The 72089-nt window shown below is 41.0% G+C and overlaps 1 protein-coding gene and 1 long non-coding RNA gene across 3 annotated transcripts; one reads left to right on the plus strand and one right to left on the minus strand.

Annotated features, from left to right (window-relative positions):
- Window positions 1-3275: 3275 nt before the first annotated feature.
- Window positions 3276-24102, plus strand: LOC131424504 (uncharacterized). The gene is made up of 2 exons (XR_009227633.1): window positions 3276-3389; window positions 23687-24102. It is a non-coding gene; the product is annotated as an uncharacterized LOC131424504 (long non-coding RNA).
- Window positions 4222-35122, minus strand: Eci2 (enoyl-CoA delta isomerase 2). 2 transcript variants are annotated; one of them, XM_046453471.2, is made up of 10 exons: window positions 34975-35122; window positions 32960-33122; window positions 24491-24589; window positions 23937-24128; window positions 21798-21867; window positions 19729-19831; window positions 18758-18878; window positions 14324-14413; window positions 5401-5544; window positions 4222-4536 (listed from the first exon to the last, which is right to left on the minus strand). In XM_046453471.2, the coding sequence occupies exons 1-10, from the start codon at window positions 35007-35009 to the stop codon at window positions 4381-4383; spliced, it is 1173 nt and encodes a 390-aa protein (XP_046309427.1). In that variant the 5' UTR covers window positions 35010-35122; the 3' UTR covers window positions 4222-4380. The 2 variants fall into 2 exon arrangements, with proteins under 2 accessions (XP_046309427.1, XP_046309428.1); XM_046453472.2 differs by having other exon boundaries at window positions 32960-33112; window positions 34975-35097.
- Between the last annotated feature and the right edge of the window lie 36967 nt (window positions 35123-72089).

Raw genomic sequence — 72089 nt, forward strand, 5'->3', positions numbered from 1 at the left:
TTTTTTCTCCTCAGACTCTCTACCTCTTTATTGATCTTATTCTAGCTGTATTTGCTGTCTTACATCATCCTTTGTTACAGAGATCAGTTTAACCATGTACATTCTAAACTCCTTATCTGACATTTCTTCCACTGCGGTGTCAATGGAATCTGTTATTGGAGTATCTTGGTTTGTTTGGGATGATTTGTTCCCTTGCCTTTTCATGTTGTTTTGTGTGTCTATCCATCGAACAGTATGGATCTGAGGCAGTAGAATTTATACCCTGTGGACTTACAGTGTTCCTGAAGGTTTCCAGTACCTCCACTTTTGGAGAAGCTGCCTATCTGCTTTTCTGGTTTCACATCACGGAGCAGCTAGGAACATGACCTCCTCTATTCTGCCATCTTGGATCTCCCTTTTTTTAGTATTTCTTATAGGGCAGTTGTAGTGTACTAAACGCCCCCGCTTTTGTCTGGGAATATCTTAATTTCTCCCTCATCTTTGAAGGACAGTTCAAAGATATAAAATTCTCAGTTGACAGTTTTTCCCCCTTTAAACAGCATTTTAAACATACTATCCTGTTGCTTTTGGCCTGCAAGCCTTTTGCTGATAAAAATCCATGACAGTTTTATTGAGGCCTCATGAATGATGAGTTACTTTTCTCTTGCTAGTTTCATGATCTTTGCTTCTATCCTTTCTCAGGTCTTATGTGTATTGGTGTGAGTCTTTGGGTTATTCACAGAGTTCCCTTAGGTTTTGGGTTTGTATATTCATGCCTTTCTTCAAATTTGGTTAAGTTTTCAACCATTATTTTGTCATCAAATAGTTTTTCTGCTCCTTTCTCTCCTTATTCAGGGACCCCCCATTAAGCATTTATTGGTTGTTTAATAGTGTCCCACAAGTCCCTTAGCTCTGTTCTCTTTTTCCTTTCTCCCTTCCTTTTGAATTTCAAATGACCTGTCTTCAAGTTTGTTAGTTCTTTCTTCTGCTTGAGTTTGCTTTTATAAACTATAATGAATCCCTGTGGTATCAGTTGTTATGTTTTCAGGCCAAGAATTTTAATTTTTTTTTTTTTTACAATTTCTATTTTTTTTTGTCCATGTATTGATTTCCTGGTTTTCTTAATTCTCTGCATTTTCCTTTAATCTCTGAGCATAGTTAAGACAGTTGTTTGAAAGTCTTTTAAAAGTCTGGTATGCCTGATACTTGTTTAAGATAATATCTGTATAATTATTTTGTTTATTTTTCCTACTTCTTTATATTCCTTATGACATTTTATTAAAAACTGGGCATTTGAAAAAATAGCCCCTCTCCCAGTCTTTGTAGACTGCAAGACCTCTGCTAGTTAATGGGACCATGAGCCCTTAAGATTAGTCCAGGATTTCCCAGGTCTTTTGTGGGCATGTTTCCTCTTTCTGGGTGTTTTAGCAACTTGGTTTGATTTGGACAAATGGTCTTGATTTCCTCTGGGTGGTCGTTCAAATCCCAGTTTGGTTCTCAAAGCTTTTGCTTTGTTGATTTGTGTGTCTCATTCCTCAACGTAAGATTGGGACTGGTTCATACAGAGAACTGGGGGAAGTTCTTTCTCTTTGCTCTGTGACTCTCTTCTTTCACTCTTGAGCTCCCAAGGAGTTCTCTTCTTGGCTAGAAAGTTGTTTTTGTTTCCCTCAACCTCTGCTTAGTTGGCCATTCCATGGTTACCATAGTTCCACTTCACAATGAGGTTCTGCCTTGGACGTAGCATTCTCATGCTCAGGAGAAAACTCAGCCAACTATTTACTTCCTACAATCTGGGAAGATCATCTCTATGCAGTGGCTTTTCTGAATTTTGATGCTTTTCACAATCCACCTACTTTTGCTTAATCTCAGCATCCTTAAGTAGTTATTTTCCCCAGGTTTAGTTGTAATTAGTGGGCAGATAATAGTTAACACATACTGTCACAGTGGTATTGGAACTCTGCCTGGGTTTTTAATTTTTTCACTGGTATATGAAAACATAAAAGTGTACATATTAATGGGATAATGTCATGTTTCATCACAATGAATATATTGTATAATGTTTACATAGGCTTAAACATACTTTATCTTTTTTCTGGGTTTTTGTCTGCATATTTGGTATTTACTGGGAGTTTACCTCAGAAAGTATGTTAGTTAGCTTTTCATCATTGTGACAGGTACCTGAGAAAATCAACACAGAGAAGGAAAGATTTATTTGGGGTCACTGTTTCAGAGGTTTCAGTCCAAGGTTGACTGGTTCCACTGCTTCCGGGCTTGAAGCAAGGCATAAAGAATATCAAGGTGACAGGAGCATGTGGCAGAGGAGGTTGCTCATCTCATGGCACTCAGGAAGCAAAGAGTCAGAAATGAGCCGAGGACAATACTTGCCTTTCTAGGCATGCCCCAAGTGACTTGCTTCCTTCAACCAAGCTCCACCTTGTGGAGTTTCCATCACCTCCCGATAATGCCATCAAACTATCCATCAATGGATAAATCCACTGATGAGGTCAGAGCCCTCACGATCTAATCACATTCCCAATTTTAAGGTAACCCCATCTCTAAAAACTGCTATGTTGGGGACTAAGCCTTCAACACATCAGTCTTTGGGGGGCTTTCCAGATCCAAGCCATCTCTTCAATCTCTAGGTCTTAAGATCGACAATTATAAAAGCAACAGTGCTTACCTCATGTTAGATTTCTGGCATCTTTTTTTTTTTTTGGTAGGGGGTGATTAAATATAATGATGAGCATTAAGCACTAGTAAGTGCCCAACAGACATAATGGTTATTTCTAGTCATATATTTTCTATAGGACTGGACATTTTATGTATGATTAGTGAAACAAAAAAGAAAAATTAGAAATAAAAAGTTACAGGTTTGGTGGGTTATTTATCTGGAAGCTGATTCTGGAAGGAAAGGTCAAAAAGGAAAAAAAAAAAAGTATTTAAAAAAGCAAAATATTCCATGCCAATTTTGTAGCCCTTGGAACTGCATCTCTAGTCCTTGTCAGGTGTCTCTTATAAAATACCACATTGAACAAGAAGGAGGGCTCCATACCAATAAGGAGCACTGCTCTCCAATGACACAACCCGTTTCCCCTCCATGCCTCTTTATTAAATTGGGGGAAAAAAAGAAACTAAGATTCTTATTTGTTTTCTAGTAACTCGCTCCTTGCATTTGCTCCCTTGCTAGATGGCTGAAAAAGGACATGCAACCCACCGAGGATCTCAAGTCAGTAATTCAAAGGATGTCAATGTTTGGCCCGATTCAGTCAGTCACCGCGTGTGGACGTCAAAGTGCTGTAGTGGTGTTCAAGAATGTAACTTCAGCGTGTAAAGCCGTGAACGCTTTCCAAAGCAGGATCCCAGGCACAATGTTCCACTGTTCCTGGCAGCATCGATTCATGTCGAAAGATGTAAGACTTTCTAGTTCCAATAACCTACGTGAATTCTTTTTTTTTTTTTTAAAGAAAAAGATTAGTTTTTAATTTTATCAACCGCAGAGAACACCAATGGCAAATAACAGCAGTACCAATTGTTTCTGTCAACTTTTTCTTTGCTGTGACCTAAATAACAATTTTATTATTATTATTTTTTTAAAATTTTTTATTGTTGGCTGTTCAAAACATTACATAGTTCTTGATATATCATATTTCACAATTTGATTCAAGTGGGTTATGAGCTCCCATTTTTATCCCATATACAGATTGCAGAATCACATCAGTTACACATCCATTGATTTACATATTGCCATACTAGTGTGACAAAACTAAAAGTTGGTTCTTTGAAAAAATAAACAAAATCGACAGACCCTTAGCCATGCTAGCGAAGAGAAGAAGAGAGAGAACTCAAATTACTAACATATGGGATGAAAGAGGCAATATCACAACAGACACTTCAGAAATACAGAAGATAATCAAAAATTATTTTGAATCCTTATACTCCAATAAATTAGAAGATAGTGAAGGCATCGATAAATTTCTTAAGTCATATGATCTGCCCAGATTGAGTCAGGAGGATATAGACAACCTAAACAGACCAATATCAATTGAGGAAATAGAAGAAACCATCAAAAGACTACCAACTAAGAAAAGCCCAGGACCGGATGGGTATACAGCAGAGTTTTACAAAACCTTTAAAGAGGAACTAATACCAATACTTTTCAAGCTACTTTGGGAAATAGAAAAAGAGGGAGAACTTCCAAATTCATTCTACGAGGCCAACATCACCTACGTGAATTCTTAAAGCTTGTTTCATAAGTTTTTATTCATTAGGGCTGTAAGTAAAATATTCTCATCATAATTGACATATAGCACTGGAAAAAGGCCCAGTGAAGTTTATTTAGTTAAAATCAGCACTAACCGCATACCCTTCCTTTGATGGTCTTAACTCTTCTCTAAGTGGTTGTCACAGTTTTGATTTTCTGGATACAAAGTTCATGAGAGCATTCATGCATTCCTCTGATAGCCACCTTCCCTGGAGGACAGTGCATTCTTCAGCATTAACGGCATGTAGCTTTTCTTTCTCATTACTTCTGATCAACTCCTTTGAAATCCTCAAGGACTGATAAAACAAAACCAACAGGAAGATTAAGAGTTCTTCTAACAGCAGTGGGATATTCAGTAATTCTGGTTCTTATTTCTCCCATGTTCACTTAACTAATCCTGTAAGACACATGTGTAATAATAAGACAGTGCTTCTCAATCTTTTATGTGCATATGAATCACCTTAGTACTTCTGGGGCAGGTCTATGATTATATGTTTTCAAAAAGTTCCAGATGAATGCTAAAACTTCTGATTCCAGGATCACATTTTGAATAGCAAGAATAAAAGAGCAGTCAGTCATTAACTATCCCATATATAAAAAAAGTAACAATCTCCTTATTGTGAAACCTCTCTGTTTTTTCATCTGAATTCCAAAGTAAAAGAACTCAGAAACTACTGCTTATAATCTAAAGTTATCTCCACAAAGAATTGCCCCTTGGCTCTGTACCATAGGAACGAAATATCTATTTCATAAGTTTTATAAAAATCAGTATTTCCAACATCATTAGTTATTTTTTTAAAGATTTTTTTTTGTAGTTGTAGATGGACATCATGCCTTTATTTTATTTATTTTTATGTGGTGCCAAGGATGGAAACCAGTGCCTCATACATGCTAGGCAAGACCTCTGCCACTGAGCTACAGCTCCAGCACTAACAGTAATTATTTTTAACCTCAAATTTCGATGTGCTTAAAATCAACTATATATCAAGAACTATGTAATGTTTTGAACAGCCAACAATAAAAAATTAAAAAAAAAAAATAAAAATAAAATCAACTAAAGATAATGTCTTTTCTTTATGACTTATTCCCTTAAGGTTTACACATTTTTCCCCTGGGGAAATTATTTTCAAGGTTTCTACAAGTAAAAGGTGAAGACTTACATTTGTGGGGAGTTTTGCATATGCTTTCAGCCTGGTCCAAACTTCTTTCTGGAAAGTGCTTTCAGGAAAAACTTCTGTAACGAGGCCTCGAGCACATGCCTCTCCTGCTGTTAACTTCCTCCCCAAAATAAGCATCTCAGCTGCCTGAAATAAAAAGCAAAGTTAAGACACTACCTTAATAAAAACAAAATTTAAGTTAACTGCAGAACTGACTGCTTTCAGAAGGCAAAGATTTGTTCATGGTCTTTTAAAGTTGCTTATATTCTCAATGAGGGAGAAGCTGATGACCTCAATGGGGCAACAGTTTGCAAACTGTGTGTGGAGACCACTGCAGGCTTCCATCTCTGCAAGGGCTAGACGGGCAACCATTTCTGTCCACCCAGGTTTGAAGAGGTAAGAATGGGCAAAGGCAGAAAGGACCTGAACCACGGCAGCTGACCTACTGCTTTATAAACTATAATGATTACAAAAAAGGGTTAAATAACAACAACTCACAGTTCTGGGTCAAATGCTAGGCATTTTCAAAATTCCATTACCTCGTGGTTTAGCTCTGATAAACCTGGTTTAGCTTTTTTTTTTTTAATTTTTTATTGTTGGTTGTTCAAAACATTACAAATTTCTTGACATATCATATTCCACACTTTGATTCAAGTGGGTTATGAACTCCTACCTTCACCCCATACACAGATTGCAGAATCACATCAGTTACACATCCATTGATTTACATATTGCCATACTAGTGTCTGTTGTGCTCCGCTGCCTTTCCCATCCTCCACCCTCCCCCCTCCCCACCTCTCCCCTCCCCTCCCCTCCTCTCTCTTTACCCCCTCCACTGTATAACCCTGAGGGTCTCCTTCCATTTGCATGCAATTTCCCTTCTCTCTCCCTTTCCCTCGCACCTCTCATCCCTGTTAAATGTTAATCTTCTTCTCCTGCTCTTCATCCCTACTCTGATCTTAGTTACTCTCCTTATATCAAAGAAGACATTTGGCATTTGTTTTTTAGGGATTGGCTAGCTTCACTTAGCATAATCTGCTCTAATGCCATCCATTTCCCTGTAAATTCTATGATTTTGTCATTTTTTAATGCAGAGTAATACTCCATTGTGTATAAATGCCACATTTTTTTTATCCATTCGTCTATTGAAGGGCATCTAGGTTGGTTCCACAGTCTTGCTATTGTGAATTGTGCTGCTATGAACATCGATGTAGCAGTGTCCCTGTAGCATGCTCTTTTTAGGTCTTTAGGGAATAGACCAAGAAGGGGAATAGCTGGGTCAAATGGTGGCTCCATTCCCAGCTTTCCAAGAAATCTCCATACTGCTTTCCAAATTGGCTGCACCAATCTGCAGTCCCACCAGCAATGTACAAGTGTACCCTTTTCCCCACATCCTCGCCAGCACTTGTTGTTGTTTGACTTCACAATGGCTGCCAATCTTACTGGAGTGAGATGGTATCTTAGGGTGGTTTTGATTTGCATTTCTCTGACAGCTAGAGATGGTGAGCATTTTTTCATGTACTTGTTGATTGTATGTCCTCCTCTGAGAAGTGTCTGTTCAGGTCCTTGGCCCATTTGTTGATTGGGTTGTTTGTTCTCTTATTGTCTAATTTTTTGAGTTCTTTGTATACTCTGGATATTAGGGCTCTATCTGAAGTGTGAGGAGTAAAGATTTGTTCCCAGGGTGTAGGCTCCCTATTTACCTCTCTTATTGTTTCTTTTGCTGAGAAAAAACTTTTTAGTTTGAGTAAGTTCCATTTGTTGATTCTAGTTATTAACTTTTGTGCTATGGGTGTCCTATTGAGGAATTTGGAGCCCGACCCCACCGACTGTAGATCGTAGCCAACTTTTTCTTCTATCAGACGGCGTGTCTCTGATTTGATATCAAGCTCCTTGATCCATTTTGAATTCACTTTTGTGCATGGTGAGAGAAAGGGATTCAGTTTCATTTTGTTGCATATGGATTTCCAGTTTTCCCAGCACCATTTGTTGAAGATGCTATCCTTCCTCCATTGCATGCTTTTAGCCCCTTTATCAAATATAAGATAGTTGTAGTTTTGTGGATTGGTTTCTGTGTCCTCTATTCTGTACCATTGGTCTACCCGCCTGTTTTGGTACCAGTACCATGCTGTTTTTGTTACTATTGCTCTGTAGTATAGTTTGAAGTCTGGTATCGCTATACCGCCTGATTCACACTTCCTGCTTAGCATTGTTTTTGATATTCTGGGTCTTTTATTTTTCCATATGAATTTCATGATTGCTTTCTCTATTTCTACAAGAAATGCCGTTGGGATTTTGATTGGCATTGCATTAAACCTATAGAGAACTTTTGGTAATATCGCCATTTTGATGATGTTAGTTCTGCCTATCCATGAACAGGGTATATTTTTCCATCTTCTAAGATCTTCTATTTCTCTCTTTAGGGTTCTGTAGTTTTCATTGTATAAGTCTTTTACCTCTTTTGTTAGGTTGATTCCCAAGTATTTTATTTTTTTTGAAGATATTGTGAATGGAGTGGTTGTCCTCATTTCCATTTCAGAGGATTTGTCGCTGATATACAGGAATGCCTTTGATTTATGCGTGTTGATTTTATATCCTGCCACTTTGCTGAATTCATTTATTAGCTCTAATAGTTTCTTTGTAGAGCCTTTTGGGTCTGCTAGGTATAGAATCATATCATCTGCAAATAGTGATAATTTAAGTTCTTCTTTTCCTATTTTGATGCCTTTAATTTCTTTCATCTGTCTAATTGCTCTGGCCAGTGTTTCGAGAACTATGTTGAAGAGAAGTGGAGAGAGAGGGCATCCCTGTCTTGTTCCAGATTTTAGAGGGCATGCCTTCAGTTTTTCTCCATTCAGAATGATGCTAGCCTGAGGCTTAGCATAGATTGCTTTTACAATATTGAGGTATGTTCCTGTTATCCCTAGTTTTTCTAGAGTTTTGAACATAAAGGGATGCTGTACTTTGTCGAATGCTTTTTCCGCATCTATCGAGATGATCATATGGTTCTTATTTTTAAGTCTATTGATGTGGTGAATAACATTTATTGATTTCCGTATATTGAACCAGCCTTGCATCCCAGGGATGAATCCTACTTGATCATGGTGCACAATTTTTTTGATAAGTTTTTGTATCCGAGTGGCCAGAATTTTATTGAGGATTTTTGCATCTAGGTTCATTAGAGATATTGGTCTGTAGGTTTCTTTCTTTGAAGTGTCTTTGTCTGGTTTAGGTATCAGGGTGATGTTGGCCTCATAGAATGAATTTGGAAGTTCTCCCTCTTTTTCTATTTCCTGAAGTAGCTTGAAAAGTATTGGTATTAGTTCTTCTTTAAAGGTTTTGTAAAATTCTGCTGTATACCCATCCGGTCCTGGGCTTTTCTTAGTTGGTAGTCTTTTTATGGTTTCTTCTATTTCCTCAATTGATATTGGTCTGTTTAGGTTGTCTATATCCTCCTGACTCAATCTGGGCAGATCATATGACTTAAGAAATTTATCGATGCCTTCACTATCTTCTAATTTATTGGAGTATAAGGATTCAAAATAGTTTTTGATTATCTTCTGTATTTCTGAAGTGTCTGTTGTGATATTGCCTTTTTCATCCCATATGTTAGTAATTTGAGTTCTCTCTCTTCTTCTCTTCGCTAGCATCACTAAGGGTCTGTCGATTTTGTTTATTTTTTCAAAGAACCAACTTTTAGTTTTGTCAATTTTTTCAATTGTTTCTTTTGTTTCGATTTCATTAATTTCAGCTCTGATTTTAATTATTTCTTGCCTTCTACTTCTTTTGCTGTTGTTTTGCTCTTCTTTTTCAAGGATTTTGAGATGAAGTATGAGATCATTTATTTGTTGGTTTTTTCTTTTTTTAAGGAATGAACTCCAAGCAATGAATTTTCCTCTTAGAACTGCTTTCAATGTGTCCCATAGATTCCGATATGTTGTGTCCGTGTTTTCATTTATCTCTAAGAATTTTTTAATTTCCTCCTTGATGTCTTCTATAACCCATTGATCATTCAGTAACCTATTGTTCATTCTCCAAGTGATGTATGCTTTTTCCTTCCTTCTTTTATCGTTGATTTTCAGTTTCATTCCATTATGATCAGATAAGATGCATGGTATTATCTCTACTCCTTTATATTGTCTAAGAGTTGCCCTGTGACATAATATATGATCTATTTTTGAGAAGGATCCATTTGCTGCTGAGAAAAAAGTATAACTGCTTGATGTTGGGTGGTATACTCTATATATGTCAATTAAGTCTAGGTTATTAATTGTGTTATTGAGTTCTATAGTTTCCTTATTCAACTTTTGTTTGGAAGATCTGTCCAGTGGTGAGAGAGGTGTGTTGAAGTCTCCCATGATTATGGTATGGTGGTCTATTAGACTCTTGAACTTGAGAAGAGTTTGTTTGACGAACATAGCTGCACCATTGTTTGGGGCATAAATATTTATGATTGTTATGTCTTGTTGGTGTATGGTTCCCTTAAGCAGTATGTAGTGTCCCTCTTTATCCCTTTTGATTAACTTTGGCTTGAAATCTATTTTATTTGATATGAGTATGGACACTCCTGCTTGTTTCCGAAGTCCATATGAGTGATATGATTTTTCCCAACCTTTCACCTTCAGCCTATGTATGTCTTTTCCTATCAAATGCATCTCCTGTAGGCAGCATATTGTTGGGTCTTGTTTTGTGATCCATTCTACTAGCCTGTGTCTCTTAATTGGTGAGTTTAAGCCATTAACATTTAGGGTTATTATTGAGATATGGGTTGTTCTTCCAGCCATATTTGTTTATTTCTGTTACTAAACATGGTTTCTTTTCCTCTTTGATTATTTCCCCCCCTTTACTGTCCTACCTCCCACTGTTGGTTTTCATTGTTATTTTCCATTTCCTCTTCCTGTAATGTTTTGCCAAGGATGTTTTGAAGAGATTGTTTTCTAGCTGCGAATTCTTTAAACTTTTGTTTATTGTGGAAGGTTTTAATTTCATCTTCCATCCTGAAGCTTAATTTCGCTGGATACACAATTCTTGGTTGGAACCCATTTTCTTTCAGTGTTTGAAATATGTTATTCCAGGATCTTCTAGCTTTCAGAGTCTGTGTTGAAAGATCAGCTGTTATCCTGATTGGCTTACCCCTAAATGTAATCTGCTTCCTTTCTCTTGTAGCTTTTAAAATTCTCTCCTTATTCTGTATGTTGGGCATCTTCATTATAATGTGTCTAGGTGTGGATCTCTTATGATTTTGCACATTCGGCATCCTGTAGACTTCTAGGATTTGGGATTCTGTCTCATTCTTCAAGTCTGGGAAGTTTTCTCGTATTATTTCATTGAATAGACTGCTCATTCTTTTGGTTTGGAGCTCTGTACCTTCCTGTATCCCAATGACTCTTAAGTTTGGTCTCTTAATGTTATCCCATATTTCTTGGATGTTCTGCTCATGGTTTCTTAACAGTCTTGCTGAGCTGTCTATGTTCTTTTCCAGTTGAAATACTTTGTCTTCATTGTCTGATGTTCTATCTTCTAAGTGTTCTACTCTGCTGGTAGTATTCTCCATTGAGTTTTTAAGTTGGTTTATTGCTTCCTGCATTTCTAGGATTTCTGTTTGTTTGTTTTTTATAACCTCTATGTCCCTGTATAGTTGATCCTTTGCTTCCTGGATTTGTTTGCGTAATTCATTGTCGAAGTGATCTTTCATTGTCTGATTTTGCTGTCTAATGTCTTCCTTGATACTCCAGATCATCTGAAGCATGTATATCCTGAATTCTTTATCTGACATTCCATCTGCTGCAGCTGTTACCTCTTCTAAAGTTGTGTTGACCTGCATTGCTTGTGGTCCTTTCTTTCCTTGTCTTTTCATACTGCTTGCATATCTTTCCTGCAGGCGCGGGCGGCGGCTCTGCTCTCTCCTCATTCCAATTGGGGTGTCGTGGCTACCACGCCGGCAGGTCACTGGGCCTGTTCTGGGCGCTGGCGGCAGCTCTGTTCTGCCCCTACTCCAATTGGGGTGACGAGTGTACCACGCCGGCAGGCCACCGGTCGGTTGGAGGTTTGCCTACCCTACAGGCGCGGGCGGCGGCTCTACTCTGCCCCTACTCCAAATGGGGTGACGTGTCTGTCGTACCGGCAGGCCACTGGGCCTGTCCCGCTGGTCGGTCGCAGATCTGCCCACCTTTCGGGCACGGGTGGCGGCTCTGCTCTGCCCCTACTCCAATTGGGGTGTCGTGACTACCCCGCCTGCAGGTCGCTGGGCCTGTTCCTGGCACGGGTGGCGACTCTGCTCTGCCCCTACTCCAATTAGGGTGGTGTTTGTACCACGCTGGCAGGCTCCTGGGCCTGATCCGCCGGTCTATCGCAGGTCTGCCTACCTTGGAGGCGCGGGCGGCGGATTTGCCCTGCCCCTCCTACCACGCCTGCGGACCCCTGGGCCTGATCCGCAGGTTGGTCACAGGTCTGCTCACCCTGCGGGCACGGGTGGCGGTTCCGCTCCGCCCCCACTCCAATTGGGGTCATGTGGCCACCACACCGGCAGGGCCTGATCCGGGCGTGGGAGAAGGATCTGCTCTGCCCCTACTCCAGTTGGGGTGATGTGTGTACCACACTGGCAGGCCACTGGGCCTGACCCGCCAGGCTGTGACAGGTCTGTTTACCTTGCAAGCGCGGGCGGCGGCTCTGCCCTGCCCCTCCTACCACGCCCATGTACCACTGGGTCGCGGGTCTGCCCACCTTGCGGGTGCGGGTGGCGGCTCCGCTCCGCCCCCTCTCCAATTGGGGTCACGCGGTCACCACGCTGGCGAGCCGCTGGGCCTGCTCCAGGCGCTGGCGGCGGCCCGGCTCCTCCCCTCTGGCTCGACGACAAATTGAGGAGACTCGGGTGTCTGTGCCTCACCCCCCCTACCAGGAGACCAACTGTTTCTGTCGCCGCTGGTATTGATGAAGTTCTCTCCTCCGCCGCTTTCTGATGACATCAGATCTCTGCCATGTTGGTATCCTATGCGAATGGCAGCATTTCGTTCCCCTTGCCGGGCAACCAAAGCAACGGGTGAGTCCTGACCGGCCCTCAGCAGGACCCGGACCGAGAAGCAGTTTCCGTGGGCTCCTAGCCCTGGGCCAGGGCAGTTCCGGGAGCCAGAACTCGGCCGCTACGTGCTCGGTGTAAGCTCCGATAAGAGTAGGCTCCAAGAAGCAGTCCCCGCGGGCTCAGTTCCGGGAGCCGGAATTCGGCCGCTTAGTGCTTGGTGTATGCTCTGATAGGAGCAGGGTCCAAGAAGCAGCCTCCGCAGGCTCCCCAGCCCTGGGCCAGGGCGGTTCTGGGAGCAGGAACTCGGCCGCCCCGCGCTGGGTGTTCGCTCCGATAAGATCAGGTTCTAAGAAGCCCCCAGGCACTGAACCCTAGCAATCTGTCTGCAAGCCGCAGGCGAATGGCAGCCTGAAATTACCTGTTCTATGGCTGAATGAGCTGCGGTCAGTCGAAAACAGGGATGGTGATGTCAGCTTTCCAACATGGTGGCTGCTGGCCTCCTCTGTGGTCTGACCGGTGTGGAGAACCGAGATGGACCGCTTCCTTCCCCCGTCTCAAACCCAGAATTCAGCCCTGAGTACGGTGCTTGCACGGCTGGCAGAAACTGCAGCGCTGTATCCCTGCGTCGCTATCTCCTCGTTTCCCAGCGCGCGCTGCAGACTCTAGCCGCGGGGCGATTTGCTGAATAAGCAGTGTTACCCTCCGTGCGACAAACCTCTCGCGTTTGAGTCCCCGTAGCCGATCCTTGTGCGATGGAAATCCTTCCTCCAGGTTCCGGAGCACCCCACTATTGCTGGAAATTCCTAACAAGATAGCCTTTAGCCGTCCTGACTTGTCATACTCCCACACAGTGAAGCAGCACACGGGGGCAATGCACTCCCCTCGCCGCCATCTTCCTCTCCCCCCTGGTTTAGCTTTGACAGTTTTCTTTACCTATGTAGGCACTCAAATTATTCTACTTGACTTAAAGAAAGTAAAGATGACTCAAATTGCATTTCTTAAAAAAAAAAACTAAAAATAAAAAGCCCATGAGATGATTAAGTGGATGTCCTTTCTCTGTTTGCAATTTGTCTTCCAGAAAAGCAAACACTATTCCAAGTGCTCTAAGCCTTCAAGTTGGTTCTGCTCCACTTTCCAAACCTGTATAATGATTTGGGGTATATGGCAGCAAAATGAGATTAAAAGAAGAAATATTTTCATCAAAAACCTAGCAGCCAATGAACAGGCACAATCTCACCCCCGGCCTCTGAGATCAGGAAGCATGTTGGCTAAGCCTTTCCCTACGCCACGCTCTCCAGCTGTGTCACAATCCCTTGGAGTCATGTACCAAGCATGGGTAACTAGGTTTCCATAACCACAGGGAAAGACCTGAGCAGCCACTTGGGAGTGGCTTGGGAGTCTCTTAATATCTTTCAAAACAGGCTGACAGAAAGGCTGTTGCTATTGGGAGTGGCTTTGGAAACATCCACGAGGCCCCACATTTCTAGTATTTCATATGACTCTGAAAGTGAAGATGCTGGTGTACCATGTTCAGTGGATGTGGCTCATCCATTTAGTAACTAAGTGGCCCTCAGCTGAGCAGACCTAGGGGGCTGGGCACAGTCCTTGTCCTCCCACTATGCCACAGCTGTGGAGAACAAGATCTTGTGCTGCTTGCAATGAGATAGCATCAGGCAACTAGCTGAAAGGAGTGACCCAGTTTGGGAAGTTGCAGAAAATTTCCAATTTTCTTTAAGACCAGACACTTCCTAAAGCTTGGTTCCTCCACTTGTAAAACCCTTAGAGTTGGAGGTCAAATAGTTTCTATCTCTTTGTACATATCAGTAAGGGAAAGAAGAGAGAATATGGGGTTATATTTGGAAGAGGAATGAAACATTAAACATTACTTTTAAGCTTCCCAGAGGTTACCTTGGCGGGGCCCATTATCTTCGGAAAAGTGTAAGAGGCACATCCCTCTGGGCTTTGGCCAAGTTCACTAAATGGAGTGTGAAATGTTGCCTATTTGGGGAGGGGGAAGAAAAGAAAACCATTTTTAAAAAATCACCACTTAATCATAATTTCAAAATGCTTAACAAAAAAATTTAGATTAGGATTATGCAGTGTGAAATCCACTCTTTTCAAGTCTTTGTTCAATGACACAGTATATTTTTAACATGGCCTTTGGTGGTCAATCCCTTCCTTCTTGCCATCCCTGTGCAATCACTAATTGGCTTTCTGTCCCTGTAGTCTGGCTTTTCTAGCATGCTATATAAATGGAATCCTATGTTCCAAAGCCTTTGAGTCTCACTTCTGTCCCCTGGCCTAAAGCTTCTGGGAATCACCACACTGTTGCATATTAGCCTGCTTCTTGTTACTGTTGAGTAGAAATCCACTGTATGGATAATTTGTATAATTTGCTTACCCATTTGCCATTGGAAATGCCACTGGTATTGTTTCCAGTACTTTGTGCACAAAACTGTTTAGAAAAATATCAAGTTGTTTTGATATACACAATTTCTATTTGTCAATTACTCCTCAATGAAGCTGAAGAAAAATTAAATATTTTTCAGATAATTCTAACAAAATAAGGTTGTTGTGAAAAGGTAGCTCTGGGTAAACATGTTTTCAGTACTTGTTGGTGAATACCCACCAGTGTAATTGCTGGGTTGTGTGGAAAGTTACGCTGAACTTAAGAGAATAGCAGAGTCTGGACACTACTACCAGCCCCATTTGCTCCACCTCCTCACTATACTTTATTATTAAAAGTCCTTTTAATTTTAACCATATTCATGGGTGTGGAGCAGTCTCACCTTGTCCTAGTTTACATGTTGCTAATGATCAATGATGTTGAACATCTTTTCATGTACTTATATTAGTTATATTCACATCTTTGGTGAAGAACTGCTTATGTATTTTTCTTGGTGTTTTTAAAGTTAGACTCTTAACCTTCTTTTTATTGATTTGTAAGTTGTCTTTTATATTCAGGTTATGAGTCTCACTGTAAATCTCATGCAAATAATAATATTCTGGTGTGGATTATCTCTCCATTTTCTTTTTTTTTTAAGTTATTTTTCAGTTGTAGTTGGACACAACACAATACCTTTATTTTAATGTGGTGTGCTGAGCTTGAACCCAAGGCCTCACATGTGCTAGGTGAGCACTCTACCACTGAGCCACAACCCCAGCCCTCTCTCTCCATTTTCATAATGGGTGTTTCTCATATAGTTTCAAAAGTCATTTACTTTCTTTTCTGTGAAGGATTTATTCCTCTCTACTGCCTGTTTTTATATTAGGTTGGTAATTTATATAGATATACCTTAAAATATTAAGAGAGATTAGCCTCTTATGTGGGTTGAAAAATTGTTTCAATTTCCTCAATCTTTCGTTTGTCTTGGTGACTTAAGAGTTTTTAATTCAACCCCCACCCCCGACTGGTATTAGATACTAAATCAATCTTGATATTGCTTATTTGGAATACAATCATTTTTAATATTTTTCTAGATTTACTGTATTAAAGTATTAAGTATTAAAGTATTAAGTATTTTTCTATATTCTTTTTTTTTTAAAGAGAGAGAGAGAATTTTTAAATGTTTATTTATTTATTTTTTTAGTTTTTGGCAGACACAACATCTTTGTTTGTATGTGGTGCTGAGGATCGAACCCGGGCCACACACATGCCAGGCGAGTACGCTACCGCTTGAGCCACATCCCCAGCCTCTTTTTCTATATTCTTGACGACCAATAAATCTTTATGAAGGAGAATTAATTTATAACTGATAAGATATAAAAGAATATTTAGATTTTATTTCCTATAGTCCAGCATGGTCTTTTTTAATGCATATTTCTCAGAAAATATAAATGTATAATGTATGCAACATATAAAGAAAAATATAAAAGAACATGTTCTTATTAATATCATTCAACTTTTTCTCCCCTCATAAAGAAGTATTATTCCAAGAATAAGTGAGGCCGGGTACAGTGGTACAGGCCTATAATCCTAGTGATTTGGGAGGCTGAGGCAGGAGGATCACCAGTCCGAGGCCAGCCTAAGCAACTTAGAGAGGCCCCAAGCAACTCAGCAAGACCCTGTCTCTAAATACAATGTTAAAAAAGGCTGGGGATGTGGCTCAGTGGTTAAGCGCCCCTGGGTTCAATCTCTGGTACAAAAAAGAAAAAACAGTGAGATGACACAGACTAAGGAATATCACCTGAAAACTGAATGAAAATACCAACCAGACCTAGGGGGCCACAGACACATACAAACAAACTGATGATCAGCAGCAATCAGAATGTTTATTTGATAAAGCAGCAGACGTAGTTAGGGTGTAAACTCTGGCATCAGACTGCTTGGTGCCTTTGGGATAGTTCCTTCCCCTTTCTGAGCCAGTTTCCCATCTGTAAAGTGGTATGAAAGTAACTATCTCACCAGGCTGTTGGTGGAATATGTGAATGTGTGCATGTGTGATGTGCACTAACAGAGTGCCTAGTACACAGTGAGCACTCAGATCCTTACTATTATGACATAACTTCTCCCTGTGCATTAACTCATTTGCTAACAGAAAAGCTACCAAGCATTATTCACCACAGCTCATAAGGAAAAATGGCTAGAGTGAACTAATCACTATTTGACTATGTGGGTTAAATATGGGCCCATGATTTAATGTGGTATTTATTCATGAAGCCAATGATGATAAATCCTAAGGAATTTCTTCAGTCGTGAAAAATCAGATGTCTCTCACAAGGTGGCAGATGAGAAAATTTTACCAGCACATAAACATTTGAAGTACATAAGTCATTTGAAGAATCTGACAACTCTAGAGTCATTATCAGTTCTACAGTAAATATCCTAGGGTCAAAGTTCTGAGATAAATGTTATTGTGTCTTTCTTACAATGATGAAAACTGGAAACGGACTGTGGCTCCAGCAGTCAGGGACTGGTTACATTAGAGTAGTTATATAAACCAAACACTAGCACTGTTTATCTCTGAGAGGTAAAATTAAAGACTACTTAAAAAAAGACTGTGTATATGCAAGGTGCATATGACATGCTATAATAAAATACATATGTAGTAAAATAGTTGCTATTGTGAGCAAATTAACAATCTATCACCCTCACCTTTATCCCACCCCGACACATACATAACAGCAGGTATAATTTACTCAATTAGCAAAGATCTTGATTACAATATGCTATTATTAACTATGGTCCTCACGTACATGGGGTCTTTTGATCCTACGTATTTCCTACTCTGTATTCTTTGACCTATACTTTCCCATTTTCTGTCCCTGTGGAATTTTGAAAAACTTAGAAAAGTACACACACACACACACACACACACACACCTTTTTTTTTTTTTTGGTACCAGGGATTGAACCCAGGGGCACTTAACCATCAAGCCATATTCCCAGTCCATTTTTATATTTTATTTTGAGCCAGGGTCTCACTAAGTTGCTTAGAGCCTTGCTAAGCTGTTGAGGCTGACTTCAAACTTTGATCCTGCTGCCTCAGCCTCCTGAGTTGCTGGGATTACAGACTTGTGACATCACACGCAGCTGCATGGAGTGATTTTTAACTTAACATTTTTCTTTGTACTTTTCTATATTTTTCAAAATCTTATTTTCCACTATGATAGAAACAAACTCTGGTAAGTACAAAAACTAAAATATTTAATTCAGTGGTGAACATATGGCTATACTTTTAAAAAAATTTTTTTTCAGTTGCAAAAGGACACAATACTTTTATTTTGTTTGTTTATTTTTATGTGGTGCTGAGGATCGAATCCAGAGTCTCACACATGCAAGGCAAATGCTCTACCCCTAAGCCAAAACCCCAGCCCTGGCTATACTGTGTTTTGGGGAAGGAATTTCTCAGAGATTCAGTTCTCTTATAAGAAAACCAAAGTACAGAGTATGTAATAACAACAATAATGAGCACATATAATAATCATCATTCTTATTCTAAAATTCTAAATACTAGGATTCATTTAGGGATCAAATAGTCAACTTGCACAACCTGAAATGATGCCATTTGCTTTTTGAAAACCAGCTTTTAAGTGTATCCTTAGTCTTTCAGAGTAATATGAAAATGGAATGTTGAATAACTACTCTATCATTTGATCAGAATACAGAACCATCAGCACTTGACACTGTCAACCATAATACTGGTGTTTAGCAAAATTCAAGTTAATAATGAAGGAAAAATAAAATCTATCCAATTGAGCTAATTTTTTGGAGATCGATCTAAATACAGTCCATCCTACTACAGCCACGTGTAACCAGCTACTACCAACAATGATAAAACGATCCGGAGGATCTCACTTCATTCCAGTGGTCTGGCCTCCACGTTTCTGGGAGCTGACTTACTTTGTCGGATGCATACACGACATCAAATAGCCCGAGAAGGGTGACCACGATTCCCACAGCTGGGCCATTTACCACTGCAACCAGAGGCTTAGGAAAATCTATAAAAGCATCTACAAAATCCCTATGAAAAAAGAAACAGAAAAGCATTAAATGTTCCAAGCAGGCAAGGAAGTTTGAATCTGAGAATAAATTTGAGACCCTGGCTCAAAATAAAATATACACACCAGCCAGCAGTGCTCCCTGCCTGGCCACTTCCCTGGTCTTCCCCCGAGAGTCACTAAGGACACCCCCCTGTATGGCTCCTGATGGAAGCTCGGCAGCGAATCCTACAGGCCAAACCTCGTTCAGATCCTGTACCATGGGCAGTGAGTTCAGAGATTACGACAGGTGACTGAGCACACGCTGTGCTATCCCGGCATGGTGGGACTCAGACTCAGTGGGACAGAGAGGACAGAAAGAGCAAAGCTCTCACAGAGGTCTTCTGTGTCTTTCAAGACTACTTCAGCCTCCTGTCACCAGCACTCATGGAAATCATCCATTGCCCTGACCTGAGGAGAATGTGCTAAGTTCCCCTGCCTCATTACGAGAGAATTTTATTTCCAATTCTAGTTCACCTCCTGCCTTCTAGTCAATCTCATGTAGAGTGGCCAGATGGACAGGGGACAGAAGTCCAGGTGATAGAATGATAGAATGAATGCCCACCTACTATCAGAGACTTGGAGAAATAAGCTTGTTCAAAGTCACAGTTAACTGTATCAGCAGAGAAGTAGGCATTTCACTTTTGCTCAAGTAAATACCACTTTGATATATAAAAATGAACCCCAGGGGGCTGGGCTATAGCTCAGTGGTTGAAAGTTTGCCTTGTATGTGTGAGGCACTGGGTTTAATCCTTGGCATCACATAAAAATAAATTATAAATAAAGATATAAATATAAAAATGAACTCCATGATCAGACAAATGTCACTCTTACCTTAGTAAAATGCTACCATTTTTAGCTGTCTCCTCTATTGAAGTGGGGGGAACATCTGTGAAGTTAGTCAGATCATTCCCACTACTGTAATAATCACCATTTCCTGTAAACAGGAAAACCAACCACCATTCATTTATGTATGCATTCGCTCTGTAACACCCGAGAATCTACTATGTACAAGCTCTAGGTGCTAGGCATTGAAAATACACTGGTGAACCAGCTATGGTTCTTGTCCTAATTTACAGACCAGCAAATTAGCTGGACATTGGTTTTAAAACACAATAATAAGTTAGGCACAGAGGTGCAGGCCTGTAATCCCAGCAGCTTGGGAGGCTGAGGTAGGAGGATCTCAAGTTTGGGGTCAGTTTGGTTAAGTTAGCGAGATCCTGTCTTGAAATAAAAAATGACAGGACTAGGGTGTAGCTCAGTGGTAAAGGGCCCCTGGGTTTAATTCCCAATAATGGCAAAACCAAAACCACTCCCCACAAATGTAGAGAAGGTAACTAAGAGACAAAAGAGAGGTGTCTGATGATACGAATAAGGATCATGAGTTTGGTCTAGTCAGGGAGTTAATGGAGGGACTTTCCTAAAAAAAGGGAAAATTGAATTGAGATCTGGAGGAGTGGCAAGGCTAGATAGGGAGAGAATAGGAAATAAATTCACACAGAGGGAACTAATGTGCTGAGGGTCTACACAGGGGTGTACCCCATGTGTACAATGGGCTGGAAAAAATAACCATGGCTGACGTAGAAATAGCCAGGGGAAGAAGACAGAGAATGAAGATGAGTAGGACAAGACTGTTGGGCTTTCTAAATCCTACTAAGAAGTCCTTTTTTATTTTAAGATATATTGAAGATGTGTGTGTGTGTGTGTGCCTGTGTATTTTTTTTTTTTTTTTTGTACAGGGTATTGAATCCAGGGGCTCCACCACTGAGTCACATGCCCAGCCCTTTTAATTTCTTATTTTGATACAGGGTTTAAGTTGCTAAGTCTGGCCTTGAACTTGTGATCCTCCTGCCTCAGCCTCCCAAGTTACTGGGATTACAAGTGTACATTACCACACTAGTATTAGTATAATCTACATACAATAAAATGATCAGTTCTTAAATGTTCAGTTTAATGAGTTCTGATCACTGTATTTACCTGCATGATCACCATCCAAAACAAGATACAGTGATCCCCACTCCTTATCCTCCAAGATGTTCCACAGATGCCTCAAACCTTGCAATAGAACCAAACTAGTATATAATATTTTGTTCCCCAGTCAGCCTTCCATATCTGTGGGTTTCACATCTGTGGATTCACCAACAGAAAATATTTGGAAAAAAATGCCTAGGAACTGAACACGTACCAACTCTTTTTCCTTAATATATAGTATGACAATTATGTCAGCACTGACATTTTATTAGGCACTATAAATAATCAAGTGATAATTTAAAGTTTACAGGCAGATGTGTATACGTTCTATGCATATAATGTGCCATTTCATATAAGGAACTTAAGCATCTGCAGATTTTGGTATTACTTGGGGTATACCATCATTCCAGAATGTTCCCAGGGGCTTTTCTGTAGTTACACTATCCCACCTGCCTCAAGGCAGTCACTTTAGGACATCAACCACTTTAGACTAGAACTTTTGTCTATTGCAAACCTTTATATAAAGTGAATGATACAATATGTACTCTTGTAATTGGCTTATTTTGTTGAAATATGCTTTAAAGACTCATCCATGTTCTTGTGTCTGTTATGTGTTACTTTTTATTGCTGAGTAGCATTCCATTGCATGAATAGTCAACGATTTATTTATCCAGCTGGTTTAAGACATCTTTTGCTTTGGCTACTGTGAATCAGGCCATCATGATGGTTCTTGTTCAAGCCATGTTAGGATACATGCTTATCCTTGAATTATTAAAGAGTGGGTAGCCCATGTCTATTATATGGTTATATATTTATAAATTAAAGCATTGCAATACTGGAAAACATCTTCACACTTTTTCACTTAATTTCCTATTTAGTGGAAGACTCTCCAAAATAGAAATTTAATTAAGAAGTCCAAGAAAATGTCTTACCTGTAATAACAGTTATGGCTGAGTTATCCGTGCTTGCAGCTTTGAGTGCATGAATAATTTCTTTATACATCTATGTGAAGGGGAAAATGAGGAAAAGAACACTGAAAATAAGAACTATCAGTCAATGGACTCACTCTGTCAATGTACAAGTCTGCTCTCACCAAACCTTTATATTGATTATATTTTAACAGCCAAAAAATGGACCAATATGCCGGGCATGGTGCCGCACCCCTGTAATCCCAGTGGCTCGGGAGGCTGAGGCAGGGGGATCATGAGTTCAAAGCCAGCCTCAGCAACAGCAAGGTGCTAAGCAACTCAGTGAGACCCTGTCTCTTAAATTAAAAAATATAAAAAAGGGCTGGGGATGTGGCTTAGTGGTTGAGTGCCCTCAGTTCAATCCCTGGTACCTGTTCCCCCACTTCAAAAAAAGTGGACCACGATACCTAAAAGGATTTTCATTTGTTTTGTAATTATTTGATGCATATAATATACCAGGCACTTTGATAGATGCAGAGGAGCTAAAACCACTTTGTTTTTAAAGTGAGCAAAAAGGATGCAGACCTTAAGCTTTTAGAATTAATACAGGAGATTACTGTGCTCAAATGGAGCCAAGGGTCTAAAGCATGAAGCAGCATGAAGCTCATGGGAGGTGCTGAGGTTTGTTGAGGATGGGTGACGTAGGAGATGGTCAGAGAAAATTTTCCACAAAGCAGTATCCTGCTGTGACCTCAAGAAAGAATAGGTGTCCTGGACAGTCTGGGAAGTGGTAAAGAATGCCACAGGCTGAGATGTCCAACCACTGTAATAGTATTCAAGGACAAGGCCCTCTAAATTTTAAATCAGCAACACATCTGAAAATCTTGGACATGTTGCTATTGCTATTAATGCATTTAAAATAGGTACAGGGGGCTGGGGTTGTGGCTCAGTGGCAGAGCACTTGCCTAGCATTTGTGAGGCACTGGGTTTGATCCTCAGCACCATATGCAAATAAAATTTAAAAAAAATAAAGGTACATCAACAACTAAAAAATATTAACAAAAATAAAGTAGGTGCAGTCTCTATCGTAGATGACATTTCCATGTGGGAAAGAATGATGAAGAGGGCTGATATTTACGGATATAATAACACTGAAAAAAGTTAAGGTATAGACTTTACATAATGCATGAACAAAGATGTAGTCATTTCCACTGAGGAAGGGAACAAGAAATAATTCCTTTACTATAGTAATGACATAATCCAGATTTAGAATAAGTATAACTTTAGATTTTCTTGCTGTTTAGCTATGTGAACTTAAGTGTCTTCTTGTCTATTTAATTGTTAAATAACGGTAGTAGGCTTCTTGTGAAAAATACAGCTCTGTGCAGAAAGTGCCGACCCTTATTAGGCACCTGGGAAGACTAGCTATTAGTGTCAGGGTTACATAGAAACGAGTTAGGGTAAACAGAAATACAATTTTGAAAATTAAGTGCCTTATCAACTATATGACAATCATGAAATGCTTACTTAAGAATATTTCAGATCAGTATGTTCTCTGTTCCACACTGCAGAAACACAATCGTTATAATCCCACTGAGCACTGGATAAATTCCCTGTAATTTATTTCATGGGGGAAGGGGCTGAAGTCCTTATTTTGTTATCTTTCTAGTTCAGGGACAAATTCAAAGTTGTCCTGGTAGAGCACAGTGGGGTTTTGGTTTACTGAAGATAAAGTCATTTGTCCTTTTCTCCTCTACTCTTATAAAATAAAATCCGTAAGAGCAGAAAAGTCCAACTGACAGTCAGACACTTTTGGGGGGCAGTTTATACTAATCTCAGAGTGCCTCTCTGCATATGCTCTTGTATCAACACATATTTCATTTATATTAACTGATTTGTGCTTCTATTCATAGGAAAATCTCAGTGCCCTTTGGATACATTGCTCCGACCCAAAACTCACAAATCCTCAACAAAACATGGCCAATCCGAAGAAAACAGTGGCCACTATTAATGATCCTGAACAAACCAAACCAGAGACATTTTTAAAGTAGAAATAATGTTGAAGCTCAACAGTTTCTTTTTCTTTTTCTTTTTTTTTGAGTGGAACAAAGAAAAGAAGAGGAAAAGAAAAACAGGACACACTCGCAGGGCAGGGAACATTACCGAAGTGGTGATGGCGTTTTTTTTGGTGGGCCGGTTAAACATGATCTTTGTGATGCCATCTTGAGAGGTCACTATGATGTTTTCAGATCCCGGTTGTTTCTCGTTGGCTGCTGCAGGCTTCACTTGGCTAGAAGACTCAGACGAAGGACTCAAACTGGACACCAAATCCACATAGTTCTGCCTGGCAGTTTCCTGAAGAGTAGATGACAAAGAGGTTCAGCTGACAGTCAATGAATAAGCACTTTGAGAAACATAATATGCTAATGATTAGCAGGCTGCAATAAATAAAAGAGTTCAAAGGCTCTGTTGATGATGGCTTGGTGAGAAGCACCAAGCTTCTTTAGATGTCTAGCAAAGAAAATAAAAGGCAACTGGGTGTGGTGGCACATGTCTGTAACCTCAGTGGCTTGGGAGGCTGAGGCAGGAGGATCATAAGTTCAAGGCCAGCCTCAGCAACTTATCGAGGTCCTAAGCAATTTGTGAGACCCTGTCTCAAAAAACAAAAACAAAAACAAAACAAAAAAAACCCCACAGAGTATAACAAGTAAATTCACCTTGGGCAGACTGCCAAGGGCATTCCATGCATCCCATTTGGCTTTATTGATGAAGTCCAACATGCTTGGTTTGGGTGTGTTACAAGGTCCTTCAGTGGCCTATGAAGAGGAGAGGGGTGATTAATGGCCAAATGTCCATGAAAATTGGAGCCCTAAATATTTAAGATCCATAAAATCCACAGATAGCATGAATGTCTCCCCCCATATAAATATAAAATATACATTTTATATAGAATCACCTGAACTCTCCTCTCACCCTCTTTTTTTTTTTTTTTTTTTTTTAAATATTGTTGCTTAAAACACACACAAAAAAAGACTGGAGAGAGAAAAGGTGCTATTGGATTAGTCCCTAAAATAAGTTATAACTACCTGCATATGGAAATAATGCAAGAAAAAGGCTCTGGGAAAGTGCTATCTGAAAAATTCTAATAGTTCCTTATTTTTACACTGATGATCATATATTTCACAAAAACATTCAAGCCAACCATTTTCAAAAGAACTAGCCAACAAACATTTGGAAACCCACAGTACATTCTGAAAGCCCATCTACAGGAGCAAAAACCACACTGCTTGGGTGGCAGATTTCTGGTAAGTGGACAACAGAATTGTAGCTGGTGGAGGGAGGGGTGTGGGCTGTCGGAACCACTAGCTCTCAGGAAACTTCACTGAAGGACATGTCAGTGAAAAGCAAAGAGCAATTATAGTTTATTTACTTGAGGTTAGGTGAAGTGGGTGTCTTGAGATAAATAAAACATCCTGTTCAGCTACTTCTTAGAAATTGCAATTTAAAATTCCATGTAAAAATTTCTAAATTTTGTAAGACAGTAAAAGAGGAAAGGGAGTAAAGAATAATGACTGAGTCATCCTGCAAGTGAGCCATCTGAAAAGCTGGAGGGAACAGAATCCATAAGATAAGGGTTTGACCTTATTGGCTGACCACTCTCACTTCTGACACCAGTTTTTGAGGTGTGGGGGGCGGATATTCCCAAGACTACCCTCAGGTTCAATAATTCACTAGAAAAAGTCACAGAACCCACTGCAAGCTGTTACACTCACGGTTACAGTTTTTTACAGAAAAGGATACAGATTAAAATCAGTCAAGGGAAAAAGCACACAGGACAGAGTTCATAGCGGAAGCAAATGTGGCAATTCTGTTGTCCTCTCCTCAGGGAGTCAGGACAGTGTAACTCAGAATCTATGTGTGACAATATTCACAGAGTCTTGCCAAACAGAGAAGCTCATTTCAGCTTTTATGTCCAGAGTTTTTACCAGGTCTGTATCATGCAAGCATCATCAGACAAACTGAAGCCCCTCCCTGTATTGTTTATAGCTGGTGAGGCCCTACCACAATGTGAGACTGTCCAGGCACACAAAGGCATGCCAATCAAGAATATATAGTTCAAGGGTTTAGAGATTATCTCCCCAAATCGGAGGGGGCAAAACCTTGTGTGGCAAAGTTCATGCCAATCATCTAACAGAAAAAAAACACAGGAGACCAGAGTGGCAGACGTGCCAGGGAAGTCTTTGGCATTATACCTTCAAAGCTTTGGTTTTTTCAATTTGCTATAAAAAATTTCAAACACAAACCAAAGTATAATATTAAAATGAGTCCCTAATACTCCACTGCTCAAATTGAACAATTTTCAAATTTTTCCTTTGCTTCATCTATTTTCTTTCTTTTTGGCTATTTTTAATGAATCCCAAACATCAGGCTACCTCACCCCTCCACATTGAGTATACATTTCTTATAAAACAGTTACATTTTCTTAGATAACTATGACATCATTAACAATAAATCCTATTTGCATGGGATACCACCATGGCAGAGAACTGATGTCACCAGAACGCGGCAGAGGAGATAACTTCATTGAAACCAGCGGCGACAGGTGTGTAGCCCCCTAGCCTTCCCTCTCCACACAGCGGGGAAACCTTAAGGGGCCCTCCCAGCTCTCCTATGTGCGCGATAGCCAGACCGAGGGAATCAGGAGTGGCGCAGGACCCGTGGCGCGGAACTCCCGGCTACCGCTCCCACCAGTGCTGACAACTGAGGTCTCTTGCACCAGCTACCTGGGGCATGGCTACCGGAGGGCAAGCAAATTTCACTGAGCGTTCTCAGCCCCAAGCTCTACAAACTTAGGGTCTGAGGGAATGGCAAACAGGGAGAGTGTGCCCAGTCGTACATGAAAACAGGGCTCCCGGGAGCAGCAGACCTGGCGTGTAGCCAGTATTGTGGTGAGCGTCACCGGTGAGCGGGGCCTGGCTTGAGGAAAAGTGGGGAAGTGACTAGACACAAGAGAAGGCCCTAGGCACTCAGGATTGGACACTGCCCAGTCTGGGAGGAGGAGCTGCTGCACAGTGATTGGTTCCCGCATATCGAGAGGAGAAGCTTGGCCCGGTGGGCACAGCTCCACCTACTGGAAGAGAAGTTAATCAAACTCTAAGACTGCATTTAATAATTTTTTTTAATTTGGGTTTTTTTTTCATTTTCATTTTTTTGTTGTTTTTAAAAATTCTTTTTTTAAAATTTTTTTAAAATTTTAATTTTAATTTTTTTTAAATTATTTTTTTCTTTTTTTATTTTCTATTTTTTTCTTTTGTCTTTTCAATTTTCTTATTCCCCCTTCCTTGAATTCTACCTGCTTACTCTCATTCTCTTTAGTGACTTCTTCCCTTCCCTTCTAATACCTTTCCTCCCAAGCATCAAATAAATTTATAGGAGTAAACAGTAACTCAGCAGTCAAACAGAACAAGAAGTAACATGAGCAGCATGAAAAAGCAAGGAAGAAAAGGAGTACAAACAATACAGGAAAGCCTAAATATTCAGGAGGACCTAGAGTCATCAGAAAAATGGTCATATAAAGAACTCAAGGAATACCTTAGACAGATGGAATGGAACCTTAAAGAGGATATGAGACAGCAAATTCAAACAGTGAAAGAACACATTGAAATTGAATTACATAAACAGATAAAAGAAGAAGTTAAGCATCTTTATCAGGAGATAGAGATTATAAAAAAAAAATCAAACAATAATTCTAGAAATGAAGGAAACTATAAACCAAATTAAAACTCAAATGAGAGTATCACAGAGTGCAGCAAGTAGAAGCCAGAACGTCAGATAATGAAGACAAAATATATCATCTTGAAAAGAGTCTAGCCAACTCAGAAAGGCTGGTAAAAAATCACGAGAAAAACATCCAAGAGATATGGGATAACATAAAAAAAACAAACTTAAGAGTCATCGGGATAGAGGAAGGTATAGAGATTCAAACTAAGGGAATGAGTAACCTGCTGAATGAAATAATTACAGAAAACTTTCCAGAAATAAAAAAGTAAACGGATATACAAATTGTAGATGCATACAGGACACCGAGCATACAAAATCACAGTAGACCAATGCCAAGACACATTGTTATGAAGATATCCAATATACAGAACAAAGAGAAAATATTAAAAGCTACAAGAGAAAGGAGGCAGATTACATTCAGGGGTAAACCAATAAGGTTAACAACGGATTTTTCATCACAGACGCTGAAAGCGAGAAGATCCTGGAACAACGTATTTCAAACACTGAAAGACAATGGATGTCAACCAAGAATTCTGTATCAAGCAAAATGAAGCTTCAGGTATGACAACGAAATAAAAATCTTTCATGATAAACAAAAGTTAAAAGAATTTGCAGCCAGAAAACCAGCATTGCAAAGCATCTTGAGCAAAACACTACATGAGGAAGAAATGAAAAACAATAACCAAAACCATCAGTGGGAAGTGCCTCAGTAAAGACAGAGGGCGGGGGGAAAGCTAATCATGGAGAAACAAACTAAATTAAAAAAAAGAAGAAGATAAATAATCAAACATGACTGGAAGTACAAACCATATATCAATAGTAACTCTAAACGTTAATGGCTTAAACTCTCCAATAAAGCGACATAGGCTGGTAACATGGATTAAAAAAACAAATCCAACAATATGCTGCCTCCAGGAGACACATCTGATTGGAAAAGACATACACAGGCTGAAGGTGAAAGGTTGGGAAAAAATATACCACACACACGGTCCTCGTAAGCAAGCAGGGGTGGCCATCCTCATATCGAATAAAATCGACTTCAAGACTAAGTTAATCAAAAGGGATAAGGAAGGACATTATATACTGTTAAAAGGAACCATTCATCAACAAGACATAACAATTATCAATATTTATGCACCAAATAATGGTGCTGCGACATTCATAAAACAAATTCTCCTCAAGTTCAAGAATCAAATAGACCACAACACAATAATTATGGGTGACTTCAACACACCTCTCTCACCATTGGACAGATCCTCCAAACAAAAGTTGAATAAAGAAATTATAGAACTCAATATCACAATCAATAACCTAGACGTAACTGACATATATAGAATATATCAACCATCATAAAGTGGATATACTTTTTTCTCAGCAGCACATGGATCCTTCTCAAAAACAGACCATATATTATGCCATTGGGCAACCCTCAGTAAATATAAAGGGGTGGAGATAATACCATGCATTTTATCTGATCATAATGGAATGAAACTGGAAATCAATGATAAAAGAAGGAAGGAAAAATCCTACATCACATGGAAAATGAACAATATGTTACTGAATGATCAATGGGTTACAGAAGACATAAAGGAGGAAATCAAAAAATTCTTAGAGATAAATGAAAATACAGACACAACATATCGGAATCTATGGGACACAATGAAAGCAGTTTTAAGAGGGAAATTCATCACCTAGAGGTCATTCCTCAAAAAAAGAAAAAAACAACAAATAAATGAGCTCACACTTCATCTCAAAGCCCTAGAAAAGGAAGAGCAAAACAACAGCAAATGTAGCAGAAGGCAAGAAATAATTAAAATCAGAGCGGAAATCAACGAAATTGAAACAAAAGAAACTATTGAAAAAATTAACAAAACTAAAAGTTGGTTCTTCAAAAAAATAAATAAGATCAACAGACCCTTAGCCATGCTAACGAAAAGAAGAAGAGAGAGAACTCAAATTACTAACATACGGGATGAAAAAGGCAATATCACAACAGATGCTACAGAAATACAGAAGACAATTAGAAATTATTTTGAAAACCTATATTCCAATAAAATAGAAGATAGTGAAGACATCGATAAATTTCTTAAGTCATATGATTTGCCCAGACTGAGTCAGGAGGATACACACAATTTGAACAGACCAATATCAATGGATGAAATAGAAGAAGCAATCAAAAGACTACCAACCAAGAAAAGCCCAGGACCAGATGGGTATACAGTGGAGTTTTACAAAACCTTTAAAGAAGAATTAATACCAATACTTTTCAAGTTATTTCAGTAAATAGAAAAAGAGGGAGCTCTTCCAAATTCATTCTATGAGGCCAACATCACCCTGATTCCGAAACCAGACAAAGACACCTCAAAGAAAGAAAACTATAGACCAATATCTCTAATGAACCTAAATGCAAAAATCCTCAATAAAATTCTGGTGAATCGGATACAAAAACACATCAAAAAAATTGTGCACCATGATCAAGTAGGATTTATCCCTGGGATGCAAGGCTGGTTCAATATACGGAAATCAATAAATGTTATTCACCACATCAATAGACTTAAAGATAAGAACCATATGATCATCTCGATAGACGCAGAAAAAGCATTCGACAAAGTACAGCATCCCTTTATGTTCAAAACATTAGAAAAACTAGGGATAACAGGAACTTACCTCAAAATGGTAAAAGCTATCTATGCTAAGCCTCAGGCTAGCATCATTCTGAATGGAGAAAAATTGAAGGCATTCCCTCTAAAATCTGGAACAAGACAGGGATGCCCTCTATCACCACTTCTATTCAATATAGTTCTTGAAACACTGGCCAGAGCAATTAGACAGACGAAAGAAATTAAAGGCATAAAAATAGGAAAAGAAGAACTTAAATTATCACTATTTGCGGACGATATGATTCTATACCTAGAAGACCCAAAAGGGTCTACAAAAAAACTACTAGAACTAATAAATGAATTCAGCAAAGTGGCAGGATATAAAAATCAACACGCATAAATCAAATGCATTTCTGTATATCAGCCACAAAACTTCTGAAACTCCATTCACAATATCCTCAAAAAAAAAATAAAATACTTGGGAATCAACCTAACAAAAGAGGTGAAAGATTTATACAATGAAAACTACAGAACCCTAAAGAGAGAAGTAGAAGAAGATCTTAGAAGATGGAAAAATATACCCTGTTCATGGATAGGCAGAACTAACATAATCAAAATGGCGATATTACCAAAAGTTCTCTATAGGTTTAATGCAATGCCAATCAATATCCCACCGGCATTTCTTGTAGAAATAGATAAAGCAATCATGAAATTCATATGGAAAAATAAAAGACCCAGAATAGCAAAAGCAATTCTAAGCAGGAAGTGTGAATCAGGTGGTATAGCGATACCAGATTTCAAACTATATTACAGAGTAATAGTAACAAAAACAGCATGGTACTGGTACCAAAACAGGCGGGGGGACCAATAGTACAGAATAGAGGACACAGAGACTAATCCACAAAGTTACAACTATCTTATATTTGATAAAGGGGCTAAAAGCATGCAATGGAGGAAGGATAGCATCTTCAACAAATGGTGTTGGGAGAACTGGAAATCCATATGCAACAAAATGAAACTGAATCCCCTCCTCTCGCCATGCACAAAAGTTAACTCAAAATGGATCAAGGAGCTTGATATCAAATCAGAGACTCTGCGTCTGATAGAAGAAAAAGTTGGCTCCGATCTACATATTGTGGGGTCGGGCTCCAAATTCCTTAATAGGACACCCATAGCACAAGAGTTAATAACAAGAATCAACAAATGGGACTTACTTAAACTAAAAAGTTTTTTCTCAGCAAGAGAAACAATAAGAGAGGTAAATACGGAGCCTACATCATGGAAACAAATTTTTACTCCTCACACTTCAGATAGAGCCCTAATATCCAGAGTATACAAAGAACTCAAAAAATTAGACAATAAGTTAACAAATAACCCAATCAACAAATGGGCCAAGGACCTGAACAGACACTTCTCAGAGGAGGACATACAATCAATCAACAAGTACATGAAAAAATGCTTACCATCTCTAGCAGTCAGAGAAATGCAAATCAAAACCACCCTAAGATATCATCTCACTCCAGTAAGATTGGCAGCCATTATGAAGTCAAACAACAACAAGTGCTGGCGAGGATGTGGGGAAAAGGGTACTCTTGTACATTGCTGGTGGGACTGCAAATTGGTGTGGCCAATTTGGAAAGCAGTATGGAGATTCCTGGGAAAGCTGGGAATGGAACCACCATTTGACCCAGTTATTGCCCTTCTCGGACTATTCCCTGAAGACCTTAAAAGAGCGTACTACAGAGATACTGCCACATCGATGTTCATAGCAGCACAATTCACAATTGCTAGACTGTGGAACCAACCCAGATGCCCTTCAATAGATGAATGGATAAAAAAAATGTGGCATTTATACACCATGGAGTATTACGCAGCACTAAAAAATGACAAAATCATGGAATTTGCAGGGAAATGGATGGCACTAGAGCAGATTATGCTAAGTGAAGCTAGCCAATCCCTAAAAAACAAATGCCAAATGTCTTCTTTGATATAATGAGAGCAACTAAGAACAGAGCAGGGAGGAAGAGCAGGAGGAAAAGATTAACATTAAACAGATACATGAGGTGGGAGGGAAAGGGAGAGAAAAGGGAAATTGCATGGAAATGGAAGGAGACCCTCATTGTTATACAAAATTACATATAAGAGGTTGTGAGGGGAATGGGAAAATAAACAAGGAGAGAAATGAATTACAGTAGATGGGGTAGAGAGAGAAGATGGGAGGGGAGGGGAGGGGGGATAGTTGAGAATAGGAAAGGTAGCAGAATACAACAGTCACTAATATGGCATTATGTAAAAATGTGGATGTGTAACTGATGTGATTCTGCAATCTGTATTTGGGGTAAAAATGGGAGTTCATAACCCACTTGAATCTAATGTATGAATTATGATATGTCAAGAGCTCTGTAATGTTTTGAACAACCAATAAAAAAAAACAATAAATCCTATATAGTTTCTAAAACTCGGTCTATATTCAAATCTCCCCAGCTGTCTCAAAGTAACTTTTTAGTTGATTTATTCTAATCAGGAGTCAAATAAGGTCTACACATTTGAATGTTATATTTTTAAAATCTCTTATGCTTTGGAGTGACCCTGAGGTGTTACGTTATGCCCTACTAGTATTTCAAGTCCCAAAACACACACACACACATACACACACACACACAAACAGCCAATCTATACTCTTCAGACAAAAGGCAACCATACACTCAAAATATTAAATTGCATTTTAGTAGACCTACAGCAAATGTATTTAAGGAGTCATTTGCTCAAAATGTCTCTAAATAATGTCAGACTTTAGGCATTTACCTGCTTATACAGGGCATACAGTTTTAGCTTCACTTCATTTCCTGGATCCTTCGTCAAGAGTTTCAATTGATTGCTTGCATTTTCAAAGTCCTTCTCACTGGCTCTCATTGCTGTTCTGCTCATGTGCAGCTGAACTACTGGGAAGTGAAGGACCTGCAGAAGACTACAAATAGCCTGATTCTATTTATTTCCAGTCATATTTCTGCAGTCTTATATCTTACTGTTCTCACCACATACACATGCCAAAATGCTGTGTAAATATTTTCTTTATACTTGTCCCAGGAAGAGAAACCAACATAGAAGCTAATTGTAGTAATTTTAAGATCATGGAGGTTTGTTTTTTTTTTTTTGGGGGGGGGGTGGTGATGCTGGGTGTTATACTCAGGGGCACTCGAACACTGAGCCACATTCCCAGCCCATAATTTTAAAATAATGGAAAAAAAATCTGCATTTCAGCAAGGCATTTGTATGCAATTCAAAACCACCAGCAGGAAAGTTTGTCCATGTAAATTTTGTTACAGGCAAGAAATAAATGAAATGCACTTAAGACAGAAGCCGGCAGAACAAGGGATTAGGATGCACAGAACTTAGTGGTGAGTCCTAAGGTCCTGAAACGGCCTCTGCACTCACTGATTAGTCATATGTAACTATTATCAGGTCAATTCTAGGCGACAAAACACTTGTCCCAACATACACACAGTGGAAGGAGGAAGACACAAGAAATGTCCAAAAGGACAGATGAACAGTTGGCATTCCACACACCTCTTCTCAGGAAGGTAGGAAGGAATCTACCTGTGCAGGAAAGTAGTCAGTGAAGCAGGCTCAGCAAGTGTACTCCATCCTCACAGTCAGGATACAAGACAGACAGGCGCAGAGCAGAAACAGCAAGCAAGGCAGGGGGTTAAGTTTTTAAGCACCCAAGTGAGATGGTGAACTTCAAAGCACAGTACTGAGGCCAGAAGCAAAAAATTGGACGTTCACAATGATGACCCTGAATAATAAAGTTAAGGGCATTAAAAATAATTAAAATAATAGATACAAATAAAGCCCAAACCTAGCAATCATCATCACCTTCTTTGCATTTATGTTACTGGCAAATGGTACAATGACCTCAAGGTTTAAATCCTGGGATATCAGGAATTCTGTAAAATCCGCTTACAATAATTCCCCCCACCCCCCACAAAAAAGTGGGGGGGGGGCTCAATTTACCTGAATTTGGCACGGGGAAAATTTCAAGTAGAAAATCAAGAACAATTTAAAATGTCTTCAATGGGCTTAAATATGCAACTTCCCATCAAATGTGGTGTCAACTTAGCTATTTTAAAATGAAGCCTGGGTCTTAAAAACATATTGCAAAATTACGACCATTTAAGATAATAAGATCGCTCATAATTCCACCACTTCAAAGCAATCACCAAGTTCCAGGTTTTGTTTCGTACACAGATTCTTTTTGGGTGGTTTACAGTCAGGACATGTAACATTACTTGTTTGACATTATAACTCGTGTGTTCTCCAAAAGAAGCAGAGTTTCCAGCCCACTTTGGTGACAAGGGCTTTTCTACAGCGCTCAGCAAACAAGCAAACCCGTGTTTCATCGCTCTACTCAGTTTATCAAAAGACACTGTGCACCCTAGAAGTTCCCAGGGTGAGCTGGCAGGCCCGGGCACCCGGGTAAGTACCCGAGCAGCGGGGGCGGCCCTCCCACCGGGAGCCAGTTTCGGATGGGCGCGCGCGCAAGGCGCGGAAGCGGGCGGAGGCCTGGGGGACCCTCCAAAGAGAGGTCCTCCGAAGTCCCCGGCCTCCAGAGGATGCATCCTGACTCTCCTGGGCCCAGCGGAGGAGGAAGGCACGCTGTGAAGGTCACCCTCTCGCTGGAAAACCACGAAGGCGAAACCCTGCAGCCGCCCAGACCAGACAACAGCGCGGCTCCCGCGAGACTGGCGGGAGGCAACCCCTCAAGGGCAGCGGTGTCCGGCAGGCGACTTTGGGCCCGGCGGCCGAGGCGTCAACCTTACCTCGGACTCCAGCAACGGGTCAGCCTCCCTGCCATGGTAGCTATCGCGAGCCCCGGCGAGGACGGAACTGGACGGGGACGGGACAGGGACGGGGTCAGGATGTAGCACGCGACTTGGGCGGGGCCGAGGCTGGGGGCGTGGTCCGGGTTTGGGGCGGGGCCGAGGCGCGGGAAAGCTGCCAGGAAAGGAGGGACCGCGGGGCGCACGGGTCGGACTGACCTGTGCAGCTGGAGGGTCCCCGGCGCGTGACAGAGGCGCCCCCGGGCACTGGGCGACGGTGCTCAGGCCGGGGAGGCGTGAATGGGCGCAGCGCGCGCTGTCCCCGGGCGCCCTAGCGCTCAGGAGAAGAGGACGTTGTCTACGGAACACCCGACGCTGCGAACGCTGCGACCGCCAGGGCACCGGGCGCCCTACTAGGGTTCAGTCCGAGTGTCCTGCGGAGACTGGCAAGGAGGGGCCACTTCCCCCTGTGGTCCAGCCGTGAGCTCTGATGGGCAGTCCCAGCCTTAGATATAGGCAGTGGGGGTCACAGTTGAGGGGTTAAAAATAACCTCGTTATTCACCCCCAAGCAGGAGAGATTTACAGACCTGGAATGTTGCCTGAGGATCAGGAATGGCCTCTGAAATATTTTAAATCAACATTTTCATGTCAAATCTGTGCCTATTTTTGAGTTCTGCCAAAGCTCTTACAAAGTATTTTCTTTGGGAAAGAATTAAAAAAAAAAAAAATCACGAATGCCCTTTAAATCTGGTGCTCAAGCTATGGGATCCAAGTAAGACTGGTGTTTGATTGTTTGTTTTTAAGATTTCTGTAGCTGACACGTGTGAACTACCGGCTGATTGCGATTTTTTTCAACAATCCTGAAAAGTAAAATGATATCGCTTTGTTGTGCTGATGTGGATATTGAGATCCAGAAGAATTAACTAGTTGAGGACTTGCCCAAAGACCTGAGGGTTGCAAGTGAGCAGAGTCCTATCTTTAACTTATGATTCCAGGTCGATGGCCCTATAGTTTCATCAGGCAGATGTGAGTAATAGTGTAAGTGGGGACAAGATTGGAAGCCAGGTAGAACAATCTGGGCTTATTCTAAACTTTCTTTCGGATTCGATAAAGTGGTAGTTGGTTGTTTGAGCTGAGTCTCTCAAAGATCCTGACTTATACCAGTCTGAAGTGACCCTGGTAGGTCAGGAAAATGCTCTCAGAAATTGCAGATACTGGGAGAGCTGCATCTCTTGTGGAAACATTGTAAAAGTCTCTTGCTGATAAGCATTTTGGAGTTAAAACTTTGCACTGTCTTAGTGAACTCTTCTCAGGCCTATTTTTACCATGTTTTCATATAGAAATGTAGTATGTAGGAAGTTAGCTTTTTGTCAAACTATAACTTAAAAAATAGAGTTCATCAAAGATTTATAAGATGGTAAAGAAAAATTTGAAAGATCTGTTTATATATTCAATGTAAAAAAGAACATTAGAATAGATTGCAAAATTAGATATAAACCTGATTAGTAGCCACAGATCAATAAAACCATAACCTGTGGAGCAGTTTTTTCCTGTTTGACACATCATTTGCACCTATGCCCACTGTCATTTACTAAAGCTTCATTTTATCTCAGTATTTGAGGGACGGGAGATGGTTGAGGTGATAAATATTCCTGGCAGAGGGTCACATTGGAACCACCTTTGGTCTACCAAACTCTTACCTGGAGTCCATGCTAAGCCATATTAACATGCTGCCGTGGCTGGGGTTAGTAGGGAGCAGTTCTCAGTGTAAAGGAGCCATTTTGAGTTGGGTAGTGCTCCGTGCTAAGGAGCTTGGATTCTGTGTTGAGAGCAGTGGAGAGCCACTGAAGATACAACTTGCATACCTGGCTACACAGTGTTCAGTACAACCATAGGCTCCCAGTACATTCTCAGAGTATATAATGCTTCTGGATATATGAATAAGAACTATAGGGGCTGAGGTTGTGGCTCAGTGGCAGAGTGCTCACCTAGCATGCATGAGGCACTGGGTTCAATCCTTAGCAACACATAAAAATAAAATAAAGATATATATATATGTATATATATACATATATTATATATATATATATATATATCTTTAGCAACACATAAAAATAAAATAAAGATATAAAGATATATATATGAACTACAGTAGCTCAGTCAAGACCTCATCCAAAACTCTAATCTCCATTCTGTTATATGTTAGGTTCTCCTGGCTTTTGTGAAGATCTTGGAGAAGGGACTGTATAGTTTGTTGGATCCTACCTTCTATTGTCTATAATTTACTCAGTTTGTGATATTTTATTATAGCAACATAAAATGGACTAAGACACACACTCATGATTCTCTGATCTTCCCCCATGACTGAAAATGTCATCATGGGTCCCCTTTGCCTTTTGAACAAAGACAAACGTCTTAGCCTGGCATATAAGGCCCCCAAGATTAGGCCCTTGCCTACCTGCCTAGTCATCTCTCTTCAACCCCACGTGTGCACTTTCTATTTCAGATGAATCTGGGTAGCTCAGTTTCTGAGTCTCCACATTGCCGTATTTTCTCAGTGTGTACACTAGCTGATCCAGGAAGTCTCTGAACCGCCCTCTGACTACATTCTTTCCCTCTGAGATCCTACGGTCTTGCCAGGCTTGTCTTTCTCCAAGCACCTGTGTCACTATTTTATTTCTGATTAGCAATTTGTCTCACTCCTCACCCCAGGGCACACCCTGGGAGGACTTCTACACTATGTTAAGTTCCATTTCTTGTCTCTTGACAACACACTTGACATTGAAAGTTTCTGTCTAGCTTATGCCTCCACATGTGATGATAGCTTCTGGGCCAAGTGCTATGTTTCTATTAAGCTGTCAGAAAATGTTAACATGAGTGTTCTGGTATTTTGAAGTTTTTCTTTTTCAGTGAGTAGTAGCTGGAAGCAAAGAATTTGACAGGTTCCTGTGTTGAATTGAATAAGGAAAAGTGGGGTGCCAAGAAAAGTGTGATGTCTAATGCTATAAACTGCAGGAGGGGAGAATCTATTATAGCTTCTTCTATGAGTCATTAAATATTATCAGTACATATTCTTTGTTCTGCATCATAATTATTTCCTGGTTTAGTTTGATGACATTGCTGTTATGCTTTCTTTACAAAATAGTCTCTTTTTTTCTAAATAATTTTGATATCATCTTCCCACACAAATGTATATGTTTATGTCAGAGATTTAAAAAATAATATGCTAGAATTTTACTTATGAGTGTTCTTTCTTGTTTCCAATTATTATAATTCAGAAAAGAAAGATATTTCAGAAGTAAACATTTGGCTCATTTTTTATCACTTCTGCCTGATTCGCTTATACCTGTATAATTTGTTCATTCACCTAAGGCTCTTTTTGGGTATTGCAAAATCATTAATCCAACCTGGTACTCAAAGATTACTTTTCAATTACTTTTCTCTAAGAAGGAAATATTCCTCAGGTGTTCCCCTCTGAGAAAGATTGGAACTGATAGATATTTCTGGGTAAGAAATGACTATTTTTTCTAGACATTCCACTTTTCCCTGTTTACACCAAAGTTTAATTTATAGTCTGTCCAAATGTATAGATCAGCTAAAATAAAATCACCCAAGGAGGGCCACAAAGAGAATCATAAGATATGTATTATATTCCAGTGTTATCCAATTTTTCATTCATTCAGGGACTGAGAAAGATGATAAAGAATGGCATCCGTGGTTGGTGGGAGCAGGTGACATCCTGGTTGACTAAGCAAAGGTGATCTAGCCTCCTCCCTGGTGTACTTGAAAGAAGAAAATTCTATTCAAATGTTGCCAGCTCAAGACTAAAATTTATTAAGAAGACACATTCATTCCTCATTATTCCCAAATTCTTTATTTACAAACTTGCCTACTTGCTAAAACATATTTATAATCTCAAAATCAATACAGGGTTTTCATGGTCATTCACAAACATGTCCAGAATGGTGGAAAATTTGACTTAGTGCAAGTACATGCTCACAGCTAAGGTCCTACCAGGTAATATACTGATTTCTTGTTTCAACTGCCAAGCTCTAAACAAATGTCTAAGAAGCTCTAAACAAATTGTGGACTATTTAGCGCCACTTTTTTTTTTCAAATTTATGTGCTTTCTGTCAGTGATTTTGATATGTAAGGTGGTCATCGATCTGGGCATGGTGGTGCACATTTGTAATCCCAGCTACTTGGGAGGCTGAGGCAGGAGCATCTCAAGTTCAAGGCCAGCCTAGGCAATTTAGTGAGACCCTGTCTCAAAATAAAAAATAAATAAATAAAAAATATTGAGGATGTAGCTTAGTGATAGAGCTCCCTTCATTTTGCCGCAGTCTGGCTGGGCACAATCAGGAGCCACTTGTCAAAAGAAACTAACTTTATTTTTAGAACCACACACGCCAAACAAAACAGCTTCTCAGGAAAAACCTTCAGAGCCTCAACTGCTATTACCGGCTTTCCATAAGCCTCTCTCTCCCACACAAGCTTCTCTCTACCTCCCACAATCCTCCTGCTCTTGAGGCCGATTGGCTGGGTCATATGGGCGGAGCCAAAAAAGTCCCCCAATGAGTAGCTCCGTGGTCTGAAAGGGCAGGGAAACAGTCCAATGAGCATCACCGCAGAGGAGCCAATCAGCTAGATGTTGCTGGGGCCGAGGAGCCAATCAGCTAGATGTTGCTGGGGCTGCTGTGAGCCAATCATCAGCCGGCAGCTGGAAGTTTGCTGGCAGCTGGAAGTTTGCTGGGGCCCTTTAGGCTGTGGCTCTCAACATTTCCCCCTCTCTGTTTAAACAACAAGCATGTGGCTTAGGGACCGTGCCTGTTAGGCAGTCCAATTCAACATATGGTCTTTACCCGTCATCGGATGAATTGACCTCTAGGCGTCAGCCTCCTTTCTTAGGTTGGTACCACTGCAATTGGATCATACCCGTCACTGACTACCGGTCCAGCATACAGCCATACTTGTGGATAGGCCTTTGCACCTGTGGGGGGGTGAGGTTCTTTGCCTCACCTCTGTTGGCCCCCAAATTTTAGACCATCACTAGTAGAGGAGGATGCAAAATGCCATGACATTAAGCCAATTGAGGGCTCCTTTGAAAAATTGTACCACCGGTGACACCATCAGCAAAAATACTCCAGCATTACCACAATTCGCTGTACCAACAGATAGTTCACAATGCATACAGGTGAGCTCACAATGTGTCCAGGCAAGTTCTGCAAGCAGTTCAGTGATGGCTATTGTAGAAGCTGTAGATTGGTTTTATCTTTGACTTCACTAGCACTGGGATGAAGATAGGAATTTTGGCAATAATGGCTAAAGAAAAAATTATGTAACATTCCAGAAGGCACTAAAAGAAAACAATTTTCTTAACAATTTACATTGTCTTCATTGGCACTGGGATGAAGATAGGAATTCTGGCAATAATGGCTAAAGAAAAAATTATGTAACATTACAGAAGGCACTAAAAGAAAACAATTTTCTTAACAATTTACATTATCTTTAAGAGAATTATTAAATATAATGAAAAGGAAAGGTGAAAGTAAACAAACAGATCTGTTAACCTTCTTTTTTGTTTACATATTAAAACAATCCTCAACAGTTGTTTACCCAATTTAAATTAAACCATATAAATCACGTGAAAAAAAATATTTGGATCCATTTTATCATGAGCGCTCATCATATATGATATATGGACATACATACATTCAAACATATAACACAAAACACAAGTGTGCACACATAATATAATACATACAACACATAATATTATAGTAAAGGCCTTATAACTTTTTACAGGTGAAATTTCCATTGCAATGTTTAAAAACTCTATAGTCAAAAAATAGAACTGATCAGCAAAACATTAACCTAGGTCTGTATGAGCTCAAAAAACAAAATAGAACTTCATGATATGGCAAAGGGCAATAATAAAATAGATATTGAAAAAAGCATCCTGGTTCTGTTGCAGATGTAAGAATAGCCAAACTGGAGTTTTGGATATCAGTTGTTATGGATTTGAGCCAAATCATCTTCTTTTTGGTCTGTAGAAATCGCTTTAGTTAATCTTTCTGGAATCCAAATCGGCTGCTGTTCTCCCTGTGGAAACACATAAATAGACCCCCGACTCCAGACAATCACTGGGTCAGGACCTTGGTTAATCTCTCTGGAATCCAAATCGGCTGCTGTTCTTCCTGTGGAAACACACAAACAGACCCCCGACTCCAGACAATTACTGGGTCAGGACCTTTCCATTGTCCTGTTAGAATATCCTTCCAAAGTACCTTGGGCTTATGCACATTTTTTGGACACATATGCCTTTCCGCAGCACTAAGTCCTGATGAATCCAAATTTAAAAAGTTTAGAGTAAAAAGGGTTATTTTAAGTTTATCTTTGGGGAATATATACCCCTTCCCAATTCCTTCTTTTTGCTTTAATAAGTACATTTTAATAGTTTGATGAGCTCTTTCAATTATGCCTTGTTTTGTGGATTGTATGGGATTCCTGTTATATGAGTAATGCCAAATGTTGAGCAAAATTGTTTAAAAGAGGTAGAAGTATAACCAGGGGCATTATCTGTTTTTAACTGTTTTGGAATACCCACAGTGGCAAAATTTTGTAAGCAATGAGCTATAATATCTTTAGTTTTTTTTTCCGGCATGAAGGGAGCCCATCAAAAATCCAGAAGAAGTATCAACTGTAACATGCAAATATTTTAATTTTCCAAATTCTGGCAAGTGTGTGACATCCATCTGCCAAATATGGTTAGGTATTAATCCTCTAGGATTGATTCCAAGATTAACTTGTGGTAAAAAGGTCACACAATTTTGACATTGTTTTATTATTTGTTTAGTTTGTTCCTTAGTTATTTTAAAATGCTTTTGTAAAGTATTAGCATTGACATGGAACTTTTTATGAAAATTTATAGCTTCTTCTAGTGTAGAGAAAATATGTATGTCATGTGTAGTTTTATCTGCTAAATCATTGCCCAAACTAAGGGCTCTAGGCAATCCTGTATGTGCCCTGATATGTCCTATAAAGAATGGATCTTTTCTGTCCCAGATTAGACTTTGTATAGTGGAAAGCAAAGAGAAAACAGTAGAAGAAGGGGAAATCCTACCAGCATCTTCAAGAGATACTATAGCATTAACTATATACTGACTATCAGAAAATAAATTAAATACAGAATCTTTAAACATCACAAAAGCTTGTAAAACTGCATTAAGCTCTACCTTTTGAGCTGATTGTTTGGGTACTAAAAATGTAAAAGTTTGATCAGGGGTAACTACTGCTGTTGTACCATTATTTGACCCATCAGTGAATATATTTGGAGCATTCATGATAGGTGTTTTTCTTGTCATTTTTGGAAAAATTACAGGATGCAATGACCAAAAAGACAATAGAGGATTAGATGGTAAGTGGTTATCAAATGAAACATTAGATTTGCATATGATTATTGCTTAAGTATTTAACTCATTAGCTAACTCATCAATTTGATTCATAGTATATGGAGTAATAATTTTATTGGGAGAAATTCCAAACACTCCCTTTGTTGCTTTTATTCCTTTGAGTATTAATTGTCCTACAGCCTCAGGATACCTAGTAAGAATAGTGTTAGGAGAATAAGATAAATGTATCCATAATAATGGACCTTCTTGCCAAAATACTCCTGTAGGAATATTTTTTGTTGGTATTACAATAAATAATAAAGGCAAATTTATATCAATTCTATCCAAATGCATATTTTCCATATATGTTTCAATGATTTTTAATGCCTTTCTTGCTTCAGGCGTTAACATTCGGGGTGAATTTGGATCTGATGGACCTTTTAGGATATCAAATAAAGGTCCTAACTCTCCTGTTGGTATACCTAAATAAGGCCTTATCCAATTTATGTTTCCTAATAACTTTTGAAAGTCATTAAGTGATTTGAGTTGATCTATTCGTATTTGAATTTTTGGTGGATGGACCATGGTTGAGGATAATAGAACTCCTAAATAATTAATTGGAAAATTTAATTGTACTTTATCTATTGCTATCTCTAGATTATAATTTTTTAATAAGTTTGTAAGTGTGGCATAACATTTTAGCAATGTGTTTTTATCTTTGTGTGCTAATAATACATCATCCATATAGTGAAATATTTGTAGTTCAGGATTTTGATTTCTAAGTGGCTGGATTACTTTGTTAACATAAATTTGACACATAGTTGGGCTGTTAGCCATCCCTTGAGGGAGTACTTTCCATTCATATCTCTGATCAGGACCTTCATGATTCAGTGCAGGGATAGTAAATGCAAAACGTGGACTATCCTCAGGATGAATTGGAATTGAAAAAAAACAATCTTTAATATCTATAACTAAAATATACCAGGTTTTTGGCAAAGCAGACAACTGAGGAATCCCTGATTGAGCAGGTCCCATAATAACCATCTCATTATTAATGGCTCTTAAATCTTGCAATAATCTCCATTTACTAGATTTCTTTTTGATGACAAAAATGGGAGTATTATGGGGAGATACAGAAGGTTGTATATGTCCTTCTGCTAATTGTTGTTTGACCAGGTCATGGGCTGTTTGTATCTTTTCTTTAGTCAGGGGCCACTGAGGAACCCATATTGGTCTTTCTGATTTCCAAGTAATTTTTATTGTCTTAGTGGCCCTTTCTGAAAATCCAACCCATGTCTGTCTGTTCTTTGATCTATTTGTATTGGTGCTGCTATATTTTGTTCTTGTTTTTTTAATCTTTTTCCTTTCCTAAAACCTTGTCTAGTCATAATAGTGGGTGCATTTTGGTTGATGTTATTTGTTAATGTTAAACCTAATTGATCTAGGACATTTCGTCCCCATAAATTTATAGGAAGATGATCCAATACATATGGCTGTATAGTTCCTTCATATCCTTCAGGATCCTTCCAATCTAATACCATTGCACTTCTATGGGGATTAGTTGCCACTCCTAGGCCTCGAAGCGTTTGAGTGGCTTGTTGTAATGGCCAATGTTTTGGCCATTCTTGACGAGAGATGATGCTAAGGTCTGCACCTGTATCTAGTAGCCCATTAAATTCATGTCCTTGAATATTTAGTTTTAGCATGGGGCGAGAATCTAAATTTAAAGAAAGCATAGCCCAATCTACACCTGTGGAGCCTAATCCCTTGGAACCTCTTTCTACAGTATGACTGGAAAATTTATCATGTAGGCTGGGTATTATTAGTAACTGTGCTATTTTATCTCCTGGTGAAATTACTGATATACCCTTTGGAGAACTGGCTATAATTTTTATTTCACCTTCATAATCGGGATCAATTACCCCAGGACTTATCATAAGTCCTTTTAGAGTAGAAGAGCTGCGTCCCAATAATAAGCCTATTGTTCCTTTGGGAAGAGGTCCTTTCACCCCTGTGGGAATGATTTGAACTCCCATCTCTGGAATTAGTACTGCTCTGGTGGAGGCGCAGATGTCCAACCCTGCGCTCCCTCTGGTTTGTCTGATGAGGGATCTGATGGACAATGTGTCCTGGGCATTACCCTGATGGGGTTGCTGGGTTCCTCCAGTGTTCCGTATATTTGTGGTTTTGGGCCCCGGAGCATTGGGCCCCCCTGTCCATTTTTTGGCAATGGAGCCTGATGCCTTTCTCCACGATATCGTGGATAAACACCTGGTCCTTGTTCGTTTTTTGATAATGGAGGACCCTCTATGGTGGTTTGAGAACGGCATTCATTAGCCCAATGTCTCCCTCTACGGCACCGTGGGCAAATACCTGGTATTCTACTCCTTTGATACCTAGTTTTGTTAAATCCTCCTCCAATGGGGCAATTCCTTTTAAAATGTCCTGTTTGTTCACAATTGTAGCATGTTCTTGGCCTGGCATCTAAAGCCTGTTTTACTGCAGTTGCCATAATTTGCCCTTGTTCATTAATGTCTCTGGCATCTAAAGCCTGTTTTACTGCAGTTGCCACGACTTGCTCTTGTTCATTAATGTCTCTACATAATTTAATATATGTGTTTAAATCTTCATGTTTCCATGGTCTAATGATATCTCTGCACCAACGATTCGCTTGCTCATAAGCCAGGTGTTTTAGTAATGGCATTGCTTGTTCTGTATTCCCAAAAACTCTGGTAGCTGTTTGAATAAGCCTATCTACAAATTCAGCATAAGGTTCATTAGCTCCTTGTATTACCTTAGATAATTGACCTTGTAAACCTCCATGTCCTTGTAAAGTTTTCCATGCCTTAATTGCATCTGCAGCAATTTGTGCGTATACGCCAGGATCATATGCAATTTGTTGCTGTTGATCCTCATAAGGTCCCTTTCCTAACAACATATCTAGATTTCTCTGAGGATAACCAGCTGCTGCATTTCGCCTAGCCGTCTCCTTGCAAAATTCCTCATTGGCAACCTTCCATAACAGGTATTGTCCTCCATTTAGCACAGCTTTACATATATTAGCCCAATCTGCTGGCATCATGTTCAAGTTGTTAATGGATTTGACCATGCTTACAGTGAAGGGTGCTTGAGGACCATAGGTTGTTACAGCCTCTTTTAGCTGCTTCACTGTTTTGAAATTTAAAACTTGGTAAAATCTCTGCCTTCCTGCCTCAAATACAGGGCATGTTAATATTTGAGATCTTGTCTCAGGATCCCAACTATCAACTGCGGGGGTTGGGGGCCTCCCAGCATATGGAGGTGGCGCTGTTGGTTGGACACTTATGCCCTCTGGTGATAGAAAGGTGTTAGTAGCAGTCTCCTGTAGAGGTGGTGCTGTTGGTTGGACACTTACACCCTCTGGTGATAGAAAGGTGTTAGTAGCAGTCTCCTGTTGTAACTTTCCCCCTGATGGCTTTTTCTGTTTTACATTTTCTTTCTCTGTCTGACTAGCTTGAGAGGCCTTCTCTTTTACTTGAATCTTTTCTTCTGTCTGACTAACTTGAGAGACTTTCTCTTTTACTTGAATCATTATGTCTTCTCCTTCCTCTACCATTGTCTGAACTGAAGGCTTTGGACTAAGCAAACAAGATATGAACGTCCACAATGGCAATGTGCCAACTGGCAGAGTCCCTGGGCTTTTCTTTTCTATTCTTTTTAAATCTTCACCATGATGGTTCCATTGTGATATATTTAATAACTCCTCCTTAAAAAGCCATGGGCTACATTTCTGTATTGTATCAACGTATGCCCTGACTGCTCTTGATTTTACTGGGATGCCTTCTTCCTCTAACAATTTACTTAACACTCTTTCAGTTTGTTTTTTACTAATTTCTGATCCCGTATTTCTACTATAATACAACCCAACAAGATGACGCCAAACAAAACCGAGACAGAATGAAATAAAAAGGGAACAACAAAAAGTCATTATAGCCTTTCTATCCTCCTGACATGGGCATCTGTCCTTTCTCCTTATCTGTTCCTCAGACGTAAATAGTTTTTCCTCAGATGTGAGCTGTTTTTCTTCCGTCTCACTCATCTCCAGGGACAGGCAACTTAAAACAAAAGTGAAGCAAAATAAAAGAGGAATCTTAAAATGGCTACCCATCCTCTCGCCCTGCCCTCAGGGGCGAGCAGTTTCACTTACCCTTAGTTGCTCCCCGTACGGGCCACCAAATGCCGCAGTCTGGCTGGGCACAATCAGGAGCCACTTGTCAAAAGAAACTAACTTTATTTTTAGAACCACACACACCAAACAAAACAGCCTCTCAGGAAAAACCCTCAGAGCCTCAACTGCTATTACCGGCTTTCCATAAGCCTCTCTCTCCCACACAAGCTTCTCTCTACCTCCCACAATCCTCCTGCTCTTGAGGCCGATTGGCTGGGTCATATGGGCGGAGCCAAAAAAGTCCCCCAATGAGTAGCTCCGTGGTCTGAAAGGGCAGGGAAACAGTCCAATGAGCATCACCGCAGAGGAGCCAATCAGCTAGATGTTGCTGGGGCCAAAGAGCCAATCAGCTAGATGTTGCTGGGGCCAAAGAGCCAATCAGCTAGATGTTGCTGGGGCTGCTGTGAGCCAATCATCAGCCGGCAGCTGGAAGTTTGCTGGCAGCTGGAAGTTTGCTGGGGCCCTTTAGGCTGTGGCTCTCAACACATTTGATCTCCAGTACTAGGGAAAAAAAAAAAAAGGTAGGGTCCCCAAGCACAAAGCCAAAGTGCTGTGTATCTAGTGTTCCTACCATGAGAAGGCTATGATATGCCTTAGACATGATTTATAGTGCTGTTGGTGAGTTCATTGTTGAAAAATCAATAGCATATATTAATTAAGTTGACTTGAAATAGAAAACATACAGTATCACTATTATGATAAGGCAAGATCACATATTGATTGGTGGATTAAAATGTAACTGAAGACTCAAAGGAATCTAACCCTGTATTCCCACTAGGGTTATGGGTTCAGTACAGTTTGTCCCTTGACATCCATGGGGAATAGGTTCCAAGACCCCTCACTAATACCATGGATGCTCAAGCCCCTTATATAAAATGGCATAGTGTTTGCATATAACCCAAGAAACCCAAGAACATCCTCCTTTGTATTTTAAATCATCTCTAGATTGCTTATGATACCTAAGTTAATATCAATGCTAGGTAAATAGTGATACTGTATTGTTTTCCCTTGTCATATTGAAAGACCCGCCGATTCCCTGTCCAAGAAAGACGCACGAGGCACTGGCTGCAAAAGCAAGAGGCGATTTATTGCTACACAGGCGCCTGCGGGTGCTCAGCGAGACCTCAGCCGGAGCTGTGGCGAACTGGCACACCGGGCTCTAGGGCACAGATCTTTTATAGAGAGCAGGGGGTTAGTTTTTAGCTTAGCACAGTAACAGTTATTCTATTGGTTCCTCTGAATTCAGCCTTTAGGTCACCTGGGGGGTAAACTTGTTTTCCCACTTTAGTTCTCGGAAAAACCATAAAATTGCATCCTGTCCCTTTAGTTCCTGTTTTTACCCTGTTTGCTCAAGTTTGGCCCTTCCGGGGTTATCTATATGGAACATCTTGTGGTGGCATTGTGCAAGACTTGAAATGCTACGTGCAGCTGGTGGGGTTTTGACATGGGGGTTGTGTAAGAGAACATCTTGCAGCTTCAGGGCACAGGGGTTAGATTTCCGAATGTTGGGCCTGGGGCCTTGGGGTCCTTCAATATGGCTATTTATTTATTTATCTTAAGAGGTTTTTTGATCTCACTTGGTTGAGTTTGCAGTTGTACAACCCATAGATGTTCAGGGCTGACTGTGTACACGCCATGGGTGCGCAGGGTTCCCTGAATAATGACACATAACTATATATGAAGGTGACTTAGCTTGGGTTCTCCCAGAAGTAGAAAAAAATAAGAAAGGAATTTATTTGGAAAATGATCCCATATTCATGTGAGAGTGGGGAAGGAAGGAAAGTCAAGGAAAGCAGGAAATAAAGGGTGAATTATCAAGTCTGTAGACACCTGAAATTCAGTCCTGCTGGGGACCCTGAGGGCCACTGAGGACCAGGTGCTTCAGAGTTATGCTTGTGAGGGAGGAGGGAGGAAACCTGTTTCCAAGAATTGGGGGATTATTCATACATCTTTCTCCTAGTGATTTCTATTTCCTTATTCTAAGAACATTTTTGTACGAATTCAGTTGTCTTAAATTTCTTAAAGTGTGTTGTGTGGCCCACCCAGTTTGTGGTCAGTCTGGGTGAATATTTCCTGTGCCTTCAAAAAATGTATATTCTGTTTTCATTGGATGAATTTAAATAGCACTTCCTGGTATTCTGTCTTCTACTTTGGTGGATGTTGACGTCTCCAAGTGTAATTGTGAACATTTACTGTGAACAAATGTTCTTATTTCCCATTCAGTTCTATCAATTCTTGCTTCATGTATTTGGAGCTCAGTTGTTAGGTAGACACACATTGATGGTTGTATGTGTTTTTGATGAATTGATCTTTTTTTAAAAAAATATATTTTTTAGCTGTCAATGGACTTTTATTTTTATTTATATGTGGTGCTGAGAATCAAACCCAGGGTTCACAGGTGCTAGGCAAGCACTCTATCACTGAGCCACAACCCCAGCCCCCTAATTGATCTTTTTATCATTATGTACTGTTCCTTATTCCTTGATATGAATCTAATTAACTGAATCTTAGACAAAACAACTTTTGTATTGTTTATTATTTATTTATTTATTTATCTTTGCTTTTACTGCCTGCTCCCAGAATCAGAGATTGAACCCAGGGACACACACATGGTAGGTAAACACTGTCACTGAACTATATCCCCAGTCCTCTTTATTATTTACCTTGAGACAGGGTCTCCCTTAGTTGTCTAGGTTGTCCTCATACTTGGATCCTCTTGCTTCAGCTTCCTGATAACTGATATTTAAAGTGGGTTTCTTGTAGATAGCATACAGTTTTGTTTCTTCCAAATCCAGTCTGACAGTCTTTGTTTTTAAAATGAGTTGAGTTAAAGTGGAGTCGTTGGTAGAAAATTTGCAGTAACAATCCAGCCAATGTATTACTTTATTACCAGGTGATTATTCTCTGGAACAACTCTTTACATCCTAAGCATCTGTGGAGTTTCATGGAGCAAAAATTTAGTGCCTTTTTCATACCTCCCAACATTTTAAACCAGATCATTGTTGCAGACAGTCCTTATAAATCTAATGACATAACTTACAGACTCCATAGGTTGCCAGGCCAGAAAGAATTAAAGTTTCAGAGGGATGCTATCAATCACAGGAAATTAAGAAAAATACTTTATTGACAAGATTGATCTACAGTACATGAACTGCCATGGTCACTGCCTTTATTTAGGTATAGGCAACACTTAACAAGGCTGGAAAGTTGATAGCATACATTCATTCATTCCTAATCATCTATTATATGCCAGGCAGTAGCAGAGGGCAGATGAGGCTTTCTGACAGAGGCCTGGGTACCTATGAGTGATGAGTTTGCTATGGAATGGCAAACTGTGGAATGTGCTCTTTCTGTTGGAACAAGAAGGGATGCTACAATGTTTCCAGTGGAACCAGTTCCAGGAAGCTGCATGCTGGGGAGGCAGAGTCCTGAGTCTGTGTCTTTACAACATTGATACGAGTTCTGCGATTCTGAAGTTCCATCACTTAAGCTCAACGTCATAAACCACAACAGGCCACATGTATTATCCAAAGTCATCTTGGGGATAGGTAAAATTATTTTTGTTATGTTTATAAAATTGAAGCACAGAGAGTCTAAAGGGATTGCCCAGATCTCAGAGTTAGTAAGTAGCTCTCTCATCTGTGAGCTCAACTTATAGAAGCACAGTGTTGGGTTAATTTTTCACATGGGTGAACAGAGCTAAGAGCAAAGTTTATATGAAAACATGCAGACTTCCAGATAAGAAATCCTTTAATTCAGAAAATACAAACATAGTGTCAAAAAAAATCAAATCACTTATTCTTTTGATCCGAATGAAACTAATCAATGTTAAAATGAATGTGGGTAGATGAATTTGATAGTAATGGGTAAAGATTATAGAGATGTGATGGGAAATTTCTCAGAAAATGTATTTAAAGACCATCTGATATTCCTGTGTGGAGACTTTTTTAAATTTTTTAAGAGAAGCAGATGGAATGAATGGACTATAAATTATTATTCACTATATTTTTAATTGTAAAAAAATAACATAACATAAAATTATCCATCTTAATCATTGTTAACTGATATACCTAGCCTAGTTATCTCATTAGATCAGAAGCCAGCTTGTCACAAGTTATGAAGGATTCATTTCTGTTTTCTGTAAAAATATCAGGATGTCTGTATGGCCTGGCCATTAGTTGATGTTGTAAAGCTGATTGGAATGCCTGCCCGTGCCCTGAACTCACCCGTGTCCGGTTTTCCCTGACCAGATAACAACCCTTTCCTAAACCTTAGTGACGCCTCATAAATTCTGGCCTTCCCTGGCCGGATAACGACCCTCTCTGAGTCTCTAAGATCTCCATAAATTCTGATGCCGGGGCCAGCAAAAATGTAAACTTGTGTTATGCTCCTCAGAGTGTTGTTATCTGTAACCCCCCTTTGTGTAACTTTTTGGGCTATAAAACTGGGCCACAAAGAAGCCTCGCCGCTGTCCTTGGCTCCCACGATTTTGATGGGCAAGGCAGCCCGGCCGGTCGAAATAATAAGCTTGCTTTAATTTGATTTTAATTGGAGTCAGTGGTCTTTTCTTGCGTCATGGTCTAACATTAACTTTACAGGTCAGCAGTGGTAAGTATGTTCACACTTGTGCATTTGCAAAGCCAGGTGCTAGCCAAATCCTGTCTCATGGGCCTGCATATGCCTGCAGATGATATACTATCTACTTTCTTTGATAAGCTAAACTATATTGCAAATACCAGGTTGTTGGCTCAGTACTATGCACTATTTGTAGGACAAGCACCATTGATCTTTAAGAAATCCATAGAATAAAGAGAGCTCCAAATACCTTATGCATACAATCTCCAGAACTCTTCAGCTTTTGAAGCTAAAACTGTCACCATTAAATAGCCACTTTTCATTTCTCTCTTCCCCTATCACTGGCTACCATTATTCTATTTCTGTCTCTATGAATTTGAATACTCTAGGTATCTAGTGGTTTGGGTTCTTTTGGGTATGTATTCAATTGTTAATTGTTTTTAATCAAGTTTCTCCAAATACCTTCTGCTTTTCCAGAATATAAGCTATGTGTTTGTAGTAAATGAGGAGAGTAAATTAATATCTGCAAATTTTCTGGAATGAATTTTTTTGTTGTTTGTTGGAGAATCTTTTCTTTCAACTTTCTAAAATTTTACTTCTAACCTGAAGTCAATAATTATAAGCATAATTACATTAAAACTACAGAATTAAATGAAATGTTGTGGGTTTCTGGTGTGTCCTTTTAGTTTAACTGAAACTCCATGTTTCATATTCGTCCATATAGTTTTCCAAGTTCAAATCGGCCACAAATGCACTTTGCATAGGGTGTGAACTATGGCCCAGAGAAGTAGCACTCAGGTAATCCTCCAAAGGTGAATGTGAGTTTGGGAGCGATTGCAGTTTATTCATCTGGTGCTGATCTGCTTGTTTTCATGTTCCTTCCTGTTGGTGTAAGATTGGAAGACACAGATCACCAAAGAGATTTCCCACATTATTACAAAAGGCTGTGTGTTTATATAGGTCTAAGAGAGGTTGCAGGGCTGAGGTAGATAACAGGTCGCCCGTTTATTGGCAAGCTCTTCCATATGTCAGTTCCGGGGCCCAAGAAGTTAATTCTAATTGGGGCTAAGGCTTCCCACCAGCAGGGTTTGAACATTGGTGCCGGCTGGAAGGTTTCGCGCCAGTGAAAGAAACAAAGAGGAGAAAGAGGGTCGTTAGACGCCATGCTGGGGTTTTTCTCTGGGGTGCTGCTGCCGTTATATGTTTACCCAACAGTTGGAAGAACTGCCAGTCCCAATTTTCCTCTCGTTCCTGTCAGCTCTTCTCTTTCAGCTTCTTCAGCAACTAAGTCTTGTGAGCATGAAGTTTAGAGGTCCAGAGCACAGGCTTATCTCCTACGCATAATTTCAGAGCTCTCAGTCCAGGCTCAGCAGACGCTATTACCCTGGGCCTAAGGTGAGGCAGAACTTCATGGCAGATGGTCATGGTGGAGGGAAGCTTCTCAGTGCATGACTCACAGGAAGCAGGACTTCTTTCCTCTCCTCAAAAAGAGGATCAGGGTCAATACTAATACATTATCATATATGAATTGAAAAGGGTGACCCTGGCAGGTGTGGGCAGCCCCTGGCTTTGCAAACTGAACTAGCTGGATTTTAGCCCCACATTTTCCATTTCATCCGTTCTCTTGGGCAATGAAGACTTGCACAACTATGCTTGTTCTGGGCATGCTGAGGCCCCAAGTGTCTTGTACACACAGAGACTCAATAAATATCTGGTAATAGAGCAAAGTGCATATCATTTGGCTCAGCAAACAATGAGGAGCTCTTTGTGTAGGCAGACTTGAAAGAGTTGGCTATGTGGGCTGCCATCATGGACTGAAGTGGTCAGGGGTGGCCTCAGGAATTCGGGATATGTGAAGATTGTGGGACATGCTCTCTCTTCAGATGATATTTTATCTACTTTCTTTGATGAGCTAAAGCTACATTGCAAATAGCAGGTTGTTGGCTCAGTAGTATGTAATATATTGTAGGATGAGCACTATAGTAGGCACCATTGATCTCTAGGAAATCCATAGAATCTAGAGAGCTCCAAAGTTACCTGTGTCTGTTGAGAATTCTACTCTATCATAAATTTGAGAGAATAAAGACTCAGTATATTAGAATAAAGACTCTCTGGTAGAGAATTCTACTCAAACATCCCAGAGAGCATGTTCAGTTGACTATTTTTAAAAAGAAATAGTGGATAAAATACGAGATGATCCATGGGCTATTTCACCTTTTCTGTCATTAATGCTGGATATTAATAGGCAATAAATTCCCTCAACTCAAATAAAGTAATGGCAGATACAAGTAAGGCTATAAATCTTTTTAATGGAGCTGGGGAGAATTAGTTTAATTGTTGATTTGTAGGCTATGGGTTTCTTAAACTTTACACTCAGCTTAATTACCTACACCAGGATCAGCTTTTCATTTGCTGTTAAATATTTTTGAACTCCTATCAAGTACTAACTGCTGATTTTATTATCCACTTAAAATATTATACTGTGGGAACTGGGGTTGTGGCTCAGTAGTAGAGCACTCCCCTAGCACATGTGAGGTACTGGGTTTGATCCTCAGCACCACATAAAAATAAATAAATAAAATGAAGATATCATGTCCAACTACAACTAAAAAAAGTATTAAAAAATTTTTAAAAATATATTGTGTTCTAGGTAACTTTATTCTTTTGAGTTGATTTTATGTTGAGATTTTGGACTGCTCTAATCTAACCTTTTTTCCTATGAAACTTCACAGAGAGAAACATTAGTTTCTTTGATAAATTACAGATGCTCAGAATTGGAGTTCATTCTTTTATGTCTTCAAGACATATTTAATTGAGCAGTTACCATGTGCCAGGCTTGTCCTAGGCACCAGAGAAATGGAGGCAAACCAGATCCCAAAAGTTCTGTGAAGGTGAAAATTAGCAGGCAGACAAATAAAATGATTATAGGTATTATATTATGTAGAAAATGGCTAGATCATTTGGGACCTTATAGATTCAGAGATTAGATTTTAGATTGTTATGTAGACTCTAGATTTTAAGAATAGAAGGAAGTTATTGGGACATTTTAAGTAGGAAGTTCATTGTACACTGGCCATCAACTTATCTCAGTCTGGTGAGAAAGAATGTATGTGTATGTTCTTAAGCCTGTCTAGTGGTCATGGATTCTTCATTTCCCATCTTGTAAAAATGAATTTATTTTACCAAATTCTGGCTCTACTTTTTTTTTTTTTGTACTCTTAAAATGTTGTTCTAATACTTCCTTCTGGTCCCATGTGATCTGAAAGAAATCCGTAGTTATTTGAATTGAAAATCCTCTGTGGGCACTGTGTTTTTTTCTCTAGCTGTGTTCAAGATTTTTAAAATATCTTTGTTTTTTAACACTGTTGTTATAGATTTATTTGCATTTATTACAGTTATTCTGTTTCACCTTTAAAAATCTTTGCTAAACTAGGAAAGTTTTTGTTGTTTTTATTTATTATTTTGGTGCTAGAGATGCAACCCAGGGTCTTACTGAAAGGAAAGTGACCACAACACTCGGAGTGACCTAGAGATATTTTTGCAGCAGTGCAACAGAGGAGAAAAGAGAGAAAGAGAGAGAGAGAGAGAGAGAGAGAGAGAGAGAGAGAGAGAGAGGAGAGAGCAGAGAGCATGCACACAAGGGAGACAGAGAGATCGAGAGAGACAGAGCAAGAGAACAAGAGAGCAAGAGAGAGAGGGGCCCAGCAGGAGGGAGTTTTTATAGCCCAAATCTAATGGGGCCTCTGGGTCTGCAAGCTGCCTTGTTGGCACAAGGGGGTGTTGAATGTTCAGCCTTGAGTGGGGGTTGAATGTTCAGCTTTGACGCAAACAGGTGATAAAGGACCAGACAGAGGGGTTTTGAGTGCGTGGGCCATCCTGCAGCTAACATTTGTTCAGCCTGCCCTGCAGATAACATAGTTCAGCCTATTCTGCACCTAACACTTACACATGCTAAGCAGGTGCTCTACCACTGAGCTACATACACCCCCAGCCCCTAGACATTATTTCTTGACATGTTTGTGCAGCACTGAAATCTTTCTCCTCTTCTCTAGAACTCCAACAACACAAATATTAGAACTCGTGCCATTGTCCCACAAGTCCCTGAGACTCAGGTTTTTTTCTTTCAAACTTCTTTCTCTGTGTTGATGTATTTTCAAGTTCACTCTTTCTTCGATCGTATCTTCTGTGGTGTGGAGCTCATTTAATGGGTCATTTAAAAAATTCTTTTATATTGGTTATCATATTTTCAACTCTTAAAATTCCTGTTGATCTCCTTTGTATATTCTATTTCCTTAATGAGACCTCGTATTTTAACTTTTGTTTCACGAGTGTTCATGACTACTCATTCAAGAATTTCAAAAGCTTTGTCAGTCACTCCAACATTTATGTCATGGTATTATTGGTGTCTTTCAACTGTGTTCATGTGTGCTGAGATTTTCATGGTTCTTTGTATGCTGAGTCTGAGAAACTGATGTGACTCCATTTTTGAGAAACCAGCTTCTACCTCAAGGCCTGTCCTAAGGAAGGGGGCGTGACCCTTGTCCTTGGAAAAACCCACAGAGCACTCCTAAGCACCTACCCACCTGCTGAGTTGTTTGTCTGCAAATAACAGGAGAGATCCATGGCGCCAGGTGTCCCTGACTCAGTCAGGCTAGGTGAAGACCCATAGCCACCCCCTAGCAACCACCAATCAGCAGGAGACAGGGAAAATACCTGGGATGCCAGATGACCCCCCAGTAGTTTATGGTGGTTGATAACATGTTGGGAAACCATGTAGTTTAGTCCGAACACCCCTTGTGGCCTAAACCAATCAGTTCAAAGGAATCACCCCTACCCAACTTGTTCCTGCCAATGAATGTGCTAATCAATGTTAAGAGTAGTTGTTTGATTTTCCCGAGGTATGGAATGATTTGCTGTGTGATGTTGTGATGCATAGAGTATCCCCCCAAAACCTACAAAATCTCACTGGACAAAGGACCAGGACTCACTCCCTGGGACCGCTGCGTCGGGAACGGTTGTGAGTCCAGGCTGGAGCTTGCAATAAAGACTCTTGTGTGATTGCATCGGATTCGGCTCCTGGAGGTCTATTGGGGTCCCACGAATCTGGCATTACAAGTCATTTTTGATTCTTGTTTCAATCCCCTTTGGAGAAGGGGATTGACATCTGTTTTGGCATACTGTGCACTTGTTGCTTAGATTCAGGCCTCAAGTTTCAACCTACTTTCTCTGGGCTGTGATCCCAATGTCAGTTTCGTTTTCAAAGACTTTCAATGCTGCTCAGATCTGTCCCTGCATGCAGCCCCTGCCCCAGTGCTCCAGTCTGGGACCTGGGAAGACCCATCTGTGAGTTCAGTTCTCAAAGTCTTTAGAAGGATAATTAGGGCCAGGTCCACCCTTGCTTATATCAGGGTCAGCCCAGGATTCACAGACTTCTCAAGCTCCTCTTTCTCCACCACCTTTCTAGTACTTAGTTTTAGGTACTAGTACCCAGTACTTGGTTCGAGGCTTCCTTTTACGGTTGTCCAGCCTGTAACCACCTACTTCCATGACTGCATTGCAGCAGTGGGAAAATGTCGAGAGAAGCAACAGTGTTTGATGCCACCATCTTGAAGGGGCAGCTCTGTAGAACTGAGGGCAAGATTTCCTTCCCCTCAGACTTGTGGCTCCTTTTGCTGGCCTCTAGATACTGCATGAACCCTGCTGTGAACTTGCCTGAGGGTCGGTACACTAGAAAGTGGAGAAAAAGGAGAGTAGAAACACTGAGGGATTCCCCCCCCCCCCCACTCTGTGCCTTGGGAGCACAGAGCAGCTGTCCTGCCACAATTAGCTAAAACTCCTACTTTCTGGAAAAATAATTATTTTCTTATACTTAACCCCTCTTTGGGGGGTCTTTCATTAACAAAATAAACAGGTAGTCTCTCCCTTTTTGTGGCTGTTTTCATCACATAAGTGGAATTTCGATCACTACCAGATAGTTGCTGAATATACTAAGAAAACCAGGCCCCTGTACAGGCAGAAGTGGAGCTGAGTTGGCCTTTTCCTGTCTGAGCAGCTCACTGAAGGAACTAGCCCCACAAAAATCACCCCTTATTCCATGTCATGTAGGCCTTTTGAAATGCTTGCAAGAATTCAAAACTATGAATGTTAATTAACAAGATGAAAAATCTCCACTTGGGCGTCATTCTGAGAAATAATTCCACTAGGCCTTGGTCAGTGTATGTCTACGAGAGGCTTAGCCAGGGCATGTTAGGGAGAAGACTAGGCATCTAGGTAAAAGCCCTTATTATAGTCTATTTTCTTTGGGAATTAAGATATATTTACTAAAGCAGTTTCGTTTTCAAAGACTTTCAGTGCTGCTCAGATCTGTCCCTGCATGCAGCCCCTGCCCCAGTGCTCCAGTCTGGGACCTGGGAAGACCCATCTGTGAGTTCAGTTCTCAAAGTCTCTAGTGTCTCTAGGGATGGGCTTGGTGAGAAACTTTACCGGGGGTGGGGAGGTTTCTCTGATGCACACGTTCCAGCCCTCATTATAGATTTTCAGGAGCAGAGGGGACTGGAGACTCTATCTGACCAAATCTCTGTTTACAGAAGAGGAGACTAAAGCTGAGTGAAGAAATAGCCTGTTGAAAGTCATATCACTTGACATCCTAAATCTGGCTGGTACTCTGTCCTCTACACTGTCTGGTCTTCCCTCTGTCCTGCTGTCCCCTGGGGGCTACAAAGGTAGATGTAGTCCCTTAAGGCAAAACTCACCCATTTCAGGAACTTTGGAAGTTGAGTAAGAGTGGCAATGTTTTGATAGATTTTGATAAAAGAAGAGAGGTATGTGTGTTTATTGCAGACTTAAGAAGTCTCTCTTCCATACAGGTGGCATCTGGAAACAATGAGTTACAATGTGACAGAACAGGTTCAAGAGACGTTTTTTTGTTTTAGCAGGTCCAAAAGCATCAACTTTACTTCAAGGACCAGTTGCCTGCCATTCAATTGAGCTGCAAAAGCCAGGAGCAGCTCACTGAACTGAGAAATGAACACGGAGACATCCAAGTCCACAGAGGACTTCAATCTGTAAAAAACAATGGACCTGCGGGGGCATTCATGCAGTCATTCATTGAATCCCGAGCTTCTTTTGTGTGCAAAGTCCTGGAGATAGAGTGCTGAGCACAGTCAGACTTGGTCTCTGCCCTTGGCAGCTTTTAGTGAAGGACAGGGATAGGCACTGATGCAGTGAGCATTCAGATAACTGTAAAAACGTGGAGGTGATGGAGCCCTGAGTGTGTGCAGGGGTGGATAAACAGTAGCTGCTGCCTGAATGGAACCTGCTTCCACAAGCACTCATTGCGAATCATGGCGAAGTGCTCATTTACTGTAATTGCCAAATGTTCAAGAGCCAGGGAATCCTAGATTCAATTATTCATCCTTTCCCATCCAGTAAACATCTCAACGGATCCCTAACTGAGCGGGGATATGGTTGCTTCCAACCAAGCACAGGGGATAGAGTTAAACTATGTTTCTCCCGTATCTGTAGATTCCACATCTGCATATCCAAAACATTGGATCCATAGATCAAAAACATTTGGAAAATAAAAATTGCATCTGTACTGAACAGGTACATGTAAGGTCAGGCACCGGTGATCAAAAGGAGGCAGATTAAAAGCAGCTGAACAAGGCTTTATTGAGATTCGCTCCTGGGTGAAACCCTCCAGTCCAACAGAGTGGGTCAGGGGGAATTGCACCCAGGCTCAGCCGGATTGGAATTTTATTGGATTTAGGGCAGGAAGGGAGGGCTTGGGACAGGAAAGGGAGGTTTTTAGAGTTCCTTGTCCTCCTGGGGTTGGTCGGGGGATCTTGCTGAGACCGGTGTCTTTCCAGGATTGGTCAGGAGACCCCGCTGATTGACAGGTGGTTCACTGCTTGTCTGTCGGCACCTGATTGGTTGTTCTTTTGCACAAGGGTTGCCTGGTGCTTTGTAACCTTAGCCACCTCAAACCAAATTAAGAGTACTGACTTTTTTATTTTGCACTGAGAATTGAACCCAGGGGTGTTTTACCACTGAACTATACCCCTAACCCTTTTTATTTTTTTATTTTGAGACAGGGTCTCACTAAGTTGCTGAGACTAGCCTTGACCTTGCAATCCTTCTGCTGTAGCCTTCCAAGTTGCTGGGATTACAGGCATGTGCCTCTGTGCCCAGCTCTGACTTTTTTTCTTTATTTATTCTCTAAATGATACAGTATAACAGCTATGTATATTATTGTATTAGGTATCATAACTAATCAAGGGATGACTTAAAGTATACAGAAGATTGTGCATATGTTATTTGCAAATACTACACCATTTAGTATGAGGAACTTGAGCATCCACAGATTTTAGTATTTGTGGGGAGGTTATGGGACCAGTCCCCCTGTAGATACTAAGGGATGACTCTCTATTCCTTTAGTAAGACTTTTTGAGGCACAGTCAGGAAGTTGGGGACAATATACTTGGCGGTACCAAGGCAGTCCGAGTAGAGAGAAGGGAAGACTAGGTCCTAACCCTGAGCCACTAGGTCTCCTGAGCCTCTGGGATTACAGGCGTGCACCACTGCGAAGTGGCCAACACCAGCTTTAAAACTGGCTCCTGGCTGCCGTTCAGGAACACCAAAGAAAGACCATCCAAGTGGGACAAAGTGCATTTGGGCCCTAGCCAATGGCTCCTGCTTCTCCCACTTCCCTCCCCTATTCCTGCCCACATATTGAATTGACATTAATTCTACACTGCAGGTCACTTATTTGATATTAATGTCAACTATGATGGTTTGACATGTTTGATGTCAAAGGGGACAGCCCCCCCCCACCCCCACCCCCACCCCACCCCACACACACACCAAAATAAAGTGATTCCACTCTCTGATCCCCCATGGCCTTCAAAAGCCAGTGGTCACAAGTCAGAGAGGTCCCTCTGCTGCCACCTAGTGAAAAAAAGTGTGAATGCGGTTGCACAGTGTATTTGGGGAAGAGTTTTGAGTCACATTCCAAAAGAAAGCCTTCAAGTCTCTTCTGATGCTCCATTTCGACTAAAATCGAATTTGCTTTTTCAGCTTTTGAAACCTTGTCAAATTTTATGCGTATCCTTTTTAGAAGTTCCCTGTAAGGGATTTATTTTTTCTTTGAAGAACATAAAAGATAAGCCTACAATTCAGGGTGCAGACAAAGATACATTCTCTTAAAACACTGTTACATTATCTAAAAGGGCCTCTTGGGCTTTAGCATTGAATCTCCTTTATGTCCCTGGGTATAGTCAGTCACCCAAAGGTGGGAGCTGTGGAAAGGCAGAATTCAGTGGTGATTTATAGCTTTTCCTTTAATTGGTTTCTGAAGGAATTTTTTTAAAAAGGTTAAAATCCTGAGGTCTGGATGATGTTTGCAGTTATGAGGAAGAATAAAAGAAAAAGAGCATGAGATTCTGGCTTCCTGGGCAGTGGCTGTGTTTTTATTAATCTCTTATGTTCATTGTACCAATTCCAGTCAGTTGCAGTAAGTGCTTAATAAATGCTTATGAATGTGGAAGGGCAAGGGGCTGTCAGACACATTGGTCCTTTTTAGGGGTTCCATGGATGTCTGGGTTTGATTGGAACTTTCTGGTAGTCCCTGCCACTCTATCAAATTAAATGCAAAATGCTTTGAAGACCCCCAGTTCTCCCAGGCAGACTTAGATGGGCATTGGGGGAGAAAAGGGTCTCAGTGCCTGAGGGAGGGGTTTCCTGCCTGACATGGTGACACTGTAGCTGTCTACACTTCCCACCTTTCCTGGACCACCAAGTGGCAGGGTCAGAAATGTTAGAATTAAGGCAGAAAGCTGACTGCAGGTCTTGGAGACAAAATATCTGGGCAACACTGTTGAAAATAATCCAAATGTAGAAGTCAGGGATCTCTAGAGAAATAGGACCAACCGGATGGAGAGACAGAGAATATAAATGAATCTTTAAGGAATCAGCTGATGAAATTGTGCAGGCTTGGCAAGTGCCAAATCTGCACACTGACCCCAGGCCCTCCATCTGTTCCAGTAAGATGAATCCCAGTGACTGACTGCTGACCCCAGACCCCCTTCCATTTCGTCCAATAGAACAGACCCCAAATTCCTGAGTGCCCACACTGACTCGCTTATTAATTAAGTCACCTCTCAGATCCAGGGAAGAGTTGCAATTTGGGTCCAAGGGGATCTGTTGGCAGAATTCCTTCTTGCACAGGAGAGATGCGTCTTTGGTCTCTCTGGTCTCATGGAGTGGGGCAGTCTGAAGAGTGATTGGGTTCATGAAGCCACAGGGCTTCCTATCAACTATGGTTTCATCAACCTTTTTTGTTTTTGTATTGCTGGGGATTGAACCCAGGGCCTCACACGTGCCTCACACAGGAACTCTACCACTGAGCGACACCCTCACCCCAATTTAAAAAAAATTGTTCTAATTAGTTATAATGACAGTAGAATGCATTTTGACACATTGTACACAAATGGAGCATCCAATTTTTTTTTAATTACAGCTGTTCGCATACTCTTCTTGGTTGCTTTGTGCCCAGTTGGTGTGACACAAATCCACATGTGAATGTAAATATACTTATTCAGTTGAAACAAACTGAAAGCAATTATGGAAAAAGTCTTTTTTTTAAAATTCATGTAGTGATAGTCTGAAAATTGAAGATATTTGGAGAGTTGAAAGGTTGTGACTTGGTCATTACAAGAAAATGACCAGGAATGCCATAATACTTAAAATTATCTCTACCGGTTATTTTTCCCCACCTAAGCCTGGATTTAGGTCAAATAGTTTAAGGAAATTTATGTCAGCTTTTATATATAGAAATTGACAAACCCCCCAAAATAGTGAGACCTGGGGAAAGCAGAGTGAGAAGGAAAGCCATACATTGAGAGCGTTGATCCTTTCCCAATACATTCTTTTCCAGTGATAAAACAAACCCTGGGGAGGAGGTGTCCATCAAACCTAGAAAGGCAGTTTCTAGGAAGAGGCCAAAGCATTAATCCTTCCCTAAACAAATCCTTTCCAGATACCCACCACTGACCCTAGGCCCTCCATCTGGTCCAGCAAGATAAATCCCAGAGACTGACCACTGACCCCAGACCCCCTTCCATTTGGTCCAATAGAACAGACCCCAAATTCCTGAGTGCCCAAACTGACTCACTTATTAATTAAGTCACCTGTCGGTATAACCTACATAAGCCCATTCCCCTCCTTTGATCGATGATTCACTTTCCACCAGGAAAGCGTCTCCACCAGCATTACCCCGTTCCTATATGAAACTTCATTCCTGAATAAAAGGCTGAGATGATCCATGAAGTTCATGTCCAGCCCAGTCCTTTTGTGGTAACATTAGCAATCTTAGTATTTATATAACGACACTTTTATCTTACTGTATCATAGTCCTTTGTTAACTTGTCCCTACCAGACTGTGAGTCATTGAAGAGAGCAATTAGGTGAAGTGCTACATTCTCAACACCTGCACATTGTAGGTGGTTGTTAAATGTTTGATGAATGAATGAATAAGTAATAATGTAACTTGTGTGGTTGTTTATAATTGAAGGGTGGGTAGAATTTGGAGTGTTAAGACCCCATGGGACATGTCCAAAATTGAGCTCACTTTTACCCCTTCCTCTGTCTTTGCCCTCATCTGCCAACAGATACTTAAGCCAGTAACCCTGATGTTAGAAAATAGCTCCTAAAGAAAAAAAAAAGAGTAAGAGCTGTTAATAAAACAAGAAATGACCAGTTAAGCAGAAATTAGCTCACTGAGGAGGAAGAGGAGAGCTTTGCAAATTGTGGAGATGCAGTTGACTGCACAATTGGAACAAAAAGGCCAGTGTTGGGGAGTGACAGCACTGAGCAAGACCCATGGGCCTGGGCCAGCCACAGAGAACTTTGTGAGTCCTGTTGCCATCTGCACCGAGTCCCAACAGCCTGGAGAGCACTGGGAGGCTTGAGGCAGGGAAGTGACGTGATGCAGTTTGAGTCTCTAGAAGATTCCCTGGCAGAGACAGAAGTGCCTTGGTGGTGGTGGTGGGGTTGGGGGTACCTGTTAAGAAGCTCTTGCAGGACCCAGGTGATGATGATTAGGGGCTCAGGCAGGAGTTGATGGGGTGAGTTGGGGCAGGACCAAGGGCTACTGAAAGGGGAGAGTTCTAGGACTTGAAGGCTGAATGTGGGGCAGAGCTCTCCTCTGGCCAAGGAGAAGGGATATAACTCAGCCTAGGCCCTGGATTCTCCTCTCCGAGTTGGAAAGATGGCTTCCCATCTCCTTTCCAGGGTACAAAGTGCCAGGAGCTCATTCTCCCAGCACCGTAGCTCTGGCTGGCTGGATCCCCAGGTTGGCTTGACTTCTGTCTTGCCTCAGTTTGTTTTCATTAGATTCTTTATCACATGGCTACAAGTTGCTTGACTTGGCCAGAAGTGGTGTGGTTTGAACATGGCTTGTAGCCACCATGTTGAAGTTTGGTCCTTGGTGTAATGGTGTTGAGAGGTGGTGGGGCCTTCATGGGGTGGGTGGGGTCATGAGGATCCACCCTGGTGTATGAATTCACACTTTTCTCAAGGGAAGGGTTAGCTGTTTGGAGAGTTCTGTCCCCTTTCCTATCTTCCATGCCTGCTCCACGCCTCTTGCACGTAGTCCCTCTATATGATGACATCCACCATGTTTCCATGCTGTAAACCACAAGGCCCTTACCAGAAGCCAACAGATACTGGCACCAGGCTCCTGGATTTTCAGAACTGTGGGCCAAAATAAACCTCTTTTTTTGTAAGTTCCATGTCTCAAGTGTTCTGACATAGCACCAGAAAATGGAGTAAGACAGTCAGAAACCGTGTTTGCAATCAAAAACTCCAAGTCAATGCACATCCCACCCTCTACAGAGAAGCTTCGGAAGATTCCAGGTCCCTTAGCCTGACAGAAAGGCTCTGTCCTCTGTTCCCAAGGGGTCTGTGGGAGCTTGTGTCAATGCACTTTCTGCAGTTCTACACTGACCGCAGGTCTCTATAGGCCACGAATGTCTTTGTAGCACTGATGCCTAGCCCCGTCTCTGTCCCATAAAAAGCATGTGATAAATGCTTGTTGTATTCCTCCACTAAAAATCAACAAAGGAGGGTCAAGAAAACACTGTTGTACAGAAATCAAGGAAATGGATATTTATGGGGATCAAATAAAAACCTTTCTCCACACTTTCAATGAAAAGCTTTAAGAAACATACACAGATTCTCTGCTTTAAACAACACAGACTGAACGATTCCAGCCTCCTCTTGATGACTCTGTGGATATACCTGGTTGCTCGGAGCAGGCAAGTGATGGTGCCCTCAGGACCTTCCCAAGTGGCCTTATCTTTTGTACCAAATGGCCCTAGAGTGGCTTTATGGTTGCCCAGTGTGTGGCCTCGTTCCTGTCACGAGTGAATGAGCCCTGGGTTTTCCACATTCCTTTGATGTATTATTCAAGGAATATATTGAGAACAGGCCGTGGGGCAGGCACTGAGCTAGGTTTGAGAAATGCACAGGTGCATGCCACAGTTGCCTTCTCCAGCAACGACAGCCGGAGTGGAGAGGGAGAAATCAGGCCACCGACCAGAAACACACTGGAGATGTACCACAGGGTGCCCAGCACACAGCCAGGGCACCTGGTCGAGACTGGGGCCAGAGAAAGTTTCCTGGGAACGTTACCTGGGCATTTTCCAGCTGAAGAGAGAGGACTTTCGGAGCCTGCACTGGGCACCTGTGTTATGGGACACCTGCCCCTTCTCTTCTTCCTGCCATGGCTGCTCCTTCCCTCCAGCTCTGATGTTCTCCTGGGAGCTACTGGATTCATGGAGAACCCTCCCCTGCCCCTTGGAAGTAGAGTCATGTGTGGGCTAAGTGTCCACAGAGATTGTTCAGGTGGGCACCCTGCCGTACTGCATCTGTAGAACCCTCTACCAGAATGTATGAATTGTCAGTGAAACCTGGTCTTTTTCTGGAGGTTAGAGCAGTATGATGTGAGACTTGGATTGTGCCTCTTACCTTGTGGAGAAAGCTATCCTGCAGGGAGGATAAGTGGAAGCTTCTGAAGGGAGGTGCAGGGGAAGATGATGAGTCCTGGGGCATCCACATTTTGATTCTGGTTGTTCCTGAGACACAAATACATCTCTGTTGTTTTCATGGTTTGCTGGTCAACTCTTCTGTTGGATCATAAATTAGTCCATTTTCTGTTACTATCACAAAATACCCGAGGCTGGGTAACTTCTAAAGAAAGGAGGTTTAGTTTATTCAAAATTTTGGAGGCTGATGATCCAAATAGCATAGCACTGGCTCTGTCAAGGATACCTCTGTCATGGTGAATGGTATCATGGCAGGAGTATATGTGAGAGGGAGAGATCACATGGAAACACTGGAAGCCACAGCAAGAATGGAGTTCCATGAGAACCGTGGTAATTCCTTCTGAAGGCAGATCCCCAGTGACCTAAGAGCCTCCCACCAGGTCCCACCTCTTACATCTCCACACTGAGGACCAACATGTGAAACTTGGGGGAACAAACACATCTAAACCAAAGCAGATTCCTCCAACAAATTCTTAAGTATTTAACAAATAATTTATCATAAATAACTAAATTCCTAAGAAATAGCTTAGATGAAGTTTCTGTCACCTATAACTAAGAAAATGTTCTGTCCTAATGTCTGGGGCACTTAGTTGCTATGAGTCAATAAACACTGGAGAATAAGAGAGGGTTCTCTGTCACCTTGCTCAGGGGGCTGGTAGGCATTGCGAGGAATACATTTAAGGATTTAGTGGTGTTCTCACTTCATCGTCCTTGATGTTTCTAAGCAGCTGGATTTACAGATCTGAAATATTAAGTCCTATTGAGAATACTAAGGATATTAGAGGCAGAAATAGTCCTGCGTGCTAGACGGCCTACAGACCTAGGTTCAGGCCCTGGGTTTTTCACACCGTCCACTCACAAGGAGACTCAGCGAAGGGGCGACCCATAGACCAGCCAGACTTGAAAAGATTGAAGGGAATTCTTCCTGACTTTTAGGAATAACAGAGGCTCGGCAGAACCTGGGTATAGGGGATGATAACAAAACTCCTAAAAGACAACAAGAGTTTAAAGGAGAAACATCTGAGGTCCCCACACTTGAGGGGGCTGAGAGCTGCTGGACAAGTCATAGCGGGGGTCGCCATTCAAGTCCTTGATTGCACCAACATGGCATGGTCTGGGGAAAATTAGAATAATATTAACACTTGTTTTAGGACTTTTTTGCCTCTCTGAAAGAGCACCTACTCTTAGTGCCAGACCTCAGCCCTTTGTTCCAGTATTTGACAAAGTACAAGAAAGTCCTTCCTCAATCTCTGTGGTGGGAACCAAGTTCAATACCAGTGTCCACTCTGTGTGCCCTTAAACTTTGCTCTCCCACTCCAAACCTCCCAGGGACCCTAAAAGATCAGGAAAACAGCAGCCCTTTGAGACACTTACATCTCAACGCACTGATTTAACCATGTTTTCAATGGTCAGAGGCACCCAGATTGAAGTACCGCAGTTGTTCTTGTCCCTTCTAAGAAAACCTAATGCTTACACCTGGGGAGCATTTTCTAGAAATAACAGAGAAGTTGATCCTTTCCCTCTAAGTTGTAGGACTCTTCTCTGATTCTAATACATTGCCAAGTTCGTTCTTTTTAAATTTTTTTTTTTAGTTGTAGATGAACAGAATGCCTTTATTTTATTTATTTTTTGTTTTTATGTGGTGCTGAGGATTGAACCCTGTGCCTCACGCACGCTAGGCAAGCGTGTACCACTGAGCTACAGCCCCAGCCCTGCCAAGTTCATTCTTTTTCTGCTGTAAGAAATTTGGAGGAACCGGGTATAGTGGCACAAACCTGTAACCCCAGCGGCCCCAGAGGTTGAGGCAGGAGGATCGTGAGTTCAAAGCCAGCCTCAGGAACTTAGTGATACTGTAAGCCACTCGGCGAGATGCTGTCTCTGAATAAAGTATAAAAAAGGGTTGGGGATGTGGCTCAGTGGTTAAGCTTCCCTTGGGTTCAATCTCCAGTCCCGAGGAAAAAAAAAATTGGAGAAGTCAGAGACATCATGCTTTTTGACAGGCACAGCTTTGAAATACAAGGTCAGCTCCCCCTTTCCAAGGGGAAAGGAGCCCAAGGAGGACAGGAAAGGAGGAAAGCTGGTCTCTGGGTGACAGCCTTCAGCAACACCAAGCCGTGGTGTCAGGGAGGAAGTAGCTAGAGGAAACGGAAACGGGAGGGAAATGAATTTAGTTGAGTGTCTCCCAAATGGAATTGACCCCTGAATAAAGGAAGCTTTGGTGCTGGGATAGGTCACAAAAAGTCAGGGTATGTGTGTGGAAGGGGGGACTCTGAGCAATGTGTGACCAGCCAGGAAAGAAATCAGCGGGACAGTTTCTTCAAGACCACAGAAGCCTTCAAGGAGGTGGTACAGGCAGTGTGAGCGCGTCCTCAGAGAGGGTCCCACAGCCTGAATCAGAATGTGATGGGATATATCTCCATGCTGCTTAAGCTGTAGGAAGCCATCTTGCTTGGTACTGGTCAGATCTAGTGATGATGGCGCTAAGTGACCAATTCCCTTTTAACATCCAGAGACAAGGGCAGTGTTCTGAGCAGGCCTTGAGAAAATCTCAGAATATCTTTCCAGTGCAGCCAAGGACATATTTTAGAATTATCATTTATATGATATACATATAGACTTCTCTCTTGTGATGCTGAGACTGTATAATAGAGGGCAAGAGAGAGAAGGTAGGAGCAATAAAGGATCTGACATGTGGGAGTCATAAAAGGCCGAAGTCAGCCAGGGAAACTACCCTCATTTCAAACTAATAAGTCTGGGTTTAATCTGTCAAGAACAGCAGGATTTTGCATGACCTCCTTAGGCTGTTGTGCAAATGGAGGTTTCGTGACTCTTGGTGATCAGCATCCTGGACCTCCAACTCAGAGGCCTTGGGGGGCTGTTAACAAATAATACCAGAGTCACTAGGGAGACCACAACTCCTGGGAAACAGATTGAGAGGGCAACAGTGGGTAACCAGAATCCCCAAACCCCCAAATCAGGAGTCAACTCTATCCACGGGCTTTTGGGGCACTTACTCTTGTAGGATGTGCTGACCCAAAGGAAAATCTGTTGATGGCTCTACATGTCTGCACCCCAACCAACCCTATGAGGAGCCCCTGGTCTTGGCTGGCTTAGTCCCAATCAATAATGTGCGAGTCCTAATCAATAATGTGTGAGCCCCCGTCAATAAGCCAACAGATTGGTTTTTAGCAAAGTCAGTCATTTGGTGAACTCGTTTCTGAAGAATTCATTTTTGGAGGGATGAACAAAGCCCTCCAGGGCCCATCTCAGTCTGGTAGACACAGTGAGGTAGAAAAAAAAAAATACATAGAGAAGCCCTGCTCAGCCTCTGGGTGAGTCAGAATTTAAAAGTACTACGTTGCAGATGGGCAGTTTCCCCAAGGCTGCTGTGGCCTCTGATCCTCCACAGCCCGGAGGTAGGGCTGGGCCTCTGGAGAGGTCAGTGCACGACGGTGGGGAAGGAGATTGACCCCTGGAAATGGCGTGGAGCAAGGACATTAGGCACAAGAAGAAAGGGAAGGATACTTTGAACTGCCATTGGGAGTGGGAAGGATCGTTCTGTCTTTACTGCACTGGTAGGTGTGTGGGTGAGTCACCTGAACCTTTGCTCAGTCGTTTGAGTCACCTGAACCTTTGCTCAGTTGTTTGCTTTTCAAGATCATCATTAGATGAGATGATCTGGCTGTCCCCATCTCCCGGAAGCGCCCTCCAGGCTTGGCCTGGGCTCCCTAGTGGCCGTCTGCACTCTTCAGCGCCCTCTGGCGGGCCTCGGTGGTGATTGCTCCCAGCGGGTCATTACTGCTATTTATTCAAATATTGTTCTGGTTCCGTTCTTCCTATACCCGGCTGTCTTCTATTTGCCCCGGGCTTTATTGCTTTCATTTTCTTTGCAAAGGAACAGTTTCTGCGCCTCAAATGCACTCCTACTTCCTCTCATTTAATGAGCTCCAGAGACCTGCAGTTAAAAGGTTCTTTTGTTCGTGTGGTGAAGAGTTCAGGACAAGGCTCAGGGACTGCCCTCTCCACTTTCTCCTGTTCCGTATATGGAGAGAATAGATGACGTTCCCTTTCCTCTTCTGTAAAGTGACAGGGGTGGGACTGGGGGTGCAGCTCAATGGTAGAATGCTTGCCTTGCCTTGTGAAGCCCTGAGTTCGATACCCAGGGGGGGGAAAATTATGTGAGTAGATTCAAATCATCAGTAAGTAGGTTTTTGTTGTTGTTGTTGTCATGTTTTTCAACAGATTTAGGGGGCATAGCTGACTTTTAAAAAGAACTTTTGTTTGTTTGTTTGTTTATTTTTGCAGTGCTGGGGATGGAATCCAGGCTCTTGCAAAGTGTGCTAGGCAAGTGCTCCTCCGCTGAGCTACACTCCCAGCCCACAATCAGCTCTCCTAGGAGAGGTGTGATCAAGCCAAACCCAGATCAGGAAAAAGGAACCAAAGGAGTGTCTCAGCTTTGTTATGCCCACGGTTCCCAGGGAGAACACAGCGGGCGCCTTGCAGGGCCACTGTAGTGAAGCTGGCTCAGTCAGGAGGCAGGGGCCAGGGAACTATGGGCAGGCTCCTCTATTTAGTCTCTGTGGAAAGGAACAAGCAAGTCAAGGCTAGCAGGCTTAGAACTGGCCAGTTTGAATAATTTCAGGGCTCCCTGGTATAGGGACTGTGTTAGCTTTCAGAACAACTTAAAGAAGGAAAAGTTTATTTGGGATCATGGTTTCAGAGGTTCAGTCCACGGTCAGCCAGCTCCATTTCTCCAGGCCTGAGTGAGGCAGGTCATGAGTGTGTGGCTGCCAGGAGGTGACCCTGGGTGAGGAGCCAGGGACAAGATATAATCCCCAAGGGCACCCTTACTTCCCCCAGCCACACCTTACCTGCCTACAGCTACCACCTAAACGGATTAAGATTGGGGTTGTGGCTCAGTGCTAGAGCGCTTGCCTGGGATGTGTGAGGCACTGGGTTGGATCCTCAGCACCACATAGAAATAAATAAAATAAAGGTATTGTGTCTATCTACAACTAAAAGATAAATTTAAAAAAAAATGGATTAATCCACTGATGAATGACAGCTCTCATGATCTAATCATTTCGCCAACATTCTTCCTGCATTGCCTAACACAGGAACTTTTGGAGACACCTTATATCCAGACCATAAAGGGACTGTCTCTGGTTGTCTGGTATTTATCTTGGGGGTGATTAGGGCAAGGAAATTGTAAATTTGGAGCCCAAAACGAAGGTGGTTAGAAAATGGGCTTAGTCATCTGCTCAAGAAAAGGAACTGCAGTTATTAGCCAGGGCTTTAAAACTGGATCAAGCTACAGCCTACTTACAGTGAACAGTTTATGATTTTTTGATATAAATGTCTGTACATATACATACATGTTATATGTATATACAAACACCTGCAACAGCATGTACACATTTACCGTGTACAATTTGGCGATTTTTTTTTGATATCTGTAAACACCTGTGACAGCATCACCACAATGAAGATAATGAATATATCCCTCACCCACGAGGGTTACCTCATGTCCCTTGGTGATCCTTGCCTCCCTAGGCAACCATTGATCTGCTTCCCAGAACTATAGATGCGTTTGCATTTTCTAAAATTATAAATGGGATAATGCAGCATGAATCCTCCTTTGCCCGACTTCCACTCAGCATTTGTGATTTTGAGACTCACCCATGTTTTTGCATGTGTTAGTGGTTTGTTGCTTTTTATTGCTAACCAGTATTCATCATGTAGATGCTGTGCCACTGTTTGTTTATCCATCCACCTGCTGAGAACATTCGGTTGTTTTCAGTTTGGGCTATTATCATAAATAAAGCTGCTGTGAACATTCATGCCCATTAGTGTGCTTGTGTTTGTGTGTATATAGATCTTTTCCTTTATCTAAGGGACATTTACCTACACATTGGATGGTTGAGTTACATAGCACAGTGATCCCTGGGTATCCCTGGGGATAGGTTCTAAGAACCCACCCCACGTGGATACTAAAATCTGTGGATGCTCAGGTCTCTTACATGAACTGGTATACTGTTTGCAGATAACATGTGCCAATCCTCCAGTATACTTTAAACCATCTCTAGATTACTTATAATACCTAATACAATACAAATGTGATATAAATATTCATTCTACTGTGTTGTTTTGGGAATAATGATAAGAAAAAATCCTGTATATGTGCAATATTTTCAATCTGCAGTTGGTTGAATCTGGGGATGTGGAATCCACATGTAGGAAGGGTACATTTAACCTTTTAAGGTTATGTTATGAGTATGTTTAACCTTTTAAGAAAAAGAACATTTTCCCAAGTGATTGTACCATTTTACATTCTCACTACAGTGTGTAGAGCTCTTGTCCTTCCATACCTTGTAGTGGTGGGTCTTTTTGGTTTTATGTGTTCTAATAAGAGTGCAGTGGTATCTCATTGCAGGTTTTTTTTTTTTTTTTGGTACTGGGGATTGAACTAGGGGTGTTCAACCACTGAGCACATCCCCAACCCTTTTTATATTTTATTTTGAGACAGGATCTCACTAAGTTGCTGAGGCTGGCTTTGAACTTGTGATCCTCCTGCCTCAGGCTCCTGAGCTGTTGGAATTGTAGGCATGTGCCACTATGCTTAGCCCATTGTATTTTTTTTTTTAAATTTTTTTTAATTTGTTGTAATTAGGGCTGGGGTTGTGTTTCAGTGGTAGAGTATTCAACTAGCATGTGTGAGGTCCTGGGTTCAATCCTCAGCACCACATAAATAAATGCATAAATAAAATAAAGGTTTAAAAAATTTGTTGTAATTAGCTATCCAGACGGTAGAATGCATTTATGCAAGTTGATGTATCATA

Source organism: Marmota monax, unplaced genomic scaffold (assembly GCF_021218885.2).
Source record: "Marmota monax isolate L192 unplaced genomic scaffold, Marmota_monax_Labrador192_F-V1.1 WCK01_AAM20220418_F8-fsc00029, whole genome shotgun sequence".
NCBI classification, from domain to species: Eukaryota; Metazoa; Chordata; class Mammalia; order Rodentia; family Sciuridae; genus Marmota; species Marmota monax.

What these genes read in the sequence shown, in the direction of transcription:
- Eci2 (XM_046453471.2), bottom strand. Translation starts at nt 35,009, where the DNA reads ATGGCAGGGAGGCTGACCCGTTGCTGGAGTCCGAG. An exon ending in AAAACGCCATCACCACTTCG is followed by an intron (nt 21,868 to 23,936) that starts GTAATGTTCCCT and finishes CCCTTCACATAG; the next exon opens with ATGTATAAAGAAATTATTCA. An exon ending in AGCCATAACTGTTATTACAG is followed by an intron (nt 19,832 to 21,797) that starts GTAAGACATTTT and finishes TCCTGTTTACAG; the next exon opens with GAAATGGTGATTATTACAGT.